Source organism: Struthio camelus, chromosome 2 (genome assembly GCF_040807025.1).
Source record: "Struthio camelus isolate bStrCam1 chromosome 2, bStrCam1.hap1, whole genome shotgun sequence".
NCBI classification, from domain to species: domain Eukaryota; kingdom Metazoa; phylum Chordata; class Aves; order Struthioniformes; family Struthionidae; genus Struthio; species Struthio camelus.
The window spans coordinates 112,237,100-112,309,188 of record NC_090943.1 but is presented as its reverse complement, the minus strand read 5'-3'; positions in this window follow the sequence as shown (position 1 = coordinate 112,309,188).

The following is a 72,089-nucleotide window of genomic DNA, read 5'->3' as shown; positions in this document are numbered from 1 at the left end:
CTGGCAAAAGCACTGCATTCTTGTATAACAGATAATTCACAGATCTATCTGGAAAATTGAGCTGCAGAAGCTTTAATTTCAAAATACAATTACTTGGAACCTGTCACGATATTTAGGATAGGGGCTGAATTCAGTGCTGATTGTTTCTATCAGCAGCAGCATTTCACATCAATACAGGGAATTTTGGAGGTCTGCTTGTTCTCCTTTGTGCTGAACCCAACATAGTCTATCATATGTTCATCTTCATAGTTAGACACTTCCTGTTTCCTAAGAGAAAGCAATTTTCCCCTCTACCCTTCATTATGCAATATGCATTTGGATTAAAAAAAAAAAAGAAAATTTATAACATCTGAACTATGGACAATTCTATGGATAGAAGTTCCATTAGGGAAATACATATATTGTGTCTCAGAATCTTAAAAAATTGAAAGGTCTTTAAGAAATCAGCTGAACTGTAGTGAAGTTGATGGGATGGGTACACACCATAGTATGATCTGGGTGTAAGCTCATTCCCCATCATTCAGAGCAACATCCTGGCTGAGGCATGCTATTTCTCTAAGGTCACTTTCATGCCTGGGTTTCCTTTCCAGAGACATCAGTGCACAGAAAGTAATATTCATGCAGGGCTGTCCTTTACATGCAATAAGGATTTTGCAGGACACACAGATTGTCATGATAACTCAGAACTGTTTCCTTGGTCCTCTCTTTTGGGTGTAGCTCTAGTTTCTAACCTATGACAAAGCAGCATAAACTAAATCTAAACCATTATGCAATCTATGAAAACTTTTCTTTAAAGCTTCCAGGAATGGTTATTCTACCACCTCTTACAGACAACCTAGAGAATTCTACTATGATCTCAGAAAGGAATAAAATCCTATGACATAAGTTCCCTATATATCTAAAGAAAAGTGAAAGTGAATCCTATTTAGACAGCCGTTGCAAATCAACAGAAATTACATTACTCCCTCCCTTAGAGGGAGTAGGACTGCTCAGAAATCTGATGAGTGTTGCCTCCAGTCTTGTAAGTATCTGCAAAGAAGATGAAATTCCATCAAGGCTCTGGAAATTATTTGAATAGCTATACTGAGCTATGCACAGTTCTTAAGTAAGCTGGTCTGAAAGGAAAACATTACTGATAAACATTGTATTTTTTAGAAGGAGGAGGAGGAGGAGGAGGAGAAGAAGGAAAGAATAGAGGACATTTTTATGAGGATTCATGACATGGTGACTTGAAAAGATGTCATGGATATTCACCTTTCGATACCCTTAGGCAGCTTCAGAAGACAGTAAAGCTCCTCCTATTGCTAAAATTGTCCTTGAAAGACTAACAAGAATCTTCTCTACTGTAGCCTTAGAAAAATCACTCTCACTCTGACAGATTGAAGCATTTTACCATTTATATGAAGATATTCAAAATGAGCAGAAAAGGAAAAATAACACTGTTATAACTTAGCTCTCTTGAAGAAGCCTCCTTGCGTGAGATCATGAAGTTCTATTGTAGTCTTATTAACGCTTCAGTCCTTTCATTCAGCACAAGTAATGTTAACTGACAGTCTCAGATATAACATACAAATATTGATATATTTGAATATATTTTGTGCAAGTGGTGCTTGCCAGGAAGACTCAGGAGTCTCCTCATGCAGGATAGGGCTATAGACTAGTACTTCATATGTGACACATGTGGTGGATTTCGTTCTTACTGCATCTATTTCACTCTTCCTACCTTTTTCGTGGAGGAAAATGTAGTATTTTAATATCTCTTACTGTAATAAAGAGCCTATACCTGGCAGTTATTAAAATATATGTTTTATAGAATAAACTCCAATTTCTTTGTTAACATGGTTTAAAACTTTCAAATCTTCCTGAAAAACCTTTTAAACAAATCAAATATTAATGCTTAATAAGAGGTGAGAAAATATTGAAAGTTACAAAGTTTAATTTTTAAAAATATGAAGTGTTGAAACCTAATTACTATTAAATATTCATGGCTAAATTATTAAAATCATTATTAAAAACCAAATATGTAAGCCATCATTTCACAGCCTTTGTGTAACATAACTTCACCACCCATAAATTTTTTTCTGAAGGCCCAATGATTGCACAGCTCCTGTTAAATCAACTCATGCACCTGCTACAGAATGAGAGTCAGGTTGCTCCCCAGATATGTACTGCCTGATTCATATAAGGGTACATCTAAATCCATACCCTATCTGTTGAAAATAAAACTGTTATGACCTTAAGGTGCCAGGGAATCCATATTCCTCTTCCGAGTTCTTTCACTTGCCACACCATATGGAGCAGAAGTCAATCTGGTTTGTATCTGGTCAGACTTGCTGACAATTTCTTCCATTTCTGGTAACCTATATTACTTCAGTGAACCATTATCCCATACACTGATAACACTTTGTTTTGTGAAAGTGATATAAGGAAGCAGCAGGAGGTTTGCCTTTTGAATATAGCTTTCTGAATGAATAACAGCAAAAGCTTATGAAGCAAATTCCAAAAATGCACATAGAACTTTGAACATAGCCATCTATTGATTGTAAAGCATTATGCAGTTCTATTTAAAACAAAGACACGGGAACCTGCATATACTATTCTTTATACCTTGGTAGTATAGCAATTTTTTCCAGTGAGAATATAATGCTTTATAGAGTTACATAAAAGAGCCATGTTAATACCTAGCATATAAAGACTGTTCATTCAGTGACACAAGAATTATCCCAGAGATTATTGACAAGATAAAAGAATTAACAAAAATATGAATATATTTTCCTTGATTGTCATAATTGAAGGTTTTTCCAAAAAGGAGACCGTGGGAACACAGTAGGAATGCTTTATCTACCCCACAACTTTTTTTTTTGGAAAAAAAAAAAAGGAAAACAATGTTATCCATGGGCATTGTTATCTTTGAGCTGTCTGGCACATGACAGTTTTTACAGTGACACATTAGCACAAAGCAGTACTTGCAGCCTTCTTGCATAGTGCTCATTAAACTTTAATGAAGCACAATTTCCAAAATTCACTGCCAAATGCACTTATCCTACAAATGTCACTATCAGCAATTTTACATATACTCTTGGCCCAGGAGAAAAAAAAAAAAGTAGGATCAAGTATTTCCATAGTTTTTATTTTAAATACCTAAGAAAGGTCAGCTGCAATATAACATTTCTATGAGCTTTCTCAATCACCGGGACTTTGTTCTGCCCTTGCTGCACTTGATTCTGCCCAAATGCTTCTATCATTTAAGATAGCTTCATTAAACTCAAATTCAGCTAGATGAACTCTAACACAATCCTTAATTTAGGGTCCTAGACTTAATTTAGTCTAAGAGTCATGAAGTACTTCAGTGCTGTTAGTTAGGGGAGCTGTTAGTTAGCAGTGCTGTTAGGTAGGGGAGCAATGGCTTATAATTTCTTTTTAGCAAAAAATCACGAAAACAAAAGCAAAATAAAAACTTGTTTTTTTTTTTTAGTAATACCTTGAAGTGATTCAGTGGCTTCTCATCTACTGCACGTGTGCACAAGTCATATTATTGCTCACAAACAGTGAGTAATGAGACTGGAGACTTAACAAACAGCTTTCCAGTCCATTTAGACACAAAAGACAAGATACTTTACAGAATAATTAGCATGTTGGCCCACACTAGATTAGTAAAGTCCTTATTGACAGCTCATTTCTCAATATCTTTATCCTGCATGTGATTTTTCCTGATAATGATCAGTTCTTTGTCTGCCACACATGAGAAATACTGCATGAATCATAAGCTCTGTTACTCATTTCTGCGGTTCTCTACAGAGAACCACACTGGTTCAATAGGGTAACGATACTCACTTTTATACTTGTGTAGATTTACTCACGCACACAAAACCTGTGGCTAGCAGCCTGTATTAGGAATGGTAGATACAGAAATAACAATCAATCCTTTTCAATGGCAGTGTTGCTATCTGTATTTGTTCCCATTCCTTCCCTATGTTGCACTTGAGCAGGTGCAGTGTCTGCAAAGGCAAAATTTTGCTCAAATTAGAAAGACCAGTGTAAGTACAACTTCTCATGAGCACTCAGTAAAATACAGGATAGGGCCATCCAGGTGGTTATATTTTGCTACTTGAAAATAATAACATGTTATATTTATGAAAACTTCTAATCTTTTCTTTTTTTATTACATTGGTTTGAACAGCAGAACTAAGTGTTCTTAGTCCATTCATTTTTATGCTAGATATACTGTGTATCCTATATTTGCTGTAAATCTTCTACTGTTACTCATAGAATTCCTGGTAATAAATAGTATGTATAAATTCTTAAAGTGTTGTGCTTAAGCTTTTTCCTTTCTGTTATGTTTTCTTCTAAGCTATTTAAAATGACATCACCAAAGGGAGCATATTTCATATAACATATCTGCTCATGTTTCCTACAGACAGAGTAAAAGTCTCAAGCTAAGCGTTACAGAATATTTTCTTTCTATTTCTTCCCCCATGTGATGAGGTGCAAACAGAATTTACTCACTAAAACCTGACATTCTTCTTCACGCAATCTTTTTATTTTGTTTAGTGCCATAGATTTGACAGTTTTGGTTTTGGCCTCACAACCTTTTGAATTGTGACCATTGAATTGCTGGTTTTCCTAATCTCCTTCCCTTTCTAAATTTTAATACCATAGGCACTAAAACAGATGCGTATGACTCTTCAGGAGCTTTGTACCATTGATAGTTTCACTTGCTCAGGATAAATTAGCAGTAGAAGCAGCAGAATTTTGGTGAGGTCCCTGAAGTTACCAAAAAGAGAACTATGTCAGCCGTGTTGCCCTAACAATTCTTCTGCTAGCTCCTTAAACCAATAGATAGAACAATCTCTTAATATCATCTCAAATTCCATTGGCAGACCAGAATGTTACCTATTAATGCTGCTAGATCTGTTATTCAAATCCATTTAATCACCGTGAATTTCTGTTATTAGTGTATGGTTGCACACATTAGAAATATAAATTGGTATAAGAAACATTTCCAGAAATATTTCCTATGGGTTAACTCTCTTTCTTTCTATTTTGGCCCCTCTCTCTATTTTGATTTTTTTTTTTTTGTACAAGATGCACAGAGCTAACTGAGGCTTACCATCCCAAAAGGTTCATAACATAATGCCAATAAAACCATAGGAGGAGGTCATATTCTTATGCAGAAAGGAAATGCATCGTTTCACATTGTGGTGTGTTAAGACACAAAGATAATAATAACAAAAGATATGGTTTGAAGTCAGCTACTAATATCCACCAGTCATAAAAATATTTTTAGAAAATCATCCATCTTTTGATTTTTATTTTGTAAAAAATCTCACTGTCACATATTTTTCGTGTAAAAATAAAGAGCTAAATATCTCTGTCAGTTAAGATAGCTTCCTCAAACTCAATATTTATTTGAAATAATATATACTTGAAATGAAATAACAATTATGCTGAGACTTTTGCAAGAAAGGGCAACAAGTAGATGTGAACACAAAGAACACCATTTACCTTCATCACTAGCACCAAGATTGGGTACGGTTTAGTTTACTTCTACATTAATATAATTCATATACTCCCTTAAACTTGCTAGACCAAACTGAAAGATACTCTCTAAGAAAGCAAAGATTACAAAAGTACACTTGGGATAAGATCTAAGTGGATAAGCTTGCAAAATTCTCATGAAAATCAACAGAAAATCTCATATTTGTGTACAGTTACAGACTTAGCAGCAAACCAGTATATACCAATAAAAGTTTATTTTAAAAGAAGAAAAAAATCACCTCTGTCTACACTACAGTTTCTTTTTATAGCAATATCAATATATCTTATTCACAAAGAGCTTTTACTGAGATTGCGGTTATAACTACTGGCACAGTACTGGAACACCTTGCACCAGTACTGTACATCCTGAATTTCCATCAAAAGCAAAATAACCTAACCAGAAAAACTATTTCTACTTTTACATCTTCTGTAGGTGAAACTAAACTAGTTAAGTATTACCTCTCTTCTCAGTCACGTATTTGTAGATCTTCTACTAGATTTGGCTTAATGAGTTCCCAGTGTTATAGCATAAACCTTCAAAGTTTCATTGGTTAATTCTTCTGTCTTTTTGCCTTCTACATTACACTGAATATTAATTCTTCAGTCTTTCTTATGCTTGCTTACTTTTGTATAACATAATTTTATTTATCATTTTTGAATTTGGCACCATAGATGTCAATGAATTACCAGAAAATTTGGACCAGACTATTGTTCTGAAATTCCCAGAAATATTTCCCAGCTGACGGCCTACTCTATCTCATTTATTAATATGGTGGGCTATAATTCCTTAGATACTGCTAAACTATATAAAAGCTTAGCAATCAGAAAATCCACAAACAGATAGATGTTTTCCCAGTTAAAGGATAAAATTCTTAATCTCTCTCCTTTTTAATGAAAAGATTTTGATTCATTTGTATTCTCTTAGAGATATTATTTATTTATATTCTAGTAACAGTATAGAGAGGAAAAAAGTAACATTAACTCATCCATTTCCAAGACAGGTTAAAGACAAACAGTCAAGTTTTCAGTAATACCTATGTATTCTTCTAAAGTGATTTATAATGCCTAAATGTTCTTTCTTTTCTCTTTTCTAAATAAAAAACAGTATTCACTCTGAAGACTTAAATCACAGGTTTCCTGAAAACATTTAAACATAAGCATAGAAATTTTTCTCCTACTACAGCTAGAGTCAGTTTTTAAAGCTTGTCACATTAACAGCTACATTACGTATTGATTTATTTTGCCATCCTTTCTTAATAATAAGAAACCCACATTACTCCTTTTAATTTCCTTTTCACATAATAGATAACTCTTGAATGGTATGAAAGTGAGAGAAAAAGAGTAACCTTCCACGTAAGAGTAAAGGTTATATTTCCTTTAGCTCAAAATACAAATTAAGGATGGAATTCACTTTACCTGAACAGCTAGTAATTTGGACTGGTTACTCGGTGCTTGTAAACTGACACAGCTGAACTGAAATCACTAGACAATACTAGTTTATACTAAGAGGCTTTGTTTTCTGTTTTTTGTTGAGCAAATGCAAGTAGATGCGAATATAAGGTGCTGAAATACCCTTCCCACCATCACAGCAGAAGCAAAGCTATATCACAACTTTTTCATTGCTATTATCCATCAATGGGCTAGAATGAGGTATAAGTATGTTCCAGGTTCCGTGTAAGAGATTTAATGACCACTAAATTTGTCTAGCTGTGTAGCACATAAGGAAAAGGATTCAGTTATACTTCAAACTGCAATTTGAGCTCTACAATGAGAATGAAGAGTAATTTTGTATGCTGTATAACTATATGCTTATTAAACTAATTTAACAATACTGTGGCTTGCTTCCTAACATTGATATCGACAAAAAATGTTTTCATGGAGTTCCTGATGATATGATGATATGTAAGTAATGTAACAATCAGATTAGGAATTCCTGAATAACTCACAGCTGCAGTGAGATTTTTCAGGTGCCAACACAGAAATATACTTCTGTAATGTACAGGAGGCTTGCTTTTAAGAGTTATAAACTTCAAAAGCCAACAATAAATGCAACAAATCATTGGAAATCTTGGATCTCCTGATGGGACTGCAGAAGATCTAGGCTTCAGTCAGCTAGTGTCTGCTAACAAAGCTCTCCAGTACTCTGCACCTGACAGGAAGATCGATGCCTTCCCAGGCTGAGTGAACAGCCCATTCATAACTGTGCATGAGCCTCTCTTGTCTCATTTTCAGTATCCTTTCCTAACTGCTGCTTGCCATATTTTATTGGCGATGACATATTGTATCCAAATTAAGCAGTCAGTCTACTATCAGCTTTACAGAGGACTAAGATTTTGCCTCACAGAGCTTAATGGGAGTCTGTGCAAACTCCAGGATTTTGAGGTAGAAAGCCCTTATGAATCTCAAGATCTTTAATTAAAAAAACTGAAAGAACTTCATGAATATGACATGAACACCTCATGAAGAGCTCCATTATTTCAAATGACTATAATCTCTCCCATTTGCGCATGGCAACATGGTGGAGAGGGAGTAGTGGAGAATGCTGCTGCTTTACCAGCTGTAACTGCTTGCAGATAAACGACTGCTTGTTACTCTGCCTAGTCTACCAATAGTAGGAGTATAAATCTATAAATCATCTCTTTCTTCTTTGTTTTATATTTTATGGAAAAACTTCTGAAAAAGATTTATAAACTTAATAAGGTAAATGATGATTTGGTATTGCAGAAAGAACACTTGACAAAGCTGAGAAATGAAAGCTGTGAGATGTCAAATACAGAGATTATGCAGACTGAATCATGTTTTTATCCAAGAGAAGGAAAATCAGAATGAAGGGTTACAAAAATTATAGATTAACAGTAAGTAAAGAAGCTCTGAATTTCAGATTTCTTTAAATGGATGTCTGTAACCAATTGTGCTATGGTGATATGCTTTATGCTAGTTCAGATAAATCGAATATGTAGATTCCATTTTAGACATGGAACATTATATGTGATGCATGTAGATATCTTAGAAATGTTTAAACAAAATGCTCCTTTGCCAATTTTTGGAAACAAGGTTTATAGACTCAGTCATTAACTACAGTAAGACACCAGCTCTCCTTGTTGAGAATATTACAACACACAGTCTGAATGTGAACTAATATTCCTTATAATTTTAAAATTATGAAAGTAAAGATAAAAAGAAGGAATTAACAAGGCCCTACAAGACCGCAGAAAACAAACTACAGCACTTTTTTTGTTTGTTTTCTAAAAGAAAAGTTTCAGAGTAGATTTTTAGAGAATATGAACTCTATTATAATGATTAGCTGATGACTCTATGTGTTGTATATATCTATTATTTTATATAAGCATAGCATGCAAATGTGCTTAGTTTGTAATCCATTTGGAACAAGGGCTATATTTACTCTGTTTTTCTACAGTGCAAAGCACAACAGAGTCCTTATTTTATGGGGCAGTCATAATGAACCATCTCAGAAACTGAAAATCTGAAAATGAATACGTCCATAATTTCCAGGATCTAGATAGGATTTTGCAGGGGCAAAACATCCAGCATTGTTTGCAGTATTTGACAGAACAGGTTGGCTGAAAACCTGCAAGTATCCAAAGCATTTGACGATCAATCTGTTGAACTACCCTTTACCTTCTTTCTGTCTGTGGATGACTGCTACAATTTCTTATGGCTCATTTTGCTTCTGAGATATATTTTAAGATATAAAGTAAATGCACATATGGATATAATTTTACAATGACTTGATGTGCCTTTTTTTCTCAGAGAATTGTAATTTTCCCTTTTGACCTTCACTAAAAAACACTCCAGAGTTAGAGTCAGCACCCATGAATACACATAGAATATATTTGGCAGCTACCAGATTTGCAAGCACACTGACCAGCCTTTCATGGTCAAACACTAGATGTTTAGAATATCGCATCAGTGGAATTTATATTCCACAAAAAGGAGGAGAAAACCGATTACAAAATGACTTTTGCTCGTTAAGGCTGTCTCCTTTTCGATGGCTAGGAAGAAGGTATGTAGGTCATTCAGAATTCAGAGCAAGTGAAGCAGAGCAAAACCCATCACAATCATTTCTTGTGATATGAAATATAATATCTAATGGATGATGCTGATACTGGCAGCTGCATTCAGAATATATCTTTTCCTAAACTGTACAGGGAAACCGTACAGGGAAACGGTAGATACCTTGTTGTTGAAACATTAGTTGCGTCCTGCTGCATACAGCAAGCCAGTCTGACGTGTTGACAGATGCAGAAGGACGGCCTTATGAAAAGAGGTGCAAGTATGGTGGGGAAGTGACTATTACACAAAGGTGAATCCCACTTAGCACAGCCTTGAATCCAAAAGAGGAAAAATATGGGAACAGGACATCCATGGCACACTCTCTATCAGTGCAGTGCTCATAAAGACTTTGCTACTAGGACTTTTTATCTACAAAATCATCCCGGAAACCCTAGGAGTCTAGTCTCTCACTCTGCTACTGTAATAACTAGGCAACAAGCTCTTCCTTTGCATGGAATTTCCAGACTACATTAGTTGCAAACCAAACATAAAGAGTATTTTCCTTAAAATTAAATTGTTATATTTATTTCTTTAACGTGTAAAAATCAAACTGCAGGCAGTCCATGACTACAGAAACATAGTATAAGCAAGTCTTTCTCCCATCTCCTTGTATTTTAGAAACTTGTAATATATTTAAACTTTGTGAATTACTAAAGAATGTATATAACATTCACTCATAAATTTTATGGCTACTTTTTTGTTGTGACAATGCGTAAAAGTATCAGAACTAGTATGGGTACTTTTTCTTAATCTCCTATGAACTGATTCAGAATACATCTACCATCCGTTGGCTGCGGTAGATCCTCAGTTGTAAAATAATTCTAGTTTTCAATATCATTTAAAACTGCTTAAACCTTTAAATCTCATCTCTATTTTCTTACTATAAAAAAAGAAAATAGCTTTTTTCGAGGCATATAAATTTCATCGTAAGGTGATGGCTCATCAACACAGACAGAGTAGGCAAGTAAAATAGGTGACTTCTAATGTGTTCCCAAACCTGTCAACTTGTCTCTTGAGCATTGATCAACAGGATTTATATGGCCTAGGGACGGGAAAGCTGATTTTAACAAAACTTCCCATCTCAAACTCTCTCAGCTTCTTCTCAACTTTTGCAGCTCTGGTTTGATAAATTCCCTTCATGTCTCTTACATGTTTATCACCTAAGAAATCTATCCTCCACATTGAAGATCTGAACCTGAGCACTGATATGCACTAGAATATTGAAAGGTCCTTACTTGGAGATGCCCGAAAATCTAGTATGTCAGTGCTAAGCTTAACCCCTTTGGTTTCATTATTACGACACTGTGTAAAATAAACTAGTGGCTCTCTTATCCTTCCTGATTTTTATGCCAAGTTTCAGCTCAGAGGAAACGCTTTTGGCCAAGTTATAAACTTCCAAATTAGAGATGTATAATAGAATTGCTGAGAAAAGTGTGCCTGCCAGTAGTGATATGATCTAAACTGGATAAATCTTTTTGCTGCTGTGGGCAGTTCAGGCTCTTGCACTGAAGTCTGCTAATACAGTCTTATGCCTTACCTTATTCATATCTTAAAATCTTGACTGTTGAGTATTGGAAATATATGTTTTTCTCTGAAGTTTGTGTAAATATTTGAAACACTGAAATTTTATGATGTCCGATCTTCTGAATAGACCACTGATACATTTGCATGATCTGGCATTACTTTACAATATAATTTAAGTTATTTCATATTGAGTAAAGAAGAAAATTGCTGGAGGGGAATGCTTTAAACTTTCAAAGAAGAGAAAAAAGTACACTGGCTTAAATATCTGGACTGAGTGAGAGTCAGGAGCATGTCAGGGAGCATCTAAGAAGAAATCCTTTCAGACAGAGGGCTCACAGGCTCACACAGGGCTGAGAAATAATTTAGCAGAAATTATATTATCAAAATGATTGCTATGATTTTTTTGTTTTTCCCTCCATGGAGTTTTCTCTGCACCTGATGAAAAGGTAGGAGAGAGTATAATCCATGGATCACGATACTGGACATTAGAATCCTGATGTGGCTTCCTGTTCCTGGAAGGACTTGTTAAATTGCTGGCAAACTGCCTGCCTTCTCCAGGTGGTAGGGTGAGGAGCAGTATTTGAATCAACCTGTGTTTGAAAGATTTATGTCCTGGCCATGATCCTTTCCTCTGAGTTGCCATTTGGGCTAAAAGGAATGAAGTCTGAGAATCCCATGAGACCGTGGATTTTGTTTGTCTTCTCTGCCCCCTCCCCTTTATCTAGATTCCTAGGACTATAAACAGGGTGGTTAAGTTGTACTATTTCAGTAGTGTTATATTCTGCTTTTTGTTTGTTCATAACTGAAAACTGAGAGTAAAATTGGCCATAGATGGTGATATTTAATATTGTAAGGTCTAGAGGTCTTGGCTCCAATCATAGTGAAGAGGTAGGTGTCTTCATGCTGTATGGCTCTGCCCACCTCTGTCTTCCCTTTTTCAACTTTTGTATCTTTCCTAGGCTTGAAAAACATCCTGCATCCTGGTCTAAACTTTATTTGAACTGTTAAGCTAACTTCAGAAATAAGTGAAATTTTTATATTTTTAATATAATTTTTATTTTACTCAAATATTTAATTAATAGGGACAACTGCATGCCCATTAAAGGGGGCTCAGGGAACAACTTACCATATTGGGAAGCCCAAACTGCTAATGCTGACATTTCTGAAAGCATAGATCTATTATATCTGTGTCATGCAAATTTGACTCACTGAACATTCATAGATTTGTAAGAATTGGAAAGACTGAAATGTGCTTTTTTGCATTGAAACTGTGTATTGAAACTGTGAAACTGTGTACAAGGAGCTTGTATCATTTTAACTATACCAGTATAATTAGGACAGACAATGTGTATACACAAGTCTGAAGACTAATCTTTTGTCTCAAGACACCATGTGGAAAAGGTGTCTTTTCACAGCAGCTAATATTTTTTGTCTAGCAAAACTTCTGTACAACTGTGGGGGGGAGGGGAAAGGGTCTGGAAGAGAGGAGCAATTACAAAGCTCATGTCAGGCAACTGTTGGACCTCAGCAGCAGGACAGCCACTGGTCACTGGAACCAAATATGCTGTTTGTAACTTAACGTTTTTGTGTGCTGTTAGTTAAAGATGGTGACATTCCTTGATTATGCTGTGCCAATGGGCTGGATTCAGGATGGAGGTTGGCCTGGAAAGAAAGCTAATCATACAAGCTAATTAAGTAATTCTATATACTTTTTTTTTTCTCTTTTAAGCTATATTTATATTAAAATTCCATTTTAAATGTTATAAGATTTTTAATTCACAGCAGATTGGAAGTATTTTTTTTCTCTCTCTTTTTTTTTTAACTGGAAGTGAGTTTAACTTCAATTGGAAGCTGTAATTACCCAATAAATATGTGAGCTGACTTCTGACCAGTTATCTTTCAAGACACATAACCTTTTTGGGTCATATGAATATATTGCAAACTATTTTTGAAAAAGAATTATTTGAAAATTTATTATATCGGTTCTTAATGAAAGACTTAACGGACTTGTCTTGAATGTTCCATATTAAAAGTCATTCAGAATGAGTTCTTTCTCAGGTATTACAGCTGTATGAATAAATGCTTTTTGATTCTCTGGTCAAACTGAAAAACCAAAAACAATTTTATTTGAGTTGATTGTAGTATTTCATTGACCTGAAACAGAACATAACATTTATTTTAGAAGAAGGATGATCATTTTATTATTTCTTGCTGTTGCAGTTGTCACATGCAGACCATTTATGAAATGCGACTGCTATGAAACTAGAAATCGAAATGTTTTATGTCTAAAATGTCAAAATGAAACTTTTAAATTCTTCTTTATTATTTAACTAATTTCTTAATAATACGTTTTCTCTCTTACTTGGTCTATGTCAACTTTTGTTCAAACTAAAACTATTAATGATTTCTCATCTAACTGTTGTGTATATGTGATAATATAGTCAGATGATGGTAAAGAAATATTTTGCCTATCTACTGGATGAAGTGGGACGTCCTACCCAAGAACTCTACTTTGGAAAACAAATCTATAAGACACCTCATAGCAAAATAAGAACCTTATACAGAGGGGTATGGAACCTTGCTCTCATTGTGCTATTCTGGTCCTCCAAAAATGAATATAGTTTGGTCCTCAATTTCATTACTTTCTGTTTTTTTCCATCATCATGCCTGAACTTAGCAATCAGTTTACCCTTTATCATAACTAAAGGTGAAGTTTTTACCTTTCCATCCTTTTGAATGCAAAGTAGGGCTGCCCCACAGCTGACTTTATGTTCTAAATCCTATCATTTCACTGAAAAATGCTGAATGCAAATTATGGTAATTTTTGTCTAACACCAAGAAAATCTTGGTAGTATTACAGAGAGAATTAAATCCTCTGCCACATATATATAGGAAGACATATTTGCTTTCCTATAAAATATTTTTTTCTCCTGATGCACCCCCAAACTCATATATTACGATCCATAAAAATAGTCTTATTTGGTAGGATGTTTTATCTTAGATTTTGTGCTAGATACACAAGATGTTTAAATGTATATCTCTAGATCACTCTTTAAGCCCTTAATTTGAAGTCACACTTTTCTAGGCATATTTTCTGTCAAATCTTATGTCAGTATTGATAAGAAAGTGACGTCCATTGATCTGGTGTAGGATTGACAGTAAGATGTGTGAGAATAAGCCCCCCTATTTTTTATCTCAAATCTCTCTTTTCATGTGTATTTTTTTCTATATATACATGAGATACTAAGACTATCAATTTTTCCCTATTGCCTTGCATAAGATGTGATTTCATAATATATTCTACAGAATAAAATCCACAGCTTGTCAGTCACTGTAAAAAAGAATTGAGTATTTTCAATCTGCAGTTGCATAAATTAGTTGCTTGAAGAAAGAGCCCTAAGGCACTACAAAGTACAGGTGTTAGAGATTGTTATAATGTATGAGGTGGAGAAATTGTCTTGTCTTTCTGTACTGGGCTGCTGAAAAAAACCCAGAATTTCTATGTAAAATACAGCAAAGAAAAGTTTAGTTTTGAAAAAAAAAATTTCTATTGGAATGTATGATGATATTGGCATCAGTTTCAAAGGAAAGGTTTTCAGAGCACCTTAAATCCAATTTATGATGATGCAGCTGAGCCTGTGTGCATGTCAGCATTTGAAACAGCAGCAAACCTTGCTTTTAGCATTCTGCTAATCACAGTGCCAGGATCAGTGTATTCCAGATTTCCAGAATACTTTGAGATGAAAATTAAGGAAATAGTTGTGTACCTTACACGTATAAGATTATAAAATTCCTATTGCAGACTCCAACCATCACATCTCTCTTTTGTTTCTCCCACATAATGCCAAGAACTAAATAAGACCACACACATTTAATGGGTACAGTGCTATGGAAAAGCATTTATAAAAATATATCCACAAATAATTTCATGTTATATTGACAAAAATAAATTATCTTACATTCCTGTACAAAGTAGTTCAATAAAAGGAAGTACGTTAGCATGGAAAAATGTGTATTTATTTTAAAAATAAAATAATAACTATATTGTAAACAGGAATATCTAACAGAGATTTTTTTTTGCAGTGTACAATATTTTCTTTTTATTCCAATATGTGGTTCCTTTGGAAATGGATTTTCTTTCTCTCCTTAAATTGTGGGTTAATCTATATTTAAAATTATTTTCAAGTGCAGTTATGTCAGTGTAGATTTTGGAGTGTGTTATGCTGGTGGAAATTCTAAATTAACATCCTTACATTTGAAAAGAGTGCAACACAGATGCAGGTGCATATGCAAACATTCCTACAGCTGGTAAGGCTTCTTTTTTCATGTGGGAACCTGATATTACTTCTACCCCCTAAAGAACCCTTTTGTTGATATAACCTCTGCCTTTATGAAAAGGATTTTCTAGGATGATGACACCAGTATATCTATGCTGACAAAACTCTTCAGGACAAATTTGGGAGTAATCCTGCTGACACCAGTGAGACCGCTCAGAGAATAACTTGCTATTAAGCAGGTATACAGGCAAGGATCACAATAGAGCAGCTAAGAACCAAGAGGGGAGGTGGTATAAAAAGTTGCTTTTTAGAGCTAAACAGACTATTCACGCAACAAATGACATAGCCAAGTGACCAATTTAGAGGGAACTGAAACTATCAGTGAAAGAGCCTGAAGAGCCTGCCAAAAAGCCAGATGCTGCTACTGAAAAACTACCTCCCACAAACTGGCATCGATATCTTACAGAGCTGGCACTCAATAGTACCTGCTTCTCTAAACCACAGTCTATCTTGAACACATTATTTTGCTGCCCTTCCCTCTTATGCAATAAATGGATAATATTATTCTGGTTGCACTTATCAAGTTTTCCTTGACAACTGTTGTCCTTGTGACAAATACAAGGAAAAAGAAAGTAAATGTGAACACCATGGTTTTGGTAGGGAAAGGAAGGGTGATTTCATTTGAAAACACTGCACAGGGCATATGATTCCCAAACCTTGTTTGCTTACTGGTGTAATTTATTTCCTCAATATTTTGACATTATCCAGGGATAAATGTTGGCACTGGAGTTGTCACCACTTGGAGAAAATGAGCAAATTAATGAATTTCTGTTCTCTGAGCCACTGACAGTTAAGGTTGTTGAGCCTACTGAAAGGAAAGGAAGTTTATGGGAATTTCCTCTGCATCTAAGAATAAACACCATCTTTCTGTTATGCTTTATGCAGAAAATATATAGGAAAGATTTGTATAGAAAAAAAATCCTAGACTTAAAAGAACTCCTACATTTTATAGAGAAAGGAACTTCTTTCAAGTACTAACTTGTTTATATGAGGCAAATTTTTATACTCATTGTGCAGTTCAGAAGCAAACAGCTCTTGCTCTTGACACTTATATCAGTCAGTACTTCGTTCCTTTCTTTCATAAGCCAACAATTAGAGCTATTTCCAACGCATCCAAGGAAATTTCTTTTTTTTTTTTTTTTTAAAAAAAGAGTCTAATGGTATGTATCTTCTCATATTATTATTACAAATACAGAATATTTCACCTGTTATGGTATTTTCTTTTTCTTCTACTATCCAATTTGCTTTGCTAAACTCATGTACAAAGTCAAGCTATCTGAATCAATGCAATGATACTTAGTCATCCTTGGGAGAGCTCAGATACATAAGAATATTATATAAAAGAATACACAGTATACACAGCAGCTGTACTCTGGGAGGCTGCCCAATATTCCACTCGTGAAGTTATTCAGAACCTTTCTAGAACAGCAGAGAGTATAGACATAGGAAATCTTTCATCTTGTTATACAGATAATCAAAATATAGAAACAAAGCTGCACTTGAATATTTTTAAATAAGTACAAAGATATAGCATTTAGGTTTTGCATTATAATGAAGAGAAAGGTTGGTCTTTTGATTACAGTGCCTGCCAATCTTCATTCTAAATAGCCTGTTCTTATCTTTTTGATTTATCTGTTAAATATGGGCTATGTGATCACTTTATGTCTCACATAAGAAAGGGACAGGCTGAGTCAATCAAAAAAAAAAAACATATCTTGATAAGAAATAATATGCAATGTGTTGTTTAACTCCTGTTTACATTTGCATTTCCATACATCCTGTTAACCACAAATTTGTACTATGTGCTTGATCTCAAGCAGTGGTTTTAATTTCTTCAATATTTTTAATCCAAAAGGTCCTAGATGCATTTATATAGATTACACAGATATGACTTCAACAACTAGAAAAATGGCAAAAGTTTAAAAGTGAATTCTAGAATTGGCTTAGTCTGCCTGAAGGAACTGCAGATATGATTGTTCCATATGTACAACCTTTCGATCTCAAAACCATGATTTTAATATACAGTTTTCAGGCCCTAAATAGTGATTGGGTGCGGTATATATTGGCCTTGGGAAAGTGAGCTGCAGAGCAGATATGATGGCTGTAAAAGAGGATTAAGCCAAAGCAGTAGTAATTTTGGATTGAATTACATTCCTGTAGGAATTTAATTGTGATGAGTCTACAACAACAGGTCCCATCAAGAAATCTGGAATGAGTTTCTTAATGAAAAGAGATTTATACTCGGCAGAATAAATGGAGAAATGATTTCTCATGAATTGGTAAATGTAGAATATAGTTAGAGACAGAGATTTTATGTTGTCTTCTCATAAGAAAATTTTCAGTTGCCTACAGTAGGCAAAGAGAGTATGAAAGTGGAGGCCACCATAAATTAATTCCTTTGGGGCTTCTAAAGACAAAATGGTTGACACTTCACCATTGCTAAGTAATATGAATTACAGAAGAGAATGAAGTGGCTGCCGCAGAAGCAAGGAAAGCATAATATTATCAGTACGTTTTCAGATAGATCAATTAATTGTGACAGTAAATTAAATACTATTGCTTCCTAAGAACCATTCTTAGCTCAAAAGATGCATAAAACCTTTATATACTTCTGATAATGTATTACCTCCTATTTCAGTTGGGGAAAAAAATTCAGATTAAGTTGAAAAGAATGTATTTCCCTCAATAGTCACTGTTGTCTCAATCCACAGAAATATTAGCATACCTCTGATAGTAGTTCATTATTATATAATGGAAGGGGAATATCTGGTGTCTGCTTCATTCTTTTCAACACAGCATTGAGCTTGCTTTAGGAATATCTGAAATGTAAGAAATACATAATAATCAAGGAGTTTGAACTTTGGCAGCGTGCTTTAAATGAACTGAAACCACTTCATACAACATGCTCTGCAGCTTTCAGTGGAGCATCACGTATACTGGGTCACAGCGTGAGCTGATGATTTTCATCCTGAGATCACGTTCATGCAGAGGGCGCTGGGGAGCCGAGAGGGCTGAGGCCAGGGCCAGGGCTGCGGTGCAGCAACCAGGGGAGCCCCGAGGAGGCTGCCCACAGTCCTCACGGCCGGCCCAGCAGAGCTGCTTCCCCCCAGCCCTATCCCAGGCCACAGCACGGCAGCGGGGCCAGCCCTGAGCATGGGTGGCCGAACCCTGGGAACGGGAAAAGGGCTGCAGGGCCCATCGGCACTCAGGGCACTCAGGGGCCTGGCAGTCTCCAGGTGCTGCTCTGTGCAGGAGGCTGACGTAAACGCCGCAGTAAATGTCATCTTCTCTCTTTTATGGAAGACATAGGCAATTCCCCTCTGCATGCTGGGAGGGTAAGGACATTCACCACGGTCGCTTGTAGCTGCTGATGCCGGCTTTTGAGGATGAAGTTGTTTGGGAATTAATGAAAAATGAGGCAAAGTATCTATGTCAGTTAATTGCCCACATCCTATGCATAAAAGCAAAATACATTATATGTAACTTATCATTTGATCTTAGAGGTTATAAAACACTTTTCTGTATCTGCCAAGAGAGTTTCAAAATTGCAAGATACATTTCATCTTCTCAAAACTGAGTGAATTACAATGTCGGGTTATGACCCTAAAGATACCTCCTGAATGCTACTCTACCTTTTTTTTCTCCAGTGTTCGAAGTTTTCTGTGCCACAGCCTTGAAATTAAGCAGGAGATTCCTATATTATCTAATGTTTATGTCACTTCCCATCGATTGAAAGATGTGCTTCAGGAAAGAATTGGTGATGAATTAGCTGATCATAAATCAACTGATTTTGGCAAATCATAAAAAAGGGAATATATTTAATTCGGTGTCATGTGCTAGATTTTAAATATCTGCCTTCATATTTTGATTTCTGTGAATAAAAACATTTTAAACAAATTTTCTCTAAAAAAATCAGAAAATAGACTTTTTACAAAATGATAAGCCTTACTGAAAGATTAAAAATGACATTGCTACATGATATGGAATAGCTGCTCTTGGAAGTGTAAATATGATTTATGAATCTGGTAACAGGAAATTGAAGTTTGATCCTCAAATCTTCCATTTCTTGAGTTTTAAGAAACTGACAGTATTATGTGCACTCATACACCTAACACATCATAAGAAAACACTTTCTTTATGTAAATACACTCAAATAGAAATCTATTTTGTTACTACTACATTTGAAAATATGCTACATCTTGAAGACATTGAATTCAAATAAAGTTATGGAATATAAAAGCAGTTTTAATAATTTAATTTAATTTAAAAGCAGACATATATTCAAACGTGCAAAATGGATTGGAAGTAATAAATACCATTTAAAATATTGAACTAAACGGCAAGATAACTTTTTTATATACTTGATGACAGTGAGGAATATTCAGATGAGAAAAAATAGATGTTCAAGGAAATCAAATTTTCTTAGTATGTCCCCCAAGGAGACTGTAGTGTATTACTTTTGATGTAGATTTCCTTTATTTCCATAAAAAGGTATTTACTCTGCTTGTGGAAAATTACTGAATTGAGAGTTAGAGGAAGAAAAGAACTATGCCAGAAAACTTCCATATGAACACTGGTAAATGCTTAATACTCAAATGCAGAATGGATGATCACAGCCTTCCATTTCACCACTTTTTTTAGAAGAATTACTTCATAAATGCTAGAAAAGTGTTGACATACTATGACAATATCAATGAAAAATCAAAAAAGGCTACGCACAAAGTTGCATTAAAAACATAGTATTAAAGAAAGGTTGTTACCATGGTTCTCAGGAGTTTCCTACTGAAACCATTTTCTCAAGAAAGAATATAATTTTCACATTATTAGCATTTTCCAAAGGGAATTTTAATTTCTTTCACTGTATTTCCATTTCCCATTGAGAGAAAGACAATGAGATATTAAATTTCTAGCAAAGTCAACCTGGATCATATTTTGTTAAAAAAATTGTAAATATATATAAAAAAGTCAAAAATCATAAAACTGCATTTCTTCGTAGTTATTTGAATTCTGGAAATTGTTGTTCTGACTTTCATTCCTTTATATGGGCCTAACTGCATCACCAGAAAGCTTTTCCTGATTTTTTTAATTGAATTTTTTTCCCAGATTATTACTTAGCGTAGTGCTAAACTTAGCGTATTATGGCAACCTGCAAGCTTTGACATTTTCCAGTGGTTTCTATATGCTCTGCCCACATAATTCGTCCTTCATGCTCTACACTGATAAGCTCTTTCTCATTGAGTGATAGAGGTCAGCCAGGCAACTTACAGAAGGTAAGGAAGAGAACTGTGCGTTTAGAGGACCAAAAAAAGGAAAAGAAAATATATGTTTACATTTATATACTATGACCCTTACTTCCCTAGTGGCAAGTGAGTAATCAGAGGGGACAAATAGAGCATAAAATAGCCATTTAATCTTGTGCTTACCCCTCCCCCAGTTATAGACCCCTCCAAAACAGATCAACTGTAAAATTATCCACTGTGAAAGTTATAGGAACATTAAATGGCAAAATAAAACTGTAGGAGAAATAGTTATTTGGAGCAGAGATTCACACAAATTATAGCATAGAGACAGTTATCAAAAAAAATATTTGAGTAGTGCAGCAGAGAAGGAGGTTTTTATCTAAAAAGATTGTTTGGTAGTTTGGAAAGTAGTTACCTGCAACTGACAACAGATTTTGTTGATGATATTAATGGAATGATACTCAGCTTAAGGAAATTCAAAAGTTGGGGAAAATGCACAGTAGATATCTCATAGATTTTTAACTTAAGAGAATATACTCTATCTATATTTAGACAAACTTCCTACAATAAAAAAATAAAGTGTAACTTAAGTTATAAGTAACTTAATTTATACCATACTGTGAGCACACATTCAACCTCATTATTTAACAGATTAATACATTAAGTAGCTCTGAACATCTTTTATCCATGCAGATATATGTATGAAGAATAAAACAAATGGTCAGTCCTTGTTACATACACACTGGACTGAATTTGTGAATGCAATGTCAACTCATAATTGAGTAGAAATTCCTTTACATTATTTTTGAAAGAAATCTATCTTTTTGAATTGTCATTTCCCAATTTAAACTATCAGAAAGGATTAGATGGATCCCTGCAATTAAAAAATAAAAAAGATATCCCGCTACTATTAAGATGCAAAATTTCAAGTGAAAGAGAGGATGCAATTTGCAATATACTTTGACTTACAGTTAAGCAAAATATTGTTGCACAATGCTTAGTTTGATTTCTTTTCCTCCTGGCCACCTTCCTCTCTAGTTTTTGGATGATACTCTTCTCCTTTATGTAAATATTTAAACAACAGCTTTAAAATGTGGAATAAAAAATGCTAAATATAATTCCAGTTGGCAAATTCAGGATCATTTTTCAGATTGGCTTATATCTACAATCTCTCCTTTCAATATATCAGATTCCTGATTTGTGAACTACATAATATAAGGAAGACATACTTCAAAGATATTCATGGACACTATGTGTTTCTGTTGATGTAAATTCGGGGTTGTGGTGTCCTCTGAACTGAGAGGTGCGGGCAATTCATTCAGAGGGACAAGTTAACTCATGTATTTTGCGTTGTTTGGATGGTATATCTGCAGAGCTAAAATTTTCTTCATCGTTATGTGGTTTTCATTTCTTAGTATCACTCGAGGGCAAGTGATGTCTTTCTCAGGGGGTATAGGTTAATTACTAGCATAAGCAGTATTTCTAGTGCATATGATGCCACAGTGTCTGCTGTGTGCTTTCATAAAGCTGCTACTGGTAATATGAGGAAATGTAGTAGTGTCACGTTGAAGTAATGGTCTGAAACAATGGAAGCACCATCCACTTAACACTCACATAGTCAGCATGGGGCTAGTGACTACTGGTTTGGCTCAAATCAGTGGCCACAGGCCTTGGCATTGCTACCAAAATTAAATCAATTCATTACAAAAGGCATCATTTATGTCCTATGGGTTACCATCTGTCATCCATATATCCGACATAGTTTTAAATTAGTAAATTACTTTGTTCATAAACTAGAGCTTCACTTATTACCAGCACAATGTGTAGATTTTACATACCATATCTGGACATCCTGGCTTGCATGTCCTCACTACACTGCAGGTGCCCTATACAGATCTCCCATGGTTCTTTGGTAGGTTGTACACATCTTGCTATTTATTCTTTTACCTAGCTGCTTGCAAACATCCGCTTAAGCACTGTCCCACTATAATAGCTTGTCCAGCTGTAATAGTTCACCTTTTCAAGTCTATGTAGCCTCTGTCCTTTAATATAAGGCCCATCTTACCTTGCATACAGTAGAACTTTTTAAAAGAGGTATTGTCTTTGAGGATTGGTCTAAGTGCTTGAATAGCTACAACTAATAGAGCTATGCTGATGGGATCAATGAGAAAAAAATGAAAGGAGAAAAGAGGAGTGAGGGAACATTCATCAGCAACTGACTATACAACAGTAGCACTTATAATTGAAAGGAAACAAAAAGAGGGTTGGTTCCTCATTTCCATCCTTGAATGAGTGAAAGGGAATGTTTCTTGATTTAAAGGTGCAGTTTACACAAAATGGTGTAATTTAGATGTAGATATGACAAGTGTGGAGATATGCTTTGGATTAACCAGACTGAACCTCCTAACCTACTCATATTTTCTCACCATTTGATCTGTCTGGCAGACCAAAATCCTATTATCCTCATCTACAATACCTAGCAGAAATTTTAATGTTCTAACATCTTTTACATACTGAATACCTTGTAGATAATCCAAAGGCATTTTAAATCCTTTTGTAAACCTATTTCAAGTATTATTAAGTAATCAAGTAATTACCAAGTAATCAATCAAGTAATTATCAAGTAATAAGACCTTTTTGTATAAAAAGCAAATAGAGAGCTGAAAAACACAAGGCCTGAAAACTGAAAAAAAGAATAAGCTGATAATGGAGATTTTAGATAAAGAAGTTATCCCCAGAACTTCTCCGGAGATGAGAGGTCCAGGAATAAGAAAGTTGGAATACTTAGAATGGACAGAGTTCCAAAGATGGGACTATTTGAACATAACATGGAAAGGGATACAATAAAACAAAAAAAAAATATCAAGAGCAGAAAGTAAAAGATAGAGTCAATACTAATGAAGCAAGACTTGGAAAAGAAATGAATGTAGTAATGCCACAGACAGAATCACAGAATCACAGAATGGTTGAGGTTGGAAAGGACCTCTGGAGATCATCTAGTCCAACCTCCCTGCTCAGGCAGGGTCACCTAGAGCATATTTCCCAGGATCGCATCCAGCTGAATTTGGAATATCTCCAGGGAAGGAGACTCCACTACCTCTCTGGGCAACCTGTTCCAGTGCTCTGTCACCCTCACAGGAAAGAAGTTTTTCCTCAGGTTCAGATGGAACTGCCTGTGTTTCAATTTGTGCCCGTTGCCTCTTGTCCTGTCACTGGGCACCACGGAGAAGAGACTGGCCTCACCCCTCTCGACACTCCCCCTTCAGATTCTTGAACACATTGAGGAGATTCCCTCTCAGTCTTCTCTTCTCCAGACTGAACAAGCCCAGCTCTCTCAGCCTTTCTTCAGAGGAGAGATGCTCCAGTCCCCTCATCATCTTTGGAGCCCTCCGCTGCACTCTCTCCAGTAGTGCCATGTCTCTCTCGTACTGGGGAGCCCAGAACTGGACACAGTACTCCAGGGGAGGCCTCTCCAGGGCTGAGGAGAGGGGCAGGGTCACCTCCCTCCACCTGCTGGCAACACTCTTCCTCACGCACCCCAGGAGACCTTTGGCCTTCTTGGCCACAAGGGCACATTGCTGCCTCATGCTCAACTTGCTGTCCACCAGCACTCTCAGGTCCTTCTCTGCAGAGCTGCTTTCCAGCAGGTCAACCCCCAGCCTGTCCTGCTGCATGGGATTATTTCTCCCTAGGTGCAGGACCTTGCACTTGCCTTTGTTGAACTTCGTGAGGTTCCTCTCCACCCACCTCTCCAGCCTGTCCAGGTCCCTCTGAATGGCAGCACAGCCCTGTGGGGTGTCAGCCAGTCCTCCCAGTTTAGTATCATCAGCAAACTTGCTGAGAGTGCACTCTGTCCCTTCCTCCAGGTCACTGATTGAACAAGACTGGACCCAGGACTGACCCCTGGGGCACACCACTAGCTACAGGCCCCCAGCTAGACTCTGTGCAACTGACCACAGCCCTCTGAGCTGCCATCCAGCCACTTCTCAGTCCACCTCACTGTCTGTTTATCCAACCCACACTTCCTGAGTTTACCTAGGAGGATGTGATGGGAGACAGTGTCAAAAGCCTTGCTGAAGTCCAGGGAGACAACATCCACTGCTCTGCCCTCATCTACCCAGCCAGTCATTCCATCAGAGAAGGCTATCAGATTGGTCAAGCATGATTTCCCTTTGGTGAATCCATGCTGACTACTCCTGATCACCTCCTTGTCCTCCACGTGCTTCGTGATGACCTTCAGGAGGAGCTGTTCCATCACCTTCCTAGGGATGGAGGTGAGGCTAACAGGCCTGTAGTTTCCTGGCTCCTCCTTCTTGCCTTTTTTGAAGACTGTTGTGACACTGGCTTTCTTCCAGTCCTCAGGCACCTCTCCTGATCTCCAGGACCTTTCCAAGAGGATGGAGAGTGGCCTAGCGATAACATCCGCCAGCTCCCTCAGCACTCGTGGGTGCATCCCATCAGGGCCCATGGATTTATGGATGTCAAAAGATTGGACAAAAGCTCTCTAACCTGATCCTCCTCGACCAAGGGAGAGTCTTCCTTTCTCCAGCCTTCCTCTCTTGTCCCCAGGGTCTGAAATTCCTGAGGACTGGCCTTAGCAGTAAAGACTGAAGCAAAGAGGGCATTCAGCAACTCTGCGTTCTCTGTATCCTTTATCACCAGGGCACCCGCCGCATTCAGCAGCGGACCCACATTTTCCCTAGTCTTCCTTTTGCCATTGATGTATTTGAAGAAGGCCTTCTTGTTGTTCTTGACATCCCTTGCCAGATTTAATTCCAAATGGGCCTTAGCCTTCCTTGTCACTTCCCTGCACACTCTGACAACGTCCCTGTATTCCTCCCAAGTGGCCTGTCCCCTTTTCCACATTCTGTAGACTTCCTTCTTCTGCTGGAGCTTTGCCAGGAGTTCCTTGCTCATCCATGCAGGTCTCCTGCCCGCTTTGCTCGACTTCTTACTCAGAGGGATGCACTGCTCTTGAGCCTGGAGGAAGTGATCCTTTCTAGGGAAGTCCAGCTTTCTTGGACCCCTCTTCCTTCTAGGGCCATACCCCATGAGATTCCTCCGAGTAGGTCCCTGGAGAGGCCAAAGTCTGCTCTCCTGAAGTCCAGGGCTGCCATCCTATTTAATGCCCTGCTCCCTCCTCGTAGGATCCTGAACTCCACCATCTCATGGTCACTGCAGCCAAGGCTGCCCCCAACCTTCACATCTCCAATCAGACCTTCTTTGTTAGTACAACGTCTAGCATTGCACCTCTCCACCACCTGGGTCAAGAAGTTACCCTCAATCCCCTGCAGGAACCTCTTTGACTGTTTGTGCCTAGCTGTGCTGTCTTCCCAGCAGATGTCAGGGTGGTTGAAGTCTCCCATGAGAACTAGGGCCTGTGATCGTGAGGCTACTTCCAGCTGTCTGTAGAAGGCCTCATCGACTTCCTCTTCCTGATCAGGTGGCCTGTAGTAAACCCCTACAACAGTGTCATCCATGTTAGCCTACCCTTTAATCCTTTCCCATAGGCTCTCAACTTGCTCTTCATCCACCCCGAGGCAGAGCTCCATACATTCTAGTTGCTCCCTCACATAAAGGGCAACTCCACCACCTCGCCTTCCTGGCTTGTCTTTCCCAAAAGCACATAGCCATCCATGACAGCATTCCAGTCATGTGAACTATCCCACCATGTCTCTGTCACTGCAATGAAATCATGGTCCTGCGACCGCACACAGAGCTCTAACTCTTCCTGTTTATTCCCCATGCTGTGTGCGTAGGTGTACAGGCATTTCAGAGAGCCAATCAAGCATGCAGTCTTCCCAGGAGAGGTGCAAGAGGATCCTCCATAGCCACGTTCCATGCTGTCTCCCCTGGCTGCATGCACCCGCTGGAGGCATCCTGACTTGAGCGGTGTTTTACTGACTACCCTGTCACTATACCACTCCCCTTCCTCCATCTTTCCTAGTTTAAAGCCTAGTTTAAAGCCCTCCTTACCAGGCTGGCCAATCTGTTGGCAAAGACACGCGTGCCCCGCTTAGTAAGGTGGATCCCATTGCACCCCATCAGCTGTTGATCTTCAAACAGCGTTCCATGGTCATAGAAAGCAAGGCCCTGTTGCCAATACCAGCCGCGCAGCCAGCTGTTAACTTGGAAAACTTGTCTACTCCTCCTCCCGTCTTTTCCCCTCACAGGCAAGATTGAGGAGAAAACGACCTGGGCTCCCAGACCCCTGACCACCATTCCCAGAGCTCTGAAGTCCTGTTTGATGGTTTCCAATTTGCCTTTCATGTCATTAGCGTCCACATGGAAGAGCAGCAGAGGGTAGTAGTCCGATGCATGGACAAGCCTTGGCAGTCTTTCCATGACATCTCTTATTCGAGCCCCTGGCAGGCAGCAAACCTTTCTAGACAAGAGGTCAGGTCGGCAGACAGGTGCCTCTGTCCCCTGCAGCAGGGAATCACCCACAACAATCGCTCACTGCTTATTCTAGGTGTTCCTGCACAGCACAGGGTCTGCCAGGCCAGTTGCCTCCCTTGGAGCCATGCCCAGCTCCTCCTCAGCTTGGAGGGCACTAAACTTGTTCTTCAAGGGTAAGTCTTGAGGAGGAGCAAGAGCCTTTCTCCTTCTACTAGAGGTCACTAGCTTCCAGCCCTCTGCAAAAGCATTATGATGTACCGTTACACGTGGTGCTGAGCCCTCTGACAACTCCACTGCAGTGGGGGCAGGGCACTGCTGGAGCTGAACAGTCTCCGAGAATACCATGTCAATCTCCTGCTCATCTTCTCAGATGCTACGCAGCCTACTAACTTCCTCCCATAACTCCTTTATCTGGTGATGCAAGTGGTCAACCACAGCACACCTCACACAGGAGAGCTGACTGTCAGCCCAGGCCCCACGGAGAGGCCCCAGGCACTTCCTGCAGCCTGACACCTGCAGGGCTGCATCTGCTGTCCGAGGGTCTGTCTGGGTTGAAGCCTCAGACACAGCCGATGCAGCACCTCCAGCAGCCACTGGGGAATGTGCTCTGCGGCATGTCATGACCATGCCTGGGGAAGGACACACCACTATGGAAAATAGAGAGGTGCCTTCTTTGCCTTCTGGCGCCCTTTTGCGTGAACCTCTGCGCAAACTGCTGTGTCTGTTCGCTGCCTCTGTTGGCTGCGCTCAAACAAATCACCAGAAAAATCACTAGACAAATCACTAGAAACCATCTGCCAGTTATGCATTTTTAAATCTTTTTTTTAGTTTCATCTACCTAAAATTTGAGCTATCATGTGTCTCTGCAGTATGAATGCTTAAAAGAAATCAAAAACAGCAGCAAAATCTCTATACATTTAATGAACTACATTGCTAAGTTCAAGTTCTAGCATGTGACATTTTGGATTTTTCTAGTGTGTCTCTTTTTGAAGAAAGCTGACTAGGGAAGAGTAAACACCTCATCTGAAATATCACCATAGTTTTACTCAGTTATTTAAAATCTTCCAAATATTCTAAATATTCTAAATATATATATTTTTTACTCTTCTGGGGGGAGATCAATTACAATAACTTTTTCCAGAGCTACATGTTTTATGTCTTGCCCACAAATGCCTAATAAGATATGACTGGAAGATGTAGTTAAGGAAATTCAGCTTTAAAGGACATTACCATTCCTTCATATAAAAAGACAAACAGGTTTACAGCCAGGAAGAGGTATTTTCAACTAGAGATAGAGCTAGGGGCTGAAACCCTAACCGAGGTTAAACCCTCTGCAAAAGCTTAGATAACTCCAAGCACAGCAGCTAAGGAGCCCCAAAGCAGTAAATATTCACTCTAAAACGTATCATCTTTTGATCTCATAATATTTAACAAGAAGGGCTACTGACTACTGGGGCCTGTTAGGCTTATAGGGAAGTGGCCTATACTTCTGATAAAAATCAGACTCTGTTATCTCAGTGATCTCTTCCAGCCTTAAAGTCTTTGACTCAAATAATTTAGGCATTCAGGTCATAGTTTCAGCACCACTGTATGTATGAGTCCCTTGCAAATGCAATAGTATTCCAGTTCCAAAGAATTTTTCTTTTAATAGATCATAGTCTTTTAAGCCAAAAAGATACTTTGAAAATCCTCACACTAAAGCCATGGCAAATCATTGACATTAGATAACTCTTAGATATGCCAATAGCAGGTAGCATCAAGAAGTATTTTTCAGTCCACTATGTGATACTGATGTTAATGTTTGTAATAAAATTGAAGACAAACTAACTACCAGCTTAGATGCTTTAACTGCAATATTAAATGTGTTTTAAAAATGAAGTAATGTGGTTCCATGGATGGAAAAGGAAAATGAAACTCTATATGCTAGAGGACCCAGTGCTGGTTAGCAGGTGCCAGACAGCATCATTTCATGGATGGAATCTGAATTTGCCCCACCTCCTCCTATGTCATCTACTTTAGTCACAGAGGAAGCCTTTTGGGGTAGAAGGCTGATAGATAAGTCTGCCATGAATATGAAGGAGAGTTATTGCTCTACAGGGGATAGACATATCTTGTGGCCTTAAACAAATCCTTTCTCTCATTTCTAAAACTGAGATAACAAGTGTGGGAGGATGCTCCCAGCTTCCCTCCCCAATTTGGCACCAGTTACAAGCAGTCTGCATTCCTGTGCCTCACACTCCATGGGGGAAGATGTCAAGACTTTGCGATGAAGCCTGCTTGGGCATCAGGACCTTGAGAAACAAAGTCACCCCCTCTCACTGCTGAGGCAGTGTTAATTATTGTGGTCTGGAATTAACTGTTAAGCAGTGTGGACTGGAACTAACTCCTTCTTACCTGAGCTGTGGGAATCTCTTCTTGGGACCACCACTGCAGAAGTAAAGCAGTTATTTGCAGTCACACAAATTACTTTCTTCAGTGCTGAAGAGTGCTCAGGGCAGCCAGCCTGCTGTTGAGGGTGTTTGGCCACCCCTCCCACCCCGAGGCCATAGGTGTGATTATCATAACACTGAAGGAGGAGCGCTGAACCCTGCAGCACCCAAAAGCTCAGGACTGTGACTGCATGAAGAGACTTGCAACTGGCCTAGCAACTCCACCTCCACCTTCCCCTGAAGGGTATAAATAGGTCGGCCCTGTAGGCTGGACTCTTCATGGGTGACAGCGGGTCTGCCAACTTGTGGAGCCCCTCAGGATGAGAGGTGTGCTGCTGGAGCTTGTACTAACAAACAAAGAAGGTCTGATTGGAGATGTGAAGGTTGGGGGCAGCCTTGGCTGCAGTGACCATGAGATGGTGGAGTTCAGGATCCTACGAGGAGGGAGCAGGGCATTAAATAGGATGGCAGCCCTGGACTTCAGGAGAGCAGACTTTGGCCTCTCCAGGGACCTACTCGGAGGAATCTCATGGGGTATGGCCCTAGAAGGAAGAGGGGTCCAAGAAAGCTGGACTTCCCTAGAAAGGATCACTTCCTCCAGGCTCAAGAGCAGTGCATCCCTCTGAGTAAGAAGTCGAGCAAAGCGGGCAGGAGACCTGCATGGATGAGCAAGGAACTCCTGGCAAAACTCCAGCAGAAGAAGGAAGTCTACAGAATGTGGAAAAGGGGACAGGCCACTTGGGAGGAATACAGGGATGTTGTCAGAGTGTGCAGGGAAGTGACAAGGAAGGCTAAGGCCCATTTGGAATTAAATCTGGCAAGGGATGTCAAGGACAACAAGAAGGCCTTCTTCAAATACATCAGTAGCAAAAGGAAGACTAGGGAAAATGCAGGCCCAAACTGAAACACAGGAAGCTTCATCTGAATACGAGGAAAAACTTCTTTACTGTGAGGGTGACTGAACACTGGATCAGGTTGCCCAGGGGCGTTGGACTAGATGATCTCCAGAGGTCCCTTCCAAACTTGGTCATTCTGTGATTCTGTGCGATTCTGTGATGGGGATGCCCTCTGGCACTTACTTCCTTGGGACAGGGTGTACATTGGCTGCTGAGGCAACAGTGGGTAAGATTAACCAGAACTGGCTTGCCTAGTTCATTCATTGGGTAATGACAATTAGTAGAAATTAGCTACCTTTGTCTGCTTGCTAAATAGTTATCATTAGCATAACTTTTAGTGTCACTAGAAAATAAGTATTCTAGTAGAGCTAAGTTTCTATTAATAAGAATTGTTGCTTTGTACCAGTATAACCTGCGTAATAAATTTTGATCTTTGAAACAAGTTGTGGAGTCATGCAGTAAATCTCCTTCTCCTCACCTCCTCCCCTCCCTTGTGCCACATGAAACCCACACAATCTGGGACTATAAGGTAGTTTGTCGTCCCATGACCATAAGAAATATTCCTCTATCATGTGTTAGGAGGCTCAATTACTATCTCTACAGAAATGATTGTTTCTTAAGAAACTTTAAAAGCAAAGTGTCTTGTTAAGGTTATATTTTGATATGCATCTTCTCTTGTGTTCATTCTATTTTTGAGAGATTAAATATTTATACCAGCTTTGCCTCACATAAGTGTGTTTCTAGACAAATATTATTGACTTTTAAATTATTACCACTCGTTTTGCTGACGATGAGCAAGTCAATTTTATGTCTGTGTTAGTAAATGTTTATGACAATTTTGCATGACTGCTTCACATGATATAGTATTTTTGCCTTTTCTATCATTCCAGTATTTCAGAGAAATTTAGTCAGCAACAATTTGCTCAACAGCGATAGAAGACTATCAGAACATGAGATAGGAGAATACTAAAAGGCCAGAGTATAGGAAACTTGTCAAAATAAGATGTGAGGTCAGAAAAAAAAGTCTAGTGGCCTTCTAGTTCCTGGAAGGGACTGACATATCCTTCATAGCAAAATGGATTATTTAACTTCTTGGTAGAATGTTTCATTTGAAAACTGGAATTCACACTGATCTAATGTCAGGACTGGGTTTGAGAATAGGGAGGATAGTTTTCAAAGAAGTTTCCAGGCACCTTGTGTCCAAAAAGAGGGTCTCTCATGCTGGGAATCAAATTCAGTGATATAATTCTATCCCTTCAAAGGGCAGCAAAACTGGGTTAGTCACCTGGGGATGCTCAAAAGAGAGGGACCTTATTTGCTTTTCCACTTCTACAATGTATGATGGAAGCTTTAAGATTTTAACAATTAAGCTAAACTAGAAAACATTAACTACTGTATCTTTCTTGATAGGAAGACATAAAACAAAAACCTCAGACAATCAGTTAAGATTGGGATAAAAAGCTAATTAAGGTCTTAATCTCATTACATTGCTACTTTCATGTAGCTCTGTTAGGAAATTTGAGTTTTTACAAAGTTATCTGGTTAGTTTTCCCAGGATATTACTTGCCTCTTATTTTACTATTCTGTTACAGAAAAATAGCTTAGAGGCTGTGAAGTACCTTTAAAAGTTGTCTTTAAAAGATAAACCAAGGTAGCTTAACAGGAAGTTATGAAATATTTTATTCCATCTAAAGGTAATCTGCATGCAAACTGTCCTGATCTGACATCACTTCAATTGTTTTAAGTAGTGGCAAAAGGCCAAGTGCTGTGTTCCTATTTTGTACCAGGATTAGTTATATTGATACCAGGAATTTTTGCAGTCTGTCTGAAATCAGTGCAAGACCAAATGACTGTTAAAAAGTAAGTTGTTAAACAGGTTACAGGGCTTTCTAGGGTAACAAAATCACTATCAGTGAAAATAGTCGCTATATGAAATCTCAGAAAAAACTCCCATAAACTAAAAAAACTTTGCACTTAGTAAAGTCTGAGTGGGAGATATTTTATCTTTTATTTTTATAAAAAAATACAGTCTGGTAAAGTATCCCGCAGATTTTAGAGAGAGATAAAGAGTGTCTTACTGAGTTGCAGAAGAAAACACTCACAAAAGAAAGTTACCTGGAATTATAGATATAAAATCAAGAAAAAAGAAACATAAACATTTTGTTGCATGGTTAAATATTAGTTGTAGAGTTTGTATTGTCAATGAAATAGTATTCATTGGCTATAAAATAAAAAATGAAGAGAGAATAACTGAGTGCTATGAATAACAAAATGTATATCTAAAGATATTTTATTACTATTTTTTGTGGCTAGGAAGATACATTTATAAATTTCTCCACAAGTGTACTAACTCAGTTGAACTGTACATGGAACTTGACCATACACTTTTACTTAGAAATGCATCCCAGTCTAAAAGGACAGTATAAAAAGGCTAGATGCTTAGTTTGCAATACAGTTGTTGATCAAAGGCATGGAAGCTTGCAAATAATTGGAAAGAATAGCTTGAAAAAGAGTTTTAAATTGGAAAAGACATGACTAAGAAGAGATAATGAAGATCTGTAAAAACTTAAATGGAAAATGCTTACTTTTAAGGGATGTTTACTCATTTTTTTCTCATACCACAAGAGCTTGAGTGCAGTGGATGAAATTATTGGGTGACAGATTGACAAAAAACCAATGGAGAGTTTTCATACAATGCTCTACCAAAATGTGAGACTGTGCTACAGTGTATTGTAAAGGTTGGAAGTATTAACTGCTCAAAAAAGATTAGAAAACTTTGTGAAAGATGGGTCTATCAGATAACTCCTATGTAATAGCTTATATTCAAACTAGCACCATATAGAAGCGAAGTGGATATAACATGGGAAGGGTTATTCCAAATATGTTTAAGGAACAGTATGGCAATTCTGAGAACAGGATACTGGACAAGAGCTTCAGTGAGACCCTTTGTCACAGGTCTTGTATTCTTGCACATTTCAACATTATTCCTGAAGCAGCTATGGAAGAAATAAACTTTGTAAGGTTTAGATAGTGTCCATACATAGCAAGAGACAGTACATTTCTCATCTTTCTCATACCCACCTGTCTGTCTGATTAGGTAAACTCCAAAGAATTCACAGGGAGAGTTCCAGTTCCTGCATAGCACAGAAAATATGCCTCTCAGGCTGCATTAATTTTCACTGGTATAAGCGTCACTTATCAGTTCATCCCATGACCACGAACATAACAGGCTTAAAGAAAGAATATACTCTTTGGAGGATGCAGAAGAGTCAAGAATGAAAATAAAGTAAACAAGAGAGAGGACACCAAGACAAAAGCACTAGAGTCTTATTTTTCCTTATTTGCTCCTATCTCTTCTCTCTAATATATTTATACGTTCATACCTTAACTCTGAAAGTTAGTGGAACATATCCAGCAAAAATAATAAAGGCCTAAAATCAAAATGAGTAAAATAACTTGAAATTGTAAGCTTTAGTCTAAACCTTAAACTAAATGTGTTTTTTCCACAAATATAAATATGTATATGCACATCCCTGCTATCAATTATTTGAGGATTTTTAAGAATTAGCACTCTATCAATAGCAAACACATTAAGAAATAAACAAGAAAGTATTTTGGTTATTGGGTCTGTTCTTTACTACAGTTTTTAGTGTAATTCAATCTAAAATGTGATCAATCCACAAAGATGCAATGTATATGGAAGTGAATGTCTGGGCAGTGCCTTTAGAGAAACAAGCAGAAACCATGAAAAATAGGCTTGTGTAGAGGTGGTGTGGACCTTTTTTAAGGAGGAAGAAAGGACAAGCTTCTGCTCCTTGGAAATGAAGTATATAATTCCAGTGCTGAATAGAGAAAAAAAAAATGTTCTAAACAGGGTAACTGTATTAAATCAAAACTGGGGAATATAGAAGAAAGCAGCTTTATATAAGACTGGAAGATACATATTTGCAGTTCAGATTTCTTTTTTCTTTTGCCTTATTATAATGTACACTACTCCTGCTTTACACTTCACTGCTGAATTTGGCCTATCAGTGAAAGCAAATAAAATGGAAGCATTTAAACTCACAGAGAATTTTAGGGATGACTCCAAATGCAGGCTCAGTAATCTATATAATACTAAAGCTCATATGACTTGCTGAAATATGCAGCTGGGATCCCTGATCTCACAGAGGACTATTTACTATTTAAACTTCCTCAGTCAGTCATCATAAATGACAGGCAGATTAGTTATGCAGGCAGCATGGTCTGGTAGATTACAATGGATTATAACCTGGATATAGAAGTCACATCTTCTTGAGTTCTGATGCTGTTTTTTCTCCGGAAAACTACAACAGAATTTGGAAGGAATAAAACCTCCTTATACAGTTGCATTTAATTACTCTAAATTATACACTCACAATCTATAATTTATTTGGAAATGATAATCCTTCTATTAAATTCTGGAAATATCCTACAAAATTCTATGGCAGCAACTTTGATCTAAAGCTTAGAAAGTGATTATTTTGTATTAAATTCATTAGAAGCTTCACCAAGTATCATAGGCAAATTATGGAAGTCCATATTCTTGAATGACTTGACTGAAAATCCATTGAAGTCCAAAAGGAGAATTCTAACCGAGTGTACTTTGAAATAGGCTTACTATGCATATCTTCAGTAAAGAGACTTATCATACTTTTAGTCTATTACAGAAGCTTTACTAATACGTGTACTGCATATGCAAGTGTTAAACTTTGAATCTGATTTTCTTCTGTATGCTGAACCACTCATTAATATTGTTCAGCAGTTGATGATTGCCTGCCACTGCTTTATATATGCCTACATTTCAATATCCTAACGCTTTTCAAAAAATCATAAATAATTCCACCTGGATTCCTCACTTTTTAGTATTTCACTGACTGAGGGGATCACCTTGGAAGTCTGCAGCAGAAATAGAAATGATACAAGGAGCAAAGAAATGTGGGCAGACAGGAACTTAAGAGGCGCCCTTAGTGACCTTTTTTTTATTTCTTATATTTCTTATTTTTCATTATGTTTAATCTGGCATTAGACAAAGCACATAGTTTACTTGAGAAGTCTTAACTGTTGTCTTTTCCCTAGTGGGAATATTTTAGTGATGTGATGTAACCAGTTTTAATCTCTCGAGCTAGATCTCTGAAGGTCATTAGAATTTAGTATTTACATCCCTTTTTCAACAATTTCATTATCTCTAGGTTTGATCATCCTAAACTTATGTTGCAATTCTGTACTTCATTTCACAGGCCTTTTTGCAAAAAGTGTTAAATCTTGAGGATTTTTCTTAATAATTGTCTTTAATGTAGTTTTATGTAGGCTGATTAGAAAGAGAGAAAAGGAAAAGTAAAACAGGACAGATTGAAGGCTTTTGTAGTACACCCTCTTAGTACAGTTTTGTCATGCATACAGAATGCAATTTGCTTTCTAGGAGCTGCAGGTTTCTCTTTCTCCCATCTTCCACCACTTCCTATCCTATGGTGACTAAGACTGATAGGAGAATTAAGCAGAAGGGACATTAGAACAAGTGCAGGGTAGCCTAGGGCTAGAAAAGGTAAACTTTTAATTCTTTAATTTGGATGGAAATGACACCTCAGCTAAGCCAGGAGCAAAACTCCCTTGATGAATGGGAGCTGAGCAAGCAGTTAGGTTTTTCTGTTTGTAATACACAATGACTGTTTACAAAAGGTGCTGTTGATTTTTGTTTACTATTTTTTCATTAATGCTGTAGGCTGCAGTAAAGTCTTTGCAGGCCCTCACACAACTCTTTTTAAACACATTTAAAAAGATCAAAGGAGTCATATTTTTTATTTTACATATGCTTTTACTATATGTCTGACTGTGTGAGTGTATACCATGGACAATGACAGCTATGTCTTGCATTTCTGCAAAAGACTAAGTCCATTTGTTTAAATCAATAGGGCAAATTCATTCTTCCATCCAATGTGTTTGCATTGGGGATGAATTTGACTCAGGTGTTTTGTAAACAAAGATAGCTGAAAATTAGGAATTGCTGCTGACTGTTCAATATCTACAAAGCCGTACATTTTAATGTGATTTTGATTCACGTCTCTTTTTGTAGTTTGCATAATCCAGACCTTTAAAAAAAGTAACAATAAAAAAGATGCTATGTAAGGTCATATTATTCCATTATAAGTATGGCAAACAGTCAGTTGCATAAAAAAATGAGATGAGATCAATAAAAATGAAAGCAACTCAACAGTGGTCGTTTAATTTGTTTGCTCTATGAATATGAAGGAAATTCACCAGCTATTTTTCACTTCAAAAGCATAAACAGTAGAAAGAAAACAACGTGATATGAATTTACAGGTGTGTTGTTCTGGTGGGAAATTGGATATTCTGCTGAATGACTGAACTATACATCTGTCATTTTGTTTTCTATAGCTCCTATTAATTGAATGTTTGTTGCATTTTGGGAACAATATTGTGTTTCTGTTTTTTCCTATTGAATATATTATTGATTGACAAGTAGATTTTTCCACCTTTAATCACACTTTTTGGCAGAACATTGCTTTGCAAGTTGTCTTTTTGGAAACAACTGGTTAAATTTCAGAACAAAATACTACTCAGTAGGGTTGGCAGAGCTAACTGAGCAGAGACATACTGTTCTGCTCTCGTGCACAGACTTAATTTTAACGCTTAGTTTCACCCTGACTCAAGTAACTGAGAGCTGACTACACAAAAGCTCAATAAGGAAAGTAGATAGATTTGGGTAGAATAATTTTACCCTGCTTGAGCAGGGAGGTTGGACTAGATGATCTGCAGAGGTCCCTTCCAAACTCAGCCATTCTGTGATTCTGTGAATTTTTAAATGTTCTCTTTTCATAAGAAGAACATCTCTACTAAAGTTAAAAAAAAATACATTTTGTCTTTGGAGGAAGTAGGTAAAATAACTGTTTTGTTATCCTTCTTGTCGTGATCAGTTCAGGATTTCCAATTCAGGCTGTTGTCTGAGCAAAATATATGGAGGTGCTTTAGAATGAAAACATGCTAAACAAAGTCAGACAACATCCAAGACAGTTTTCCAGAGGTGTAGCTCTCTCTCTTATTATTTATTACATATTTTTGTCTTGATATATCTAAACCTGTCGTCTCCCCCTTACTCTATTTAATGTCACTGTTGTGAAGTAAAGGAGAATGTTACTGATTTACTGACCTATGCCAAGTCTGCAAAGAAATTACTGACCTACCTCTTTTTATGAGCCTAAATCCTATTTGTGCTGCTTTACCTGAAGGACTAGCTCAAAGTCATGGTGGAAATCAGAGCAGGCAACTGATTTTAGGTTTACCAAGTTAGCTCCATGACCTTTGCACAAGACCTCCCTTTTCCTCTGTCTTCAGACTAATCTTCAGTTGAGGTAGCCACTTTATTTGCATCACATGAGGCTGAAGATTAAAGTGTTAAAAAAGTGGCTTCTTATTTAGTGCTGTGTTTACAAAATTCAAGTGCCTAGATAATGTGAATTCAAAGGGTTGCCAATATTGCTGAATATAATTTCATCTTTGAACTTGAGCAAATATCCATGGACACCTTGCTGAAATGCTCATTAGCTGTAAACAGCATCTGAAGGTTTCCCCCTCCTAGTTCTTACAATCAGAGCGTGAAAAAAAAACTATTCAGAGCTTCTGAATTCCTTCACTGCCTCCAGAGATTTAATATGTAAGGTCAGTCAGAATCAGTGAGAAGACACTGCAGAGTGTCCTCCTGTTGCCTAGGGAAAAAGCACAAAACAAGAATTGCTGAAGATGTGCCTTTGTTGCAGTCATAACCTGTGCATGGGTACCTGGTGATGCAGGGTAACATAAACATTCCCAGTCTTCTTTCTTTCAAACCATGGCTTGGAAACAGCTATGAGAGGGTAAGATTTAAAATATGAAAAGGCCACTTTCCACATCTCAGTTTGCCACTTTCACAGTCAAAAAAAATCCCCGTTTACTGTTCAATATATTTTCTGTGTCTGATGGAATAGCAGATGATCACTGAATCTCTGCTACAAAGAAGGTGCAACCCCTATGAAGGATTGGAGCACTGCTGCTGGGGTGGTCTTTGTGAGTGATACAATATTTTTTTATTCATTAGATTAAAAAAAAATGGTCATATAAGTCATAGATAATCAGAGAAGCATATTATACACCGTAATTTCTCATTAAGTAGGTCCATATGGCTCCATTTTTGTTTTGCTTTTATTCCAAAAAATAATTGTGACTAAGAATTTGTTTCTCCATTACTGCTGTTTGTTAATTCATATGGCTGCTCACTGTGAACTGGACCAGTGTCAGACTTCTGTTTTTCAAAAACTGTTTTCCAGATTTCTTAAATCAACCACTTAAAAACTATCCACTTTATCTTTGTTAATAGAAGACAATATCCTTTTGAAAACAGATACCCCCTGGTACTTACTGGTATCATCAAAGATTTTAATGTCTTCATAATCTGTAAAGTAACAGTCAACAAACTAAATACTTTTTATATATATTCAGTGTAATCTTATCTTTACTTATCATCCAGATATCCACAGTTAAGCAGCAGGGGTGAAATCCTGTTTCTCTTGAAGTCAGTGGCAAAATTTCCACTAAGAAAAGCTAGGACCTTACCCTCAATTTTTAGCCCTGTTGCTTTTGACTTAATACAACTATTCCTGTCTTCTAAACAAATCTAGTACAGAGTATATCAAATAAAGTGGTAAGTGATATTTAGGAATGATGGCCACTCTTATATGCTGAAAACATACACTGCTGTTTCAGCTTTTCTTAAAACAAAATGTGTGAGAAGATGGCTGCACAGGTGGACTGCACATCCTATTTTCCACCAGTTGTCCCAATGGCAGTTGTTACTCTGTTTTTCTCCTTCTGTGTTTTTCTACTTCTAATATTTATCAGCTGCAAATGGCCTACTCAGGGAAGCAAGAGAGAGAAGATGAAAGGATGTAGCTGAGAAGGCCATCGATAGGTAATGCACATTTCATTTTTTTATTTATGTTAAAGAACATCTTCCATTGATCTTTTTCTGCACTGGGTGAAAGTATGGTTTTAATTCTGCTCTTGAATGCTGAATGAGTAATTTTGCCAATATGCAGTTGCTGTCAAACATCTCACAGATGTAGAGTCTGTCGGCAGCTGTGGAAACTTTCTAATAATAATACATTGTACATTTTTGCTTTCAATTTCCTCTTGTATTGTTCCGGTAAGAGGTATGGATGTTTAATAAGCTTGCACTCAGTTTCCCTTTCTACTCAGGTAAAGCTGATAATAGTTCTACCACGTTCCTAACTAAATATTGTATTGAATTGATTTTACTTCTTAGTGTTTCTGGGTCTGATCAGTGTAGAACAAAAGTTTGACCATCTACCTTTAGAGTTTATTCTAGTCTGAGCCTCAGGTTGTCTAACTGAAATCCTTTTCATTTTCTCTTTCTCCACCCAGAAATAAATGCACATAATTGGAAATTCTGGAACATTTTAAGGAAATATACTCTCAGTAAGATACATGTGGTAAAAAAAAGAAATGATACTTTGATATTTTTTTTCTGTATCTAATTTTTTGACTCAGGCTTCCTGTGACTATTTTCAGTTACCATGCCTGCTGCTTGATAACTTATCATATTTAAGTTTTTCTAAGCGAAAAAGTCTTAATCTAGTCTTTAACTAAATCATTCTACCGTCCACATTTCTGTAAACTAGAGGAGTGAAATGCATTAGATAAAAGAGAAAAATTGCAAATGAAATTTTAGATTTAGAAGGCATTTATTCTTTTTCATTTTCCCTTTTAAACAACAAACATCAAACAAAGAATATCAAACGTTATCTAAATTTATCTTTTTTTTAACTTTACTGTACATCTCTTTAAACAGTACTCAACTTTTTTTTCAATGATTTTACATTAAGTGGAAGAATATGTGCTTTCAAAAGAAGAACATGAAAAGCTTGAAATACAGGATATAGCTGTTATAGTTTACCTCAGATGTGCAGCTAAACATTAAATATGTTCAAATTAACCCTGAGTTCAAATTAACCTTTGCTTTTTTGATATTTAAATTATACTATTGTAGGAATTGTGTGTATTTAGCTGTAAATATAATTTTTTTGTGTTGGGTGAAACCTGTATAACTGAAACCCAAGGAATGTTTGTGAACAGTTCAAAAGGACTAGACATCAAATCCTTTTGAAGTATATTCCACAACATTCTGTAATCATAAAAAAGGCTGCACAGTCCTTTTACGATTTAGTAAAAGAACAGAAACCAGAATGGGCTTCTGATCTGTTGATGCTAAGGTCATAGGAATAGCTGGCTGTTCTAGGTACTGACATCCTACGTCTTGCGCTGATAGCTTCCTATAGTGGATGTCTACATAAGGTTATAGGGACAGAGGAAACAGGTCTTGCTAGTGCCCCAGAAAACTCCCCCAGCCTCCAGCAAATGAAGCCTTTACATTCAAAAGATGGCTAGATTTTTCTCCTATTTACTTATACAGCAGACTTCTATGTGGGATTTTAGCATGAAGATTCATGGGGCAAGAATTTCTGCATTTGCTTGCTTTATTTTGGGGAGGAGACTTGGTTTGATGGGTCAATTTTAGTGTTTTGACAAAAAAGTCCTTATAGGAAAGCTAATATTTCATATTTCTGTAAAATTGTTCATTTCATAACATTTTCTATTTGAACATTTTTATGGGAAATATTCAACCACTGCTAGCTGCTAGGACCTACTGGAGAAGATACGTCTCCTGATTACTTGTGGTTTAAGACATGCGCATAAACTGAAGCCCATCAAAATCTTTTGCCATTTTCTTTCAAGTTTAACACAATTTTGTTCAGATCTGTATTCTCTAATATAGATATGCAATGTTATGTGTATTTTTAATCAAAATAAAATACTTTAATACAGTTACACTTCTGCCCTGCTAGTGACTACACATAAACAGAATCACATACGGTAGTAGTTTAATTGCTTAAAGCCCTATTGAAATGATGTTCAATTATTTTCAAAAAATGGACCATTTAAGAGGAAAATAGAATATAATGGAGAGGAGAGCAGGTCAGAGCAGAACTGAGGAAGGACCTCATTTCTCTCTCAAGTAAGGCTTACTTGTGATATTTATTTGCATTTGTGTTTTTAAGTCACTTTTTCCTGTGGAATCCTTTTCCTGATTATTGAAGACTTATAGATCTATATAAAAAAAAATTATATTTTATCTTCCTATGTGAGGAGAGGCTTAGAAAATCACTAGTAAAATAGGAAATGATGTTGAGAATAGCATGTACCCCAATGTGGGCAAATTTGTAAAGCCAATATTCTGGTTTTAGGTTCCTGTTACTCCATTTTTATTACAAAATAAATGCAGCTCAAATTCAGATACAAAAAAATGCTATGAACCAATGAGAATAGTCTGTGTCTTAATATGGACTTCTCAAAGGCTCAGTCATATAACCCCCCACAAAAAATATATTTTGCTTATTTAATCTGTAAAGAAACAGAGAAATAACAGTTTAGGAGTGCTTTTCTCTTCCATTGCAATGATTTTTTGAAATGTACCTTAGTGCACTGCAGTCGCGTCCCTGTAGTGACTTAAAATGGAGTCCCCAGTCGAGATAGAGACAGAAGACATAAATCACAGGAAATAGAGAAGTTTGAAATTATCTCCTGGAGGTAATTTTCTCAGATATTCAAAAACATTTGTTATTCCTGCTTTGTAACAAGAGGTGAAGAGTGAAATCTGAGCAAGTCGAAAAAGCCTCCCTGGAAAAACTAGAAAACATGGCAAAGCTCTCAGCAGACTTATGTAGACGACACTAAGGAAGTCTACATGGATTTTCAAAAGGCTTTTAATGAAGTCCCTCATCAAAGGGATCAGTACTGTAGGAGTTATTATTGCTTAGTTCCCACGTGAAATAGATAAATAAAACATCAATGAATTAAACCGTGTACCCTGCATTGTATCTTTTTTGCTATGTATCTGAGACAATTTGTACCTGGATGCTATTCTACGTTTTAGACACAGTATGCTGGGTTATATCTCATTTTATCTGAAAGCAGGAGAAATACTTAAAGAAGACTTTAGGACTTTTTTTTTTTTTGTAGAAAGAGAGATATGTCTGTTCTTTTGGACTGAATTTTCATTCACTTCAAGTCTAGTAAAAACTATAAATCAGAAAGTTTGCAAGGGTGATGATTACACTGTGTGTTTGGAGCTTTAAATCTCTGTGAAACGCTAAAACACAGTCAAAAATAGCATAGTGAGAAAAGCACAGAAGGTATGGTGTAGTGTAACTTTGCTCAGAGAGTGGGTGGTTTTGTAGAACTAAAAGATATGGTTGGGAGAGCAGTGTAAAAGAGCTCTATGCTAGTGGGACGGAGCTGAAACCAGAAGCATAATTCACAGCAGAAGAAATAGAACTAGATACATCCTAAAGAGTGATGTGAATATTTCTACCACATCCTGGAAAGAGGGAAAAAATGCAAAGAACTATGGAGATCAGATTCAATATTGGAGGGATCATTTGCATATTATTCAGAAAATAATTGTCAGAAATGCCTAGGTGATAAATGTAGCATTCAGTTGTTCTTCAGTACAATTCTACAGTTTTTATCTGATAGTCTTTGTAACACAGTTTTGTTCAAAGAAGGAACAATGGATCAGATCCTTTAGTATTGCTATAGATGTTGAGACTATCGCTAAAAATCAAATTTTTTTTCAAATTAAAAAAAATTCTTTTAACTCTCATAATTAATATGTATCAATTTCTATGAACATCATACCAGGAACTTTGTTAGCTCATAAATGAAATGTAAATTAACAAACTCTATTATTCACAGCAACAACAAGAAAGAGCATTTTAAAGCAGATAACAACCCAGCTAATATGAATGACACTATTTTATATTAGCTTGAAGCTATATCAAAGCTTCAGTTCAGGTATCATGGCTTTAAAAATCTTTATAATTTTGAGACAGAGAATTTAAGACAAAATGGGATAATAATATAGTGAATTTTCCTGAAAATGTGTATTACCTTGAGACAAAATCTTGTATTAAGATTCTTCCTGTAAAATCTTGTAAAAGCTCGGCTTCATCTAAATTAATATTAGTATTTTTATAAAAATGTATATGCCAGTACCCAGAAGAACAGATTTATGAGTTAAAGTAGACTATGAGTCAGTTTGGAAAGCATAAGGGTTCAGATGTGTGGTGGTACTTTTGGCTAATCTTTGGCTCTGACATCTGCATTATCTGCATTCCTAAGACAGATATATATTGCACTGTCAGTCTTTTTTACTCTATAAAGTTATTGAGATGTTTTTATTGGGTTTGACAAATAAAATATTTATTTTTTAAAACAAAGTTAAATTTGTAGTGACTTGTGTATCTTTTCCATAGCTAGCAAGCCTAGTTCTTAACTTCAGAAAAATTGAAATATCCTGAGACTTATTTTATTAAAAATACAATAAATAAAAAGAGACACCCCTGAGACAGCTCAAATGTCCAGTGAAATTAAAGTGCATGTCATGACGTTTCATAAGTGAGAAAATAAAAAATCTGAAATATTGGGACTGAAATAAAGTCTGAATAATATCAGCTCTCACTGGTAACCCCAGAAAATTGAGAAGTACTGCGGTGTTTGAAAGTTCCCACTTATATTTCATGCAGACAGGTTCTTTAGTAATATGTTTGACTTATCGATGAGTGAAAGGAATTATATTATTTATTGAGTTTCTATAAAGTCTTACTGCTCTCTGGTCTGTATCACTACATGCTTATGAAGTACCAGAGCAAGATGAACCACTCAGACCTCATCCACTTTGCCTTTCAATGTAAAGTCTGGGATCACTGGTAAATGAGATAAAAGTACAAATTGAATGAGTGATGTGTTTAGAAACTGTCATGCAGATCAGTGCTCAGCTGATCAGTTCATCTATGTCATATCAAAAATATAATACTAATTTTTTCATAAATGATGAATAAATGTATTTTATAAATAAACTAATATTAAGACAGGAAAATTCATATTAGTAATAATAGATTGTGAAAATGATCAAGAAAGCTATATTAATCGCTAACTAAGAGAAAAAAACCCTCTTTCATTGCAAAATAGCAGCAATGGTTAAAATAAACATCTTCTATAAGAAACCACAAGGAAAAGAAAATTCTTTTATTAAGTGTATTGAAATATCAGCGGGACAAAGCACAGCGGGACAAAGCACAACTTACAGGCAGCAGAGTTAGAGTAAAAACTCATATATCTCTGTCTCAAGTTGCAACAGACTGCAATGTACAATGAAGAGGTAAAAATACTTTAAGACATAAAACTGACATTCTTCCTGATACTTTCTGAGTTAAGTGCTGCTTACAATCCTTAGGGCTTTGACTTCTTACTATACAGACGTGTATAGTCTATACTTCTATAAAGACAGATCGGGGCCTGCTTTCCCAGCTCCCAGTCTCCCAGTCTTAACTGGGGGAACCTTCTGCCCCCTGAGTTGTGAGTCAGGTGTGCTACATAGACCCTTCCGGGATTCTTATGACCTGAGGGCTTGGTATCAACCTTTTTCTGCAATGCAATACAGTAGCTGTTTAAATAGAATAAAGAAAAACTGCTAACAGACTAGGAAAGAAAAAGAATGTTGTTTCCAGATGAAGTCCAGAAATTAAGTGGAGAAAACGAAATATGACCAAGACATCAGCTTTCACAACTGCTTTTTTTTTCCCGTCCCAAAGCACATTTATGGAATCTGCAAGGACTGTAAGTGGTCAAGACCTCATTTTTTCACATCTTGTGTGAATAAAGTATATTCACTAGTGTAATTATTAACAGAGTGGTCTAGAATTTCACTAATGCTGACAAGAGGAAAAGTGTCATCTACCGAATCACAAATACCAGTGGTGCCTCATGTATTCCTTAAAGAGTTTTAATCCACTGTAAGTCTAGATCAGATCCAAACTAATTTTAGCTTGTGAAATCTGAAAAGATTCAATATCCATAACATGTCAGAAGATGAAAATATTCTTTTTTGTCCTTGATTCACTGGTTAAATCATTTTAGAGGGAAGAAAGAGGATTTGTAACTGAAAATAAAAATAAATAACCCTCAATCACTCCCAACTGGCAGGATTTAGTCTTTTTAGGATTTGTTTTCATAGCCAATCTTAGCTTTAAGAAATCTATATTTTGAAAGCTGATATTAGGAGCTGATAGAAATTACTTTCCTGCAATAACACCACTTTTCTTTACACATGGTTAGAAAAAAAAATCTTTTGCGCAGATTATGGGAATTATTATTTTTACCCATGTGAGTCTCCTTCAGTGGGATTAAGCACATATTAGTAGTTTTACTAAACTGGACTTGAGGCGGAAAGTGTAATTTAGATATGTCAGAAATATTTCCTATATTTTACGTGTCATATTTTTATAAATGTTTTAAATAATAAAAAATTGATTTTGTTTACAAAGCTCAGAGATTTAATTAATACCAGAGAGTTAATCTGGATTTGCACAAATGGCTTGAATATCAAGGAACAAGAAAATGCTCATGTTTTTTCTTTTCTTTCTTCCTTTTCTTTCTCTCTTTCTTTCTTTCTTTCATTTGTTCATTCATGTTAACTTACTTGTGAGTCTGGTTTTTTTTTTATTACTACAGTAATTTTTGAGTCTCTATTTAACCTAGAATGAGACTAGAATTAAAGGACTATGTATGCATAGGTTTTTCTAATTAACTGTCATTATAAAGATCAGTAAGTATCTTTCATAGTCCTTTCAAGAAAGATTTCTGTCCTCTTCTTATACAGTAAGTATGTTTATTTCATAAGAAACTAAGAACCAAAAGATGGGATTAAGTTAAGACTTGTCAAGAGAGTCTTACTAATTTATATGAAATCACTGTTGGCTGATGCCCCCCCTAAACTCCAAGGACTCTCAAGGCAGTTCTCTGTGATAATGTGATTAGACCTCCAGTAGGTATGCTGCCTCATAATTTGCATTGACCGAAACATATTTTGCACTGACCAAAACACATAGTGGAGATTTGCAAATCAGTCACCTGTGTAAGTCCTTATTTGAAAAAAACCTCATATATTTGACATGAAATAAACAAAGATATCAAGAAATGTAATTCACATGTATTTTTTTAAACTTCTGAAAAGATAGACATAAATTATTCATTACTGGCTTTATGACTAAATTGCAACCCTCACATTAAGTTAAGTATCTATGAAGTAAGACAGCTTTTTGTTTGAGCTGGGAAATAAAGCATCAAGGTTATGAGTAATGAAGTTTTAACTTCCAGATTGAAAATGTCCCTTTTGTAAAAGACTTTCTAGAGCTGAGTCTATAAATGGATCTTTAGGAGAAGCAGTCAGAGTATGTCTTTTCATACCATACTTACGTGCCACCTTTTGACTCTTACCAGCTGAGAGAGAACCACAGGTCAGTCTTGGGTCTATCTTGACTTCAGCTTTTTAGCAGCACACGTAAACCACATCACCACAACTAATAACAATGATCTACACACCTGTTAAAACACGGTCCTATAGATAAGTCTTGCAGCGGAGGACACACTGGAACACTAGAATGCTTTCTATTCAACCTTCAACAATGTTGAGGTAGGTTGTGAATAGTTGAATTTCTGTATTAATTTACATATTTAATTTTAATTTGAACAAATAAACATGGGAAATTTATGAGTTATATTAGTGGATATTGATAGGATAAAATTAGTTTCATGTTAGCGTTCAAAGATGTTAGTGATTTATTGTTTTCTTAAGACTGTCATTTACTTTGGAGTCAGAGAAAATGTTTTCTGGGGGGAAAAAAAGAGGGGGCAGTTTTCAAACGAACTCTTAAATCAGTGAGTGGTGATAGCCTGAATTCAAAAAGGATTCATTTTCCACAGCAACAGAGCTTTTAAAAATAGTATAGGAATTAAACAAATAATTTCTTTATCTCACATTTTTAATGTCACTCACCCTGAAATGATCTAGTTTTGATAGTTTTTATTTCATTGCTTTTGCAGGTCAGTTGCAGCTGAATCAGCACTGTGATCCGCATGAGTACTGGTGCTAGCGTCAGCGGTGCAGAGAAGGTGGGACTTTCCCTTTCAGCAGTGAAATGAAGGGAGGAACAGCACCTTAGACTTAGTTGTTTCTAAGTCCACATCCAAGTGGATGTGACTTGAACCTTAATAGTCAAAAGGAGAAGTAAGTCTCTGCCTCTCATCTCTGTACCTTCCTACCTCTAAATACTAAAACAACCCAGTGAAGTATCACAAGTTATTGCATATTTATTATATCCTTTTTCTTGAAGTTAGTTTTATTGCTTTTCTGAATACTTATCTCCCATGAACAACAACAACAACGTTTGCTTGTGACAATCCTGACATCCTCAGCACTTACTCCACGCAAGTGATGGGTGGTGCAGTGAATGAATCTGAATTGCAATGCTCTTCTTGCCTGTTTCGCTCAGCTAAAGTAGAGAGCGCAGGACACATTTGCATTAAGCATAGTCTCTTTCAGAAGAAGAAATGAGCACTTGGAATTTGAAAACTGTCAAAAGAATATTTGTTGAAAGGGAAGCCTTTTGATTTTGGCATGTTTCACTAATGGTTTTTACTGACAAAGTTTCTTTCTGAGCATCCATTTTCTACTTTTGAATGTCTTGTCACTCGGGCTTTAAATCTTGCATATTGTCCTTTTCCCTGAAGAGATAGATTTTAGCTGTTAAATTTTACAGCTCGGTGATAATAAAATATCAAAGAAGCTATTTCATGGCCTTTCAGCAATGTAGATGGATGGATTCAGATCACAGAAATGTATTTGGTCATAGAACTCATCTAACATATGCCCTTATGTAATTGATGATAGATCTATTAACTGCAAAATACAAGACTGGAAATTGGTTTTATACTTTAATCCTAGTTATGTTGCTTTTTTATTCTTTTCTTTTTTTTTTCCCCCTATCACTGAAACATTTGAAAGATGATGAAAGTTTAAACCACTGGTGGCCGTAGTTGCTAGGAAATACCTGAATAGTAGGTGGTGGGATGAACCACAAGTGCAAAGCATGAATGACTCTAAAGCATGCCTACTTACCTTTATTGTAACAAGCATTATATTTTCTTGCACACCTCTTTGAAACTAAATGTACAGCCCTTATATTCATTATGCTGGGTTACAGAAGGGAACCAGAACAGAGACTGAAATAACAGTTATTGTGAAAAGATGTTGCCTTTCTGACACACTTCCTTCAATATTTTAGGACCAGGTTTAGAGAATCAGTACTTTGGCATGACCCAAAAGATGAAATTTACTGCTGTGATCATTTAACTGAAATGATAGAATGATAGAATGTTACTTAATGCACGTAACAGCAGATCCAGAATGCTTAGGTTCTTAGTGCAGGTTTCCTGGAAAATTGCACATAGAGAAATAGTTTTTCAGTAAAGTCCAACAAGAAGAGACTTGAAACAGCACTCACACTTTAGCTTTCCAAAACATATGCAGGGGAATTTTAAAGAGGAAATTAAGAATTCATTATTTATATTTGTTGCCTCTGAAGTATCAGGACATCGGAACACATAAATGTTCTACTTTCATTTAAGTATGCTGATTTTTTGACATTCAGCATCTTAATAAATAACAGCATAAATAAAACAATCTGGAAGTGCCCTATCTGACATCTTCAAAAATACATGCTTGCCAGTCCTACTTGTTTTTTCCTCCTGATGCCTTCTAACAAAATATTATGTATTGATTTATTTTGGAACAATGCCTAGTAATTTTACCTTTGAGGAACTGACAACTTCCAAATGAAAATATATTTCACTGTAGAAGTATACAAGTCTTCACAGCAGGTAAAATTTAATTTAAAGTACACTATTTGTAAGGCAGCATTCTTCATGTTGAGTGAATGAAAACGCCACAGGCACGTTGCATAGTTCTCTTTGAGGTTCAGCTAGTGAAGTTAAGCTGACCTCTTCCTTCTGTATTAAGGAACAATGATTGTGGAGTTGCAAAATTCTTTGCCAAAGCAGAAGAATTACAGTTAAAAGTGCAATGTTAGTAAAGGCCAATACTCCTCTGGGCTTCACAAAAAATAATTGATGCACCTTGGCTTTTAACATTTGCTTATCAAATACATTTAGATTGCTTGGGTGTTAAGCAGGTGCTCTCATATGCAAAACTGCTGTATTTGAAACCTGATAGAACCAGGGTATACTGCAAACAAGTGCTAGATGTGTGAGAAAGAGGGAAAGGAAGCAATAAAATCAAGGATTTTCAGGGCATATATGTTGCTTTATCGTTCAGCAATTTTAAAATAGATTTGTATTCACTATTTCTTTCTTTCTGAAATTAATTAATATTGTGACTTTGACCACAATCAAAAAAATGAAAAAAAATCTTTTGTTCTTTAACACTGATGAGTTAAGATCCCAGCAAAACATAAAAGGGTAAAAAATCAACACACTCATAATGAGGATTATGTACCATATTCCTCTCATCCAGAAAGTAAAGTTTGCCAACTAGTGCTGCAGATAGATAGATAATATATGACTTGCCTTACAGACTGGATAGAAGTCAGCCGAAAGCGTGTCTTTAAACACAGTAGTATGGAGAGATGAAGAGCATTAACTTGCAGAGAAAACTTGCTGTTCATTAAAAACTTTAGTATGGTCTCTAAATTCAGGTGACTTTTTTGCTAAACTTAAGATGCCTTGAAAAAGATCTGATTGTCACAGTTTGAGAATTCTTCCTTTAAAAGAGTTTAAGCTGGACTTAGAGTAAATTAAGCATTCAAAATGGCATGTAGCTTTTAAGCACTTTGACCATTATATCTAGGTTTAGGATAGCTAATCTTTATGTATGGATCTTTTGTCATTTTGGAAAGAGAAAAGTGTATCAGCACTTTAAGATTTACAGCTAGTCATAGTTGCCCCAATGTAGATGAAAGATGTTACACGCATACTTTTGCTATGGATCAAAGGACTGCATTACATACATACACGGAACGAATAATTCGCTGTTAATAGTCTAATTATCTAATGAACACAAAAAAAGCCTCATTATTAACAGTTAAAATACTTATATCAAAGTTCCCAGCCTTTCCTCTGTCTCTCCAGCGTGGTGCTCACCCTTCCAGTGTCCCTTTCTAGTCCTATGGCTGACAGTTTCAGTTTCCTTCAAGAAGCACAGGAGGCGGGAAGAGGAATATACCAAGGTGTCAGCATGTGGAGTGAGACATATGATGTTCATCATCACGGTTTCTTCCTCCCCAGCCTTGGGTCTGCTTGTGGCTATTTTTATGTTTTCTTAACACAGTCTTCTTCCTTCTCAAGGATTTCCATGTAAAGGCTGAGAGTGGCACGGTCACCTTCCCCAGCCTCAGCTTCCTAATGGGCTGTTTATTAGGAACTGGCTCCCGGGGTCTATCTGACTGGTGCTGTACCAGGTATCTCAGAGTGAGGCTGAAACTGGAGAGGCAGTTGGCACTTCTCCTTTAGGCAACTGCCAAGACATTGAAAACCAGTCAAAACCAGATCACTTTTAGGCAAGCCCCATCAAATCCAGAAACTCTGCACTGCCATACTAATACAGAGCCTATGCCTTTCGCCAGTGATGGAAAGATCATATTTACTGGACTAGTCCAGGTTCTTGCCAATTAACCTATTTTAGATTAATTTTTCATAGGATTTTTCTTGTAGTTTCCTTCTGTAGAATAAAGTTTACATATTAAGGGTGAAACTTGCCATATCATGAGATTCCGCAAGAGAGAGCTTATTTTCTGAATCGTATTTTGGTTAACTACAAAGAGAATAGGCTTTTGGACAGATATGTTCTTTCTTTTAACAGTTTCTTGGCTTATTTTTGCAAATTTTAACCTAAAATTGTAATTTAGTTCACAGGCTTGTACACTGGAAAGTCAGAGTAATTAGGAAAACAATTCTGCCCCATTATTTCTGATCTAACACACAAAATAGTGTTGTGTAGACCTATAGTTCAACCTTTTGGATGGTTCACTGAATCATTTCAAGCTTTACATTTCTGTATTTTCTCTTTTTGTCAAGGTTTTGAATAGTAGATAGAAAAGGAACCAGCTTTTCACACAGCTAAACAAGGCTACCAGACACTAAGTTTGGGGATTTAAGAAATCAAAAGAATAAATAGCCAGGTTAGTCAGTAGTTTCAGAAACAATAGGTGGGGAGAAATCTTTCCTTTGCAGCTGGTACCAAATGAATTTTAAAAAGCATCGTAAGCACATTACTTTTTTGTGTCAGCCCAAATCTGTGTCTCTGCCAAAGGCTCGCTGTTGCTGCTTCACAGAAAGTAGAATCCTGTGGATCCCAATTACAGGCTTTTCCCGTAGGCTAGCATCACAAGAACTGAAAATTGGGAGTCACCTACTTTATCTCTGCTTTGAATCTTGGCTTTGAACTATAGTAGTAAAGGCCATTTTCTGTCATTATTTCTTAACAAGTGTCTGCAGAGTGCAGGAGATTTTTGAAGACAAGTCAATTTCCTGTAGAGTTAAATAGAATAATTCAGCTGCAGAGGCTGTACTAGGAATATAGACATACACCTTTTTTTTTTTTGCTTGGTGCTGCTTGGTGGAGAATGACTCAAACTCAAAGTCTGGTAACCTCATACTGGCTTGACAAGTACTGTGGGTCTCCTACTGTTGCTCAAATTAATTAGAATATTTTTTTTTAGAAAATGTGTTGAACACAGCAAAGTATTTTACCTTAGTGGAGTTTTATCACTGTAGCCTCTCAGGTCCCTGCCAGCATCTGAAAGACTAATAATCTTTCTCACAAACGCATTCAAGCTACAGTAATTTAGTAGTGCTATGCATCTGTAACTTTTAATTATCTATCTAATCAGGCTATGAATAAACTAAAGTAGGTTAATCTAAAAAATCCTACTCACACCTAGTGTTTTGACTGGTTCTGAAACATAGCCACTGCCCAGTGAGGTTACAGCGAAGAGACAAGATGGATATATTATCTGGAATTTGTGATATTCATTTGGCTATCCCACAGCATCACTTCACATAGATCAGCAGTCTGACTTCTACTGTTTGCAATTAATATGCCACATGGTCACTGAAAGAAAAAAGAGATTTGTGAAAATCTGGACATCACAGAGAAACTCTTGTGCTTACAGATTATATCATTTACAGTCATATCCCCTGAAAATTTCCCTTACAAAATTATCTGCTAGGTAAAGCAGTGCTCTGCAACTATGTGAACAGTCACTGTATTTCTGAAATCCAGTTCGTAGCCTGCACAAGTCTGTCATTACACAGCGTCTTCTGACTACTTGAAGACTGTTTGTTTGCATGTCATTAAGGTGTAATAATAGTCTGGTGTCTGTAATGTGTATTGTTAATCTTGATGTTCATTATCTCCACTGCATGCCTCCAGGGACTGCTATTTACACTGCCACGCAAATGCCGATTAATTTCTATATTCAAAGTGTCAGCAACTAGCCTCTCATTTCCACACAAGCATTGTGCCACTTCCATTGTCTTGGATGAAAATTGGGAAAAAAAAAAAAAGAGTTTTCTGAAGTGCAGGTTGGAGAGGAAAACTGAAGTTTAAATCACTCTGATATCTGCACTATACTGAGCATTCAGTACAGTACCAAAATGCAGTGAAGCTCTGTTTTTGCATTGAAGGCCATCACTGTGTTTTCCAGTCACCTTTCCGGCTGCAGGAATTGAATGCGCTTCACTAACTATATCTCTGTGTGTGACTGTAAATTTATGAACATAGAAAAATGGCTAGGAATATATATCAGCTAAATACCTTCTTCCGGTCTCAGAGACTATTCTTCTATTTTCTCAGTTACCACTGGATATACCAAAAAATGATAAAAATCCACCTCAGGGTTGAGATAAATAATCCACTAAAAGTATTGATGTGTGCAAGTATTTTGGAAATAGGGATCTGTAGTTTTCTGATTTATGTATAAGTGGCCTCATTGGGCCATTATGCAAAGAATTAATGTTCTTTTTAACCTTGGAAAGGTTGGGGATTTGCTATTTCTCACATCCCTATAGTTGTACCTCATAGCTATTGCACAAAGAAAAGCTAGAGTAAGCAACCAAGCAAGCATATAGAAATTTAAAACTGTAAGATGAAAGAGGAGAATTTCTTAAAAATGATGAAACAAACAAACTCCCTTGGTATTGTAGTATCAGATTTGCAGAGAGGATAATCAGAAACTTTAAAGACAAACTCTTCACAGATGTTGCAAAGTAATCATTTAAAAACAGAGTAGCCCCAAATTGCTGGGTTTTGTTACTTGTGCAATATGTGTAGGAAAAACATATAACAACCTACTAGCTTTATAGCATGTTTTTGTGATTAGCCAATGTTTGATCTCTATAAATGTACAGATATAAATGAACTTCTCTATTATGAAAGTGGAAAGCAGTGTATGAATATGTAAATAATAATGAACACCTCTGATATAGCTTTTATCATTAATCAAACACAAAACTTATAAGCTATATTCAAAGCTAGTATAAAACCAGACAGCTCAATTTCTGGTTTGATTTGCATCACCAGAAGAATTGGCTCAGGATCCTTGCTGGCCATGAGGACAGTTTGCTTGTTATGAAAATCAAACACATTGAGGAGATGGGATATCAGACAAGGTAAAGTATAATTTAGTATCTTCTAACGCATTCTTGCCTCTTCTATATGTAAGTAGTTGTGAAGAAAAGGAATCTGATAGCTAAATTTTCCTAGCTCATGAAAGTGCTCACTAATAGAAAGGACTTGATGGAAGCCAAATACCAGACATTTCTGAAGTGGCAGTTCTTTTATCACGAAACAGATTAGGGAGGTTATTCAGTGGATAAAACAGAGAAACAATTTTGAGGAACGAAAATGGCGCTACTTTACAAGCCTTTGTGTCTGTAAAATATTGGCATAAACAGGATCATAATTCATAACACGCATTATTTTCACATGCACAGAAATGCAGGTGGACACTGATGCTGTTTGTCACGAAAGGACCATGTGAATTTGAAGAAAAAAAATCTATCATCACCTGTAAAGGCAAATGTAAGGCAAAATACTTCCTCCTTTATGTATAACATAAAACAAAATATGTAATTTTATACTATAAAATATAATATGGATATGGTATTATAATATTATATAAAACATAATATAAAAATACCATAACATAAAATATATTATAAAATATTATATGCAATCGTATAATATAAAACAAAACAGTATAGAAGTCAGCAACAAAAGACAGCTTTTCTGCAGTTACTGCGATTTTTGAGATACTCTCATAGTATAGAATGAGATGCTTTGCTGTGACCTTATCTATGCAGAGAAAAATGTATGTGTGATGTTGTGAAAAATTACAAAAAGCTACAGCATGTTATACAACAGATATGGACCAGATTTGAGATCTTTACACATAGAAGGTGCCTACTAAGTTCAAAAAAGCCCAGAGAATTAACCCTTAATTATGTAGTTTAAATCTGATCAGCATACACTTTAAATGGAGGTTGTCTAAGTGGTTTTTCTGCGGTGTATGCAATTCTGGTGTCTATTTTCCTGAAAACTTGTGAATTTGTACTTGCCTAGTTTTCTTTTATGTGAGCCCATAATGGAAGGATTTTACAATGGAATTGGTTAACTCAACAGAGAGATCTCTTTGAATAGGTTTTTTGGAACAAGTCTGACTAAATATAATCTCCAGCTTGATCTACTGTTTGCCTGAAGAGGTGCAGTAACAGTGATTTGTGAAGGGAAAGATTTTCCACAGTCAAGGTTAGAGAGAGATTATGATCATTAGTTGAACTAAGTTGGTGTGTTGTGTTTGAGTGCTTTTCTTGTCTTTGCAAGGTGGTGACAAACTGATAGGACAAAAAGCATCAGGAAAATAAAATTTCAATAGCCATGTAGTCCTCCAGGCCTCATGCGTCTTCAGAAGCTAAGACTGGCTGAAAATCATCTTAAGTGGTGGCTTTTAAGAGGACATGTATACATGGAGTTTAAAGACACAGTTTTAGTAAGATTAACTGTCTGGACAGGATGATTTAAAGCTTCTGCTTTACATGAATTCTTTTCTCTGACAATTTGCAGTAACTTCTCTGACATTAAACTGTCATAAAAAAGCATTTCAGCATTTTTTATTGAATCATACAGCTGCATTTGCTTTAAAATTCCAGAACTCTTGCTTCAAAAGAATTGAACATTCTAAGGAAAGCACAAAAGATAGAGCTTATTGCCACAGGGGAACCTGTGACAGTTGTTTTCTTTTAACATGCAAGATTAGAATATAAGAAGAAGTTTTGAGTGGCTGTTTCACTACAATTTTATGCATCTGAATCACATTCAGCGGTTGTTGGCACACACGCGTAACTCAAGATTCAACATGACTGTTCATGTGCATATGCTGTGATGAGACATATCTGGAGACTACTGTTTCGGTGGGGCTCTAGAGGGGCTCAGGAATGTGCTTGCACACAGCAGAGTCACAGCCTTTGTGGTGAGGGAACTGGAGCGAAGAAGATGATGGTCAGATTTCACAGGGGAGTTTAGTATGATAGCAGACACCAGCAGTACCTAAGAGTATAAGGTGTGCTGTCCTGAGTGAGACCACTGGTTTGCATAGCCTTGAGTTCTGCCTTGGATAGTTGCAATAGAAAATGCTTTTTAGGGAGGGCTTGCAAGCCTGGTCATTTTCTGTGATCTGTTTTCTTTGTACTCCCTCAGCATCCAGAAGTGCTGTATTGTGGATGTTAGAAGGTACATCTTATCTTAGTTGTTTTAGCATTTGCTTATGGACTTCTTATCTGTGAATTTCTCTAACCTCTTTTTGAACCTGCAGACTGTGTGCCTCCGCAGTCTTCTGTGGCAGCAAGTTCCAGAAATTTACTACCCACTCGGTAAAGAAGTATTTTCTTAAATCTAGTTTAAACTAATTTACAGCTAGTCTCATCAAGTGCCTCCTAGTTCTTGTGCTCTGGGATTTGGAGAACAACAGTTCTATATTCAGCTTATCCATGATATTCACGATTTTATGAACCTCAGTCATACCCCTGCCCCCTCTGTCCTCTCCTCTCCAAACTGCAGTGGCCTGGCTTTCTCAGTCTCCCTTTATAGGACAGCTGCTTCATCCTTATGACTGTCCTTCTCTGTATCTTCTCTACCTCCACTGCAGGATGAGGTCACCCTGAAGGTGGCTGTCATCCTTCCTGAGATTTGCTCTTGAAAGGGCCATAACTCTGTTTTCATGCATTGCATTTAGTTAATTGGCTTTCCTAAGCCATATATTTAAGATATGCATTCATAGATAAGGTTATTTTAATCTTTAATACCTCTTTGAGGTAAGGCATTACCAGCATCCCCATTTAGAAGAGGACATTGAGGCACAGAGAGATTGAATGGCTTGTCTTAGACCTTAAAGTAGCCTCTGGCATAGCTATTAATTGAATATGAGTCTCTTAAGCTTATGCCCTCATCAGGGCAGCATGTTGCTGTAGCCAAGTAAATATGATTTTGCCAAAGGCTGCAGGCTTTGTGTTGACCTGAGATTGCATGGTCTCAGGCCTTGTCTGAGCTTACTTCACCTGAGCTGATTTTCACTTGTTAACGACGATTGTGGTCAAATGACTAAGTTCTTACCTGTTTTAGCCTAACCTTTCTGAATACCCTAAAAGGTAATGATCTGGTAGATCTAGATAGTTAGTGTGTGATAAAAATACTCCTTTAGGAGATTTAAGGCTAGGGAAGGAAGCAGTTTAATTATCAAAGCATAAATGGGAACCTGTAAGAAGGAAGCAGGCTGTATTAAGAAAATAGATAAAAATAGCCCCAAGCAGGCCCAGGGCTGACAAAGAAGGTGGTACTAGTACCAGCATCATGCTCCTCTAAGCAAAGGCATCAGGATTCTGATAACTTGTTTTAACCCTCCCCCTTTTCTTCTTAAGAAAGATGGAAACTCAGCTTTATACTCAAGACAGTGGAAGGGTGAGCAAAACACGAGAGAAAAGGGGAGATGTTAGGAAATTTTATATAGTAAAATACTTGTGTTGATAATGTGGCTTTTCCATATTAATTCGATAATTTTGACTCCTAGACTATTGAGTGTTTAACTGGACTAATAATAAATTCTTTCCTACACGTATGTGGATTGTTTCTTCTGGCTCATAACAACATTTAGAGTATAATATTGTCTTCTTCATGTAGATTCTGACATTTAAGAACAAAGGAGCATTTAGGTCTTAATGTCCCTAACAATTACATCTGACTAGAATAATACATCTAAATAAGTGCATCTATTTTGATCACAAATTTTAAATGAGTCTGACCACAATTAACATGTGAAATTGGAGTGGTATGTGAAATGTATGGTTAACTCAAACCTGTGATATAATTTATATAATCATTATTTGCCATGCTTTTAGATTAATTTTTCAGAGACAATGTTTTGGAAAGGAAATGTTTCCTAGAAATCAATTAACATATAAATCCTGTTAATATGATCATCTTACTAAATAAAGGGATCAAACTTGTGACTAATTAAAATCATATAGCTTATATTTTCACATTTTTGAAAAGCTCTTCCCAAGAGGAAATTCTATAAAGCTAACAATTTTTCAGCTACATTGCAATGCCAGCTTTGTCATGAGTTAAATTAACAAATTGACAGTTATTTTAACAAATTTTCTCCTGAAACAGCAGAGCTAATAAATCTCAAACTTTGCAATTTACAGATGCTTCCTGTACTAATCTGTTAGTCTGACAAGAGTACTCTTTGCCCATAGGTCAGTGGTCAAAGATCAAGAAAAGAGGGAAAGTATTATACTAACTTTATATTTCTCTTATTTATGGTTGAATAAACTTGTTGCACCAGTTTTCCCTTGCTGTACTGAGATTATTGGTGGAATATTCATATTGAATAGGGCACTAAATACCTTCTGAAATCTTTCACTTCATCAAATACTATTTCATGGTAACGCTGTACATCTTTTCTAAAATTTTAGTCACATATACTATCTTGGTGGACACTATACCCTTGAATCCATTTTGGGCTGATAGACATTATTCTTCATTCTGAAAAAGTTATTAGAATGACGTACCTTTATTTTTGTAGTAAAGTAGCTGAAATAATAAAAGTTATCATCAGAAGCATAGGTTACCTACAAGGACAGGCAGAAACTGAACTTTTTGATCTGAAGGCTTTCTACAGGCTTTATCTGGCAGAGCTGTGTAGCTAACAGCAATGTAGGAGCAAGCAAAGAGTCACACAAAATATCCAAGAACATTATCAGATAGTAGCCTGGAGCAGGACCAACAGTATCACTTCTGTGTTGCAGTCTTTTTGGCAACAGGACTCCTCACTGGAATCACTCTTAAATTCTGAATTCCTCAGCATTAAATCTAGTTTCTAATTACACTTTGGCAAGATATTTTGACCCAATGAAAATTCAGACCTATTTTGACCAAGCTGGAAAGGATCCTTTGGTGAAAACAGCATTACTTTTTACAATGAAATGTTGTGGCAACGAACACCAAGAGATTTAAGAATATTAACATGTATATACTATAATTATTACTGCATTCTAAGTAATATAGAAATCCAGTCTGTGGATTATCCATCTTGAACTAACAGAAATTCTCTTCTGATTCATATAAACTCTTCTAGACCTATTCAGTATGGCATACTCATGTTTTTACATTAGATAGATTTACATCTGACTTACTATCCTACTGAATAGGTTAATGGTATAGTATGTGCTGGGTACATGCCGGATTTATTTTCTTATATTGATTTGAGTGTGGTCAAAATCATATCTTAAATAAGCTCTTTATTAACAAGCAAAGTACAAAAAACTGTACATTGATTCCAAAAAATCAGTGTATGTATGAAGCACTATTTGGATTGATATAAGGTTTTTTCTCTCTTTAAATTTGGAAGCAGCCTGGTATGTGAATACTTTAGTATTGTAAAGTGATCAGGATGCTAAACTGACTGCTTCTTCAAAGCTCAGGATTTTTGTTCACTGCAGAGATGATTTGTGCTGGTGTATAAAACTTCCTTGTTTGTAATGCTCAGATTTATAGGTAAATACATAGTGTAAGGATTGTATGGCCTATGTTGATTCACAGCCAATATGTTTCATGATTGAGTTCTCATGCTTGTACAAATCATATCAAATGTTAAATGTCCTGTTGATTCAGGTTTAGATTAAAAACATATATTGTATGTGAAACATCAATTAATGAGTCCCCTTACTGTACTAAGTATCATCTAATTAATTACTGATTTTATTGGGGTCTGGATTAGGGAGAAAGCAGCCTCTAACTTGTAATGACCAATATCCTGAATATTGCCGTAATCCTAATTTCAGTACTCTGACTTGAAAAGATTCTGATGCCTTCTGAATGCTAATTTTCAGTCAGTTCATTGCCTCCAGCCAGTTCGTTGTCTCATCTGCGCAGAGACTAGCTGGGGAGTTCCTGCACCACCCAGGAAGCTGGTAGCAAAGTGTTTAGGGGGATGCACTTTGGCACAGCCCTGGTACACAGCTGTATGATGATCGTAGTTACAGCACAAACTTGAAGTTCATCCTTATATTGAAAATATAGCTTAAATTTCATAGACCTTGCAACCCCCATGAATTAGATTTTCCTTTTGATTAAAGAAACAGGTGGATTATTTTATTTTCAGAAGAGGAAATTTCTATTACGTTCAAGTGAATTATTTACCTTTAAGAGCTTTTTTAATATTTTTATTCTATTATTTTTTAATCTATTTACATTTGAAATGTTTGACTAGAAAGTGTACATGAAAAGTTCTGCATGATTTATGCTAGTATTTTAAATTGTGTCTCTTTTCTATTAACTTTTAACTAAAAGTAATAATTCTTTAATTGTTAACATATTGAATAAAATTATCTTCCTTTAAAAAAACCAACAATAATCTTAACAATAGGATCCCTTATTTTACTTTGCTATTTTAACAGTTTCTAATCCTTATATTCAGTAAGGCCAGAATCAGCCAAATTAAGACTGATTTTTTTGTTTTTAAGATCAAATATTCAATGTCTGACACAAGTTAAGAAGCTCATCTTTCTGCATTCCTTCTGTGGCAAAAGATACACTTATTCTGGATCTTTCACTGAAACAGACTCTTAGGTAGCCTAAATATTTGTCCACTGTCACAGCTTTGATCAAATCTAGAATTTTAGGAGCCCATCCTGTTAATTCAGCAGACTTAAGTTTGGCAACATGAACATCCCTTTCCCTCCTCGTTCCTTAACTAAGAAATTTGTTACTGGAAATTTTACCCCTTTGCTCACTTCATTTATTTCTTTTATAATAATAATAAAATAACAATTTAAAAAATCTTAGCATATGTAAGATTGGGTATTAAGGAACCACTATAAAATGTGAACTTCATGTGGAGAGTGGTCAGTTATGCTAGTTAAAGAGAAGCCCGTCTGTGTAGAAAGGGAATCTTAACTGTATTCTTGACCAGTCGCTGAAATACAGTAGCATACCACATGCCATATATTTCTATTTTTTTCAGAAATGTTGAAGCAGTGAAGGTAGAGCTTAAAAATGGATTGCAATTTCCTGAGATGTCTAGTCACTGAAAGGAATAGTACCATTTACAGCTTTTCCTGTGTTGCATGGCAGTGTGACTCCTGTTTAGCCTCTAGGTGACCATGATTCTCACCTTTTCCTTCCTCGGAAGGAAAAGATCCAATACTAATAAATGCTTCACACTTATATGATGCCTTGAAGAACCTCATCGCAATGTAAGTTAAGTTCTTTTTCCTGATGCACTTCATCTCTACTTAGTTTGTCACTGTAATAACTTATGAATGTGTTTATTCTATTTTATCATCACAGTCTCATCATCTGTACCAGCGTGGCCAAGGGCAGATATTGATCTTAAAGGACCAGTTGTGACAATGTTTTAGGATAGGGATACCATGCCCAGGACTGAGAGGACTAGCTCATTTCACACTGGTTAGTGAAAGTTTATAGTCATTTCATCCATGATCTTGATCAGATTTAAACAGATAGTCTGGAATGAAGAGGTTCCTAACTGTTCTTAATAGGAACAGATCTGATCTAACACTATCTCTCTGCTAATTGTACTTAGACAGTTGTTCACGAAAAAGTGTTGCATAAAAAGGGATCTTCATTACTCTTATCTTCACACTTCCAAGTAATTTGGATGCACCAGCTATGCTTCCTGATGCCTATTCAAAGGGTGGAAGTAGGTTTCTAGTGTTACTCTAATTGGGCAACCAAGTCTACTTTAGATGTAAGAGGTTTTTTTTAAAGAAAAATAAAATAGTTCAATTGCTTAGGGACCTAAACATCAAGATGTGCTTCAGCATTTCAGCTGGGCTGATCTAATGGCTATCTACTGGTTCCCCTTCTCCCTCTACTTCTGTACGCGTGCTCACTCTACTGGCTTCCAACCATCACTGACAAGGTAGTTCGTGGGCTAAAACCCATGCTTTTTCATCCTAAATTTGCTATGATATATATAGCTAGTGTATGATGATTCAGAGGAAAGGTGAAAGGATACCTAAATTCCTGGAATAAATTGATCAATGGGGTGTGGTGGGTAAACAACCCACCGTAACAGCACTACATTCAGCACAAAACATAGCAGAGACAGTGCTTTTCATTTACAAATAATGTCGCTGTACTGGGGTTACCCATGACTCACATTACAATCCAGTGTCTAAAAATTGTGTATGAGAAGTGCTAAGAGTCCATTTCATATAACCTGGAGAAAAGGTAGTCTTGCTTCCGTGCTCTACCCACTAGCTATAAACTGGTCTGGGAGTTAGGGATGGCAATGTGCAGGGATGTATGTGAAACCCACAAAGCTAGAAGGAATGTAAATAAGGGCATGTGATGTCTAATGACAAGAATGCTCCAAAAACAAGGAAAAGAACAAAAATATTTTCAAGCAAATTAAACCAAATCTATCCCAGTAGACATGGAAAGAGATGGATACAGCATAATAGGCACACGCATGACTATTATAACATCATATTAAACAGAGTTGGATTTTCTCATTCATATAGATATGTTTATTTCACGTGAAGTTTGATATCAGAGCATTATAAACAAATTTACATTATTAAAACATGTACATAGTCTTGTGTTGATGTTTTAGCTATATTATAAATGTCAATGTGTTCTCTCACAGCCCCGCTGATTGTTACTGGAGTGACTTTTTGAGCTTTTATAGACCCTTACATGCAGCAGTCATTGCTACTGGGAGTTTGTGGGTTTACCTGAAGTCACCAATACCAGAAAAAAAGAGTAATATTTTAAAAAATACTCCTTCTAAAAATTTTAATCTAGAAATGACTGAGGCATTTAGAAAATGTAATGCAAAGATGCACTTGTTCCTCCACTTTCCCATCAAAAACAAAGAACTAAATGCTAACTTTGGTGAATTAATTGCAGATACAATAAATTAATTGCATCTTAGACTAAACATAAAAAACAGGCCAATAATCCCTTTTCATTATGTAATTTGTCTCCAAGTCTTGTTTCTAGTGATTCTGCAAAAATAAGAAACATCTGCACTGCTAAAGCTATGATAATTTTCTGAAATGGATATGAAGAAATCCAGGACTGCAACATCTTATAACCTGGGCTAACGTGTTGGACGTTATAATAATGAAAGCTCTACCAACATGTGTAGCATTTTGTTCCTAGCATTCTAATATATAAATAATTGTCTCTTTGCACGGAGTACGCATTTGAAAGTATGAGGTGCCATTATTGGACCAGTACTTCTGGACAAGTGGGAACAGATTTTCAGAATGTGGCTCTTTATTCCCGCAGCAGTTCCTGGGCAGTGGGGAGAGGAGGAGGGAAGGAAGGAGGCTTAATTCTCTATCATATTGTTTCATATTTTTTTGCTTATATATTTTCTGAGGAGGTATGACCTAACTACTTCCCACTGTATACTGAACAGAGTTTAATGACTCCAAGGAAGAAAATTCTCTTTTCCCATCTGCAGTAACACCCACAACTTTGGGAGTCTTATCATCGCCCTTCAGAAAAGCAAAAGTCCAAATCTGGAACCCAGTCAAGGATGATAAATACGGGATAATCAAACTGTGACTGCCCAATTGGAAGAAATTTGAATCAATTAATTCAATATTTTTGCTAGTAGGAAATGTTTCACCACAGATTGTTAATACCAGCTACAGTGCCATTTAAACCTGTCATAACAGAGCCTTTGGCAGCAGGCCAGTCCCACAGAACAATAAATGTAACACTTATGTCAGAAAACTAAGAAAATTATCAGGATATTAAACCAACATTATATTTTCCCTCCTAAATCTGTCATTAATCATTCTAGTAACAAATTAGTCATGTTTCTCTTCTGAACAGCTATAAACACATGAATCATCTTTTTAAAAATTCTAACTTTGAGCCATTTTATAATTGCACTAGGACACTCCAAGGCATATGTCACTGTGCCTCTGAGATGTGTGTTATCTCACAGTAGCACACACCTTGTCATGTATTATTTATTACGCTAAAGTGTCTTGTAATTTTCATTAACAGTTAGATGTCTAGCTGTAAGAAATAGGAAGACACTTCATTTCAACTGTTTCCATTATAAAATATGTTTCAAACTTTGCATGCAGATATAAACTTCAGGGTATTGGCAACAGAGTCCCACTCCTAGTAACATGCTGCAGAAGACACTAAGCAAGAAAAGAAATAAAAAGCAACCCCTTCTTTCACCAGGAAATGAGAACAATTTTCCCTTTTCTCTGGGTGAATTCTGTTAAACTTTTCATTGCCTTCACATACAGTGCTGCCTTCAGGGGCTTTTTCTCGTCTTTTCCTTGCGAAATGACAGTTACAACACAGGACTTACTCATTTGGAGAAAAGCAGGTGGGTGAGTGTACCTAAAGAGATGAATCTGTCCCATATTTCAGAGCAGGTGCTTGTCCTCTGACTTTTGCAGCTATGTGCAGAACTTACCCCAAGGCTCCACCTCCTAGAAGTTAAGCAGTGCCAGGAAATGCGCAGTACTCCAGATCATGAGGGTGCACCCAGAGTACTGAGTCCGCTTCTGGGCTCCAAAATAGAAGAGAGACATGGAGCTCCTGGAGTGAGTCCAGTGAAGGGCTACTACGATGATGAAGGGACTGGAGCACCTCTCCTATGAGGAAAGGCTGAGGGAGCTGGGACTGTTCAGCCTGGAGAAGAGAAGCATGAGGGGGGATCTTACCAATGTGCATAAGCATCCAAAGGGAGGGTGTCAAGAGGATGGAGCCAGCCTCTTCTCCGTGGTGCCCAGCAACAGAACAAGAGGCAACGGGCACAAACTGCAACACAGGCAGTTCCCTCTGAACATGAGGAAAAACTTGCTTACTGTGAGGGTGACTGAGCGCTGGAACAGGTTGCCCAGAGAGGTTGTGGAGTCTCCTTCCCTGGAGATATATAAAAGCCATTTGGACACAATCCTGGGCAAGATGTTGTAGGCAACCCTGCTTGAGCAGGGGGGTTGGACTAGATGATGTCCAGAGGTCCCTCCCAACCTCAACCTTTCTGTGATTCTGTAATTCTGTAGCTCAGAATGGGAGCTCAGTCATTTGGATCCTACTGGGAGCCAAAGAAAACATAGTGCTATAACTGAAAGATGCAGCACGGCCTGCCAGTGGATCTTAGTGACAAAGAATAGCCTTGGGCAGGCTGATTTTACTATCGTGCATGGAGATAAAAAGTATCCTATGTCTTCTGATTTTACTACTTGGTCATTCATTTACAAATAGAAGCAAATGAAAGGAATAATATGTATTTGTCTAATATGACTTTCATTTGAAGGGAAACTTAATCCGGATTTAGCATTTATGAAAGGCTTATCTGTTTATTCAGTTTCTAAAAAACGTGAAATATTTTGAGAAAGGCTAATAATAAAGTTCATTGCATCTCTTCTGATGCCATAGTAGACTTAAATATTTTCTGAGTTAAAAGAAAAACACACTTTTTCCTGCTTCCCTGTTCTATAATCTCAGTTTGAGAACTGAAAGTCAAAATGTGCTAATTCCAAGTTGCACATCATCAAGTTAAAAAAGATTCTGAGATTAGAATTTAGCTAAAATTTCCACAAATATGTAACCCTCTTCCTTTAGCAAAATTAGGTAAGCAGTTCTGAAAAGAATTAAAAAAAAAAAGAGAGAGAGATTAGATTAAGCTTGGATTCTTTTTCTTCTATCCCTTATAAATCTACCTTTCATCCTTAATGTATGGGGGAATACATTATACATTTTGTGACATCAGTTTTGCATAGTCTTCAAAGATTATAGTTACACCATTAAAGAAAAAGTTCCTTTAAAATTTAGCTTTTCTTGCTTTTGAAATACTTTAAAATGAACCAAAAAAAAGGACCATGCTGACTGTAGAATAAAAGTTTTTACATGGGGAAGTACAACCATGTTTATACACTTTAGCTGCTTAACTATTTAAATACTCTATGGAAAAACTTAATATACAGATAAATTACAGAGCACCACAGTAATATCAGTGCAGAACTGCTTCCATCTTGTCTACAATAAAACAGATTTGTTCTGAGCCATGCAACCAAAACATAGATCCATATTTTTGCTTCCAGCAACAGAATGTTGTTTCAAAAATTATGGGAATAAATGTAATCTCAGCATAACTGCAGTCTCTGATATCTCACTAGTAGTCATTTAGTTGCTAAACACACACAGATTATTCCTACCCATGTGTACCATCAGAGATACAGTCTATTGTATGGCAAGATATACCTCTGTCATTTAAATGGGCTTGAAGATTGGTAAACTGTTTGAACTGAGAAAAAGTGCAATATATATAAATAGAAAATAAATAAATATATAGCAATCCACTTACCATTTTCATTCATACTCCATATTTGAAAGCTGCCCCATTGCTACTTTTACTGTGGTGCAAAAACACAATCCTGATCATTTGCAATAACAGAATTTAGAACCTAATGTTAATCATTCATTAAAAATTATATCTTTAAATATTTTTACTCATATAAGTGACATTAAGGAAATATAAAATTCCTATTAAAGGAGTAAAGTAATAATTGCACTACTTTTTTCTTTTTTGGAGGGGAGAGGAAATATATAATGATACTTTATTTTGTACCTGCAAATCCTCAGTCATCTTGCTTGCTCTCAGAAAAATACATTAAAAAATTGAATATTAGTGACATATGTTAACATTTGCCCTGTTAAATATTATCTCTCTTGAATATTTAAATTCACATAATTTGATTTGAAATGACTCAGCTGTATTATATTAAATAGATAGTTTGTTTTTTTTTCCTTTCTAATGAAATATACTTGAATTTGACATTGAGGAAAGTTGCTGGACTGACAGCCTGGAAGACTGAAGTTCTTTGATTAATACACAGGAGAATGAAGGCACTGGTATGCAAGGTCTCTACTTCAGCTTCATTGCTCAGTGGTGCCATTAGAACCTCTCCTTTGACAAAAAAACGCCCAAAGGTTGTAGGCCTTTTTAAAGACCGATTTCACTGAAAACAGTGAGAAAAGCCACATTGTTTTCAAGCAGCGCAGATTTGTGTGAGTAGAGCAGTGTATGAAATTTGTGATTTGCATAGTTTACATGTGTACTCAAACACTTTAGAAAAAATCTAGACTTCATCTCCCGCATTCAGTCAGGGTGTCCCTTCTTCATTAGCCACAGCTCATTTTGGAAAAAGTTTGACAATTAAGGCACCAAGTGAAAAGAGAGAATGAGCTCATTAAACTCCTAAACTAAAAGTCCTTAAGGAAGAGATAGAAACAATTTAAAGTTTAGTGGACTTCAGATGCAATGCTTTGTTTCAATTCATCAGTGAAGAATACTTCAATTCAGGATGAATCAATATAAAACATGACATTTCACTTTTATTTTCCTAACCTTTCAATGTTATAGAGAATGAATTTTTCCATCAAGAGATAGAAACACTCTAGAAGAAGAGGAAAGAGAGAGAATGACCAAGCTGTCTAGCAAGAGAGAGGAAGGAAGGAATATCTGTGATTTGGAACAGAATGTTCCCTGAAAGATATATGAATTCAGTATATGAGCTTGATTATTAAAGTTACTTTCCCAGTTAAGGACTAAATTTGTCTTATGAGAGATCTGAAAAATATTCGCACAAATTTTGTGTGTAAGACAAAATTCTACCTGAAATAATGCTTTTAACAGACAGCATCTCCAGTGATACAACTAGACCAAACAAACAAAAATCTCTCCTTCAAACAATTAATCTTGTTTTTCAGTATCACTATGTATGCAGCAAGTATTTGATTTTTGTTTGTTTGTTTGTTTTTTTCATGTGATGGTTGTATACAGTATCTGAGAGAAGAGAGAGAATGTTCATTACTTACACAGACAAATGTATCAGGACTTTGAATGAGAAATTTTTGGATGGCCTCAGAAAACGTACAGGTTTTTAGTCTAAATATAAAACAAGTATTTTATATTATTGCCCCTCAAGATACCCTGGGCAAGGGCTAATGTTGTCTATGTAACATACAAATAAGGCAGCTATGCAATTAAAAGAGGCTATGGAAGCCACATTTTTATATTGCTGTTAGGATAAATGCAATAAAAATGTCATAAAATTTGATGAAAGTATAAAAAAGTGTATTAAAATGTTGACCTCTGATTCCTGCGCTAGAACTGCCAATGTAAACAGGACTTTCAGATCATAATAAAAGCGTCTCAACTGAAAGGAAATTCAAAGATGATTAAAAATAAAAATAAGATGAAATAATTTCAACTGCAGTTTTCTATGGAACTAAGTAATTGCACTGTATACATGAAGCCAGAAACACTGTTTTCTTAATCCTGGTTTGCAGAGATTCAAAAGGCTACATGCTATGTGCAAGGTTAAACTCATGATCTTCCCTTTCATTACGTATGTTTCAGTCATGAAATGGACTAAAAACTGTAATATCGATAGAGATTTGCAGGAGATGATGTGTTGCTGTAAAGCCTTCTAGATAGTTTTCAGATATCATCCACTTTATACAGTAGACAGATTATTGCATTTCCCTACAGCTGGAACAACAAAATTGCTATCCGAGAGAAGTATGCAGACTGAAAGTATTCATTATTGACAAATGTGAAGAGCTGGGTCTCCTCCCAGGCCTGCATCTGGGGAGTGGGTGACTTCTGTGACCTTTTTACATTTTGATATAATGAAAGATTGAGTTCAAAACAGTGTGACTGCAGCTACATGACAATTGTAATGTCATGAATTGTAATGTCAGAATGTAAATTCTGTGAGTGAAAGGTAGTTAAAAAATAAATTTGGAGGAGAAGAATTTGGATGGCCTTTTGTTCAGTTTGAAATCACCATAGCTCCCGTCAATGGTTTATTTACAAAGAGAGTGACATTCAGTCATATACTTTCTCAAAATTAAAGTTTCTCCTCAGAGATAGTTTTCCTGATATTGTAGTTTTAGGTATTAATAGTGGAATCTTTTCAAAAGGCTGTGGCATATTTTTAGGAATTAATGAGGAAGGTTTTCCTTTTTAAGCTAGAGAGCTATGACAAAAAAAAAAAAAAACTAGTCAAATTTGTTTCAGCTGGGATTACATTTATTGATTTATAGATAATATATCGGTAAAGAAAGAAATTTTATAATAATCTTTACAGATCTCCGCTTTTTTTTTCATCCAGACAATCAGATTTTACTCCTTGAAAAATATGCCCTCTGGGGTCATACGGTATTTTGACAATCAGCTTGTGTTATTGCAGACTGCCTTTGAATGCAACCCTAGAGAGCAACAGGTAAGGAAGCTGCTGAGACCTGACAGCCCTACTGATTTAATTTGTGAAATCACACATCCTGCCTACTGGCTGTACACTTTTTAACATCCATTCTGTGTCACACTTAAGCCTACATGAAACCAGCTCTCAAAATGTGTTTTGAAGGAAATTTTTTAAAAAATATCCGGAAGGCTGAAATTGAAACTAAAATGATTAATATAGCTTGGCTTGTTGCAAAATAATGGGGGATCAGTCTTTTCAGCATTTGTAAGAGATCCGATCTTACTGCTATAGGAAACAACTTAGATGATTTCATAGATATTAGATAATTCTACCATCTACAGAGGGGTTTAATAAATCAGCGAGTAAGTTAGCATATGTAACAGCATTGCCATGGGAAATATAATGTCTCTGCATAGTAAGTAAAGTATTTGGCAAACTCTGAGATGAAGCTATTGTATGACTATGTAATGAGTGCTGGAAGTGGGTGTATAAAAGTATCTTTAATTTTAGGGAATAATTGTTATTTCCCTTGCAATTACCAAGTCACAGCACAGCAAGATCTTAGCATCTTGCTTCTAATAGAAGAAAGATATTGGAAATCAGCTGAACTTAAATCTTTGGAGAACATGCTAATTTCTGCTATTCCTGGGGGCAAGAGACAGTTGGTCATGACATCCAGCTCCTACTGGAAGTTCAATAAGAGCCCAGATGCTTTTTCTGTCAGACAGACAAAATACAGTTAGCTGAGCCACTGCTTAAGTCCTTCTGTTCCTTTCTGTCCCTTTCTGTCCAAAGTCAAGATTTTTGTGTATCATATGGATGGTAAAAATAATAATACATTTTTAAATTGTAGATTGTTAAAATTACTCAAAAAATAACAGAGTTTAAAATCTTGTGACTGATGCTGTCTGCTTTAAAATATCATATGGCATAGGACTGAGCTGGAGTTGCTGAGACACAGGCTACTGTGGATTTCAGAGTGAGACTGACACTGAATTTGTTTCTCAGCGCTTGTTACTTCACTCAAAGGCAGAGCCAGAGCATCTGCATCGCTTGCAGGTGTGACTTAGCCTGCATGATCCAGTTGTACAGAAGAAATGTTTACTTTGAATCTGCAGGCTGAACTCCATCCCTTTTGGCCACTTGATGCAAAAAGCCCAATTCTGCGGACAGAACTCATTGGTAAATTATACAACGGTTTCAGGTGATCTTTTCTTGGGCAAACAAGCTTTATTTGAATGATTAAGCTAATGCAAAGATATATTAACAGCAGGAAGGAGCCTGAGGCTATGCATATGCACAAAATTTTAAAGCACTAAAAATGAAATTCAAGGATACTAATTTTAGATGCGCTTATGGTTTGCTTTAGAAGGAGCTGTGGGTAGTTGAAGGTTTAGATTTATCAGCTCTATTTTTATACTTGCAATCTTGAAAGGTCTTTTTTTCATGCAAGTAATTTCCATGTTGTTTATTCCTGACAAATGGTAAATATCAAACTATATGTTTCTTCTTTGGGGGGAAAGTGGTAGGTATTCTTCATGTAGACATCAGTTATAATTTTCCACAGTTATGACACTATCAAAGTCAGAGTATATTCCAATATAGAAAAAAAAATGCTTTCAAAAATTAGGCACAATTTCACTTCACTACAAGCACATTTTTACTTTCTTATGATATTAAGAATGTTTTTTTCCAGTTTTGCAAGGGTTCCATGATCTTCATTTAAAATGGAGGGGGAAAATGAATTATATAATTTACTTGTAGTAGTATTAAAGAATTAGCATGTTGCAAGGCAGAGAAAGATCTGAAATATTTCTCTAATCTTGAAGGTCTGGGACTAAAATACTGATCTTGCCATCTGCAAAACTATTGTGAATATTTTAATGTAATTCTGAAAAGTATATAACTCATTTCATAATTCTGACAAACTGAGGATCAATTAACTGTGGAGTTAATCAACCTTTACTGTTTATTTGCAGTTTGTAAATGCCTTGACTATGTCAAAAAATGAGTATTGGCATAACTAAAAGCAATGCTGATGCACAAGTGCAATCCTTCAAAAAGGAATACTGAAGCAAGTTCAGTTGTCCTTAACTCAATCAACTTAACATACACACTAAATTACTAAATTTTTTAAAGAGATTTGTTTCAGGGTTTTACATTAACGTAATCACCTCATTTTGTACTTTGATAATCAGATGGACTTTATCATTGACAGTGTAACTTTTCAAATTCAGATAGTGCAAGTTTCATAAATTGGAAGCTTATTATCAGCTAGTGGAATTCTTTGCTAGATGATATGATTGTATGGTCTTTTTTTTTAAGTGGAAATTGGTACTGTCATTGATGAATATTAGCGACACACTCTGTAAGATTACTCAGATTTCATTATTCAAAGTTCAGTTTAGACATTTACTGTGGCCATCAAGGATTTTTTTCTGCAGAACAATCATTTTAGTGAATTTATGAGTGAATTTTATTTAGCAAATTTCCTCTTTTCCTGCAGAGCATGAGCATAGATACCCATAGATAGCAAAATCAAAAATCTATTAATCCAGTAATTCATTAATGGTCCTTAATAGTCCTAACCTTTTTAAATAATTCTGTATTCACCGCACAGCTAGGAGGTACACTCAAAGAGCATAACTGAGCCATCTTTATATTGGCCAATTTAGTGATAACAGTTCTAAGTACAGGGAAACCAATGCATTAAAGGATAATCATGGGAAACATATGCCATTCTAGAAATATTAGTATCAGAAGTCCACTGGTATCAGTACCAAAAGTAGACAAATTAAAGACAAGATTACA